Source organism: Hypanus sabinus, chromosome 9, assembly GCF_030144855.1.
Source record: "Hypanus sabinus isolate sHypSab1 chromosome 9, sHypSab1.hap1, whole genome shotgun sequence".
Classification (NCBI taxonomy): domain Eukaryota; kingdom Metazoa; phylum Chordata; class Chondrichthyes; order Myliobatiformes; family Dasyatidae; genus Hypanus; species Hypanus sabinus.
The window spans coordinates 52575331-52647419 of record NC_082714.1 but is presented as its reverse complement, the minus strand read 5'-3'; the positions used below and the strand labels follow the sequence as shown (position 1 = coordinate 52647419).

The window sequence follows — 72089 nt, the reverse complement described above, 5'->3', positions numbered from 1 at the left end:
AATGAGTTTACCAAGACATAAGCCATAAGATATATGTATGGACATAGTAAATCTAAATATTTCATAATATATAATATAAAAAAAACAGAAAAAAGAAAGAAAAAAAAACAAAAAAAAATTTATATAATGCAGAACTAACTAATCTAATCTAATAACTATAGCTAATAAGTAATATAAAAGAAAAAAAAAACAAACAAAAGAGAAAGAAGAAAAAAAAGTGGGCTGTTTATAATATCTCACAAAAATAAGTATTCATCAATGCCGTCACTTCCGGTCCTCTCAAAATACATAAGCTAAAAGCTGGGAAATCAAATGTACTTGGCAAAGGGTCATATTACATCATATGAAAATGTTGAATAAATGGTCTCCATAACTTTTCAAATTTAATAGAAGTCTCAAAAGTACCACTTCTAATTTTTTCTAAATTTAAACATAACATAGTTTGAGAGAACCAATTAAATACAGTGGGAGGATCAATTTCTTTCCAATTCAACAATATAGATCTTCTAGCCATCAAAGTTAGAAATGCAATCATTCGACGGGCTGAAGAAGATAAATGCTGTGAATCTAACATTGGTAAACCAAAAATTGCGGTAATAGGATGAGGTTGTAAATCAATATTCAAAACCGCAGGTATAATATCAAAAATATCTTTCCAATATTTCTCCAAAAATGAACACGACCAAAACATGTGAGTTAAAGACGCAATTTCAGAATGACATCTATCACAAATAGGACTTATATGAGAGTAAAAATGAGCTAATTTATCCTTGGACATATGGGCCCTATGTACAACCTTAAATTGTATTAGTGAATGTTTGGCACATAACGATGATGTATTAACTAATTGAAGAATTCTATCCCAATTCTCACTAGAAATACTAAAACTAAGCTCTCTTTCCCAATCCTGTTTAGTCTTATAAAGGGGCTCTGAACGTATCTTCATAATTATATTATAAAGTTTTGAAATAAGCCCTTTTTGAAAAGGGTCTAATTCAAATAAACTCTCCAAAGTATCTGAAGGCACAAAATTTGGAAACGTAGAGAGTACAGAACTTAAAAAATGTCTAATCTGTAAATATCTAAAAAAATGAAATCTCGGCAAGTTATATCTGTTGGATAATTGTTCAAAAGACATGAAACAATTATCTAAAAATAAATCAGAAAATCTTAGTAATCCCTTAGTTTTCCAAGCTGAATAAGCTTGATCTATAATGGAAGGGTGAAAAAAACAATTAGATACAATAGGACTATTTAAAACGAATTGAGTCAACCCAAAAAATCTCCGAAATTGAAACCATATACGCAATGTATGTTTAACTATCGGGTTGTCAATTCGTTTCGGCAATTTAGAAAGAGCAAAAGGGAGAGAAGTCCCTAAAATAGAACCCAAAGCATAAGCTGATACCGATTTAGTTTCTAAACTCACCCAACAAGGGCCAAAAGATCCACCCCCATCTTTCAACCAGCATAACAAATATCTAATATTAGCTGACCAATAGTAAAATCTGAAATTAGGTAATGCTAACCCGCCTTCCTTTTTTGTCTTCTGTAAATATGTTTTACCTAACCTGGGATTTTTATTCTGCCATATATATGAAGAAATTTTAGAGTCAACATTAGTAAAAAAAGATTTCGGGATAAAAATTGGTATCGCTTGAAAAATATATAAAAACTTAGGTAAAATAACCATCTTAATAGCATTAATCCTACCTATTAGAGATAGAGACAAAGGTGACCACCTAGTAAACAAACCTTTAATCTGATCAATTAAGGGTAAAAAATTAAATCCAAACAAATCTTTATGGTTCTTTGTGATTTTGATCCCTAAATAAGTAAAAGAGTCATTAACTAATTTAAAGGGTAAATTTCCATAAATTGGGACCCGTTTATTTAATGGAAACAATTCACTTTTATTAAGATTTAACTTATACCCAGAAAACTCACTAAATTGAGCCAATAATGATAAAACTGCTGGAATGGATTTCTCCGGGTTAGAAATGAACAGTAATAAATCATCTGCATACAAAGATAACTTATGAATATCTGTCCCACGATTAATACCCAAAATATCCTGTGATTGTCTGATGGCAATTGCCAAAGGTTCTAAGGCAATGTTAAATAGTAATGGACTAAGAGGACATCCCTGTCTAGTGCCCCGAAATAGGCGAAAAAAGGGAGATCTTTGATTATTGGTAACCACTGAGGCTACTGGAGTATGATAAATCAATTTAATCCATGATATAAATATCGGACTAAAATTAAACTTCTCCAACACATTAAATAAGTAAGGCCATTCAACTCTGTCAAATGCTTTCTCCGCATCTAATGAAATCACGCATTCTGAAGTATCATGTGAGGGAGTATAAACAATATTCAACAATCTCCTAATGTTAAAAAAAGAATAACGATTTTTAATAAAGCCAGTTTGATCATCTGAAATAATTTTGGGTAATACCTTCTCCAATCTAGATGCCAGTAACTTAGAAAAAATCTTGGAGTCTACATTCAATAAAGATATAGGTCTATAAGAAGCACAATTAGTAGGGTCTTTATCTTTCTTCAATATTAGAGAAATGGAAGCTCTATAAAAAGATTGAGGCAAATTCCCTAATCTAATGGCCTCCTCAAAAACCTTACCTAACCAAGGGGAAAGAGTAGCGGAAAAAAATTTAAAAAATTCAACTGTATAACCATCTGGACCCGGTGCTTTCCCAGAATTCATTGAGGAAATAGCCCCTTTAATTTCTACATCCGTAATAGGAGTATCCAATATCAAAAGATCATCAGATGATAACCTTGGAAAATTTAATTTCCCCAGAAAATCAGACATGGTATTATAATCTTGAGGAAATTCAGATTGATACAGGGAGGTATAGAAATCTTGAAATGCCTTATTTATCTCATCATGATTAACTGTCAGATTCCCATTCTGCTGACCAATCTTTGACGTTTAACCAGAGCATTCTTCAATTGACTAGCTAACAGTTTACCAGATTTATCACTATGTATATAAAAATCAGATTTAGTTTTCATTAATTGATTTTCAATCGAGGATGTAAGTAATAAACTATGTTCCATTTGAAGTTCAACCCTTTGTTTGTAAAGCTCCTTACTAGGAGCAATCGAATATTTCTTATCAATCTCTTTAATTTTATCAACCAATAAAAGAGTTTCCATCTTGATACGTTTCCTCAAACCAACAGAATAAGAAATAATCTGTCCACGTATATAAGCTTTAAAAGTGTCCCAAAGTGTTCCGTAGGAAATATCATCCGTAGAATTAGTTGAGAAGAAGAAGACTAGCATTCCTAGACTAGCCAAGACTAGCATTCCTAGTTCCAAGAACCCATCTTCAAGCCAAGCCTCAAGACCTCAGCATCAAGACCTCAGCCTCAAGACCCCTGTCTCTAACCAAGTCTAGCATTCCTAGACTAGCCAAGACTAGCATTCCTAGTCCCAAGAACCCATCTTCAAGCCAAGCCTCAAGACCCCAGCATCAAGACCTCAGCCTCAAGACCCCTGTCTCTAACCAAGTCTAGCATTCCTAGACTAGCCAAGACTAGCATTCCTAGTCCCAAGAACCTATCTTCAAGCCAAGCCTCAAGACCTCAGCATCAAGACCTCAGCCTCAAGACCCCTGTCTCTAGCCAAGTCTAGCATTCCTAGACTAGCTAAGACTAGCATTCCTAGTCCCAAGAACCCATCTTCAAGCCAAGCCTCAAGACCTCAGCATCAAGACCTCAGCCTCAAGACCCCTGTCTCTAGCCAAGACTAGCATTCCTAGTCCCAAGAACCCATCTTCAAGCCAAGCCTCAAGCAAGCTTCCAGACAGCCTCTAGCCAAGCCTCAAGACTCAAGTCTCTAGACCCCTGCCTCTAGCCAAGCCTCGAAAGCATCTCTGAACTCCAGTATCCTCTCCAAATGCCATGGTCTCCACGAATGCCACAGTCTCCACACCTTGTCCTATCCTTTAGCTTGTCCTGTTCTGCCCCTAGTACTTCAGTGCCTGCGTCCTGCATTTGGGTCCAGTCTCACGTCCCCTTACGACAAAATCATGCTAATCATATCACACAGAACTCCCAGACCTTCCATGACAAAATGTAGGCATAGACATATTCGAGCTGAAAGGAGACAAGTATCTTCTCACACACGAGGAAATCTGTAGATGTTGGAAATTCAAGCAACACACACAAAATGCTGGTGGAGCACAGCAGGCCAAGCAGCATCTATAGGGAGGAACACCGTTGATGTTTCGGGCCGAGACCCTTCGCAGTGAGAAATATCTCCTCACTGTGGATTACTGCTCACGGAATGCTGAGGTGTCCGAGCTGTCCTCTACATCCTCAGCAGCAGTTACACTGCACCTGATGCTGTATTCACTCACCTCGGAACACCAGAGACACTTGTGTCGGACAACGATACACAATTCTGCTGCTCAGAATTCTAAGCCTTTGCTAGGGACCATGAGTTCAAACAGAAGACAAGCAGTCCGCAATACCCACAGGCAAGTGGAGAGGCAAAAGGAGCAGGGCAAACTGTTTACAAAGTCCTACTGAAGACAAAAAACTGATAAAGCACTGATAGCTGTTGGTCCACACCTCTTGCAAATAACTCCAGTCCATCTGAGCTGTCAATAGGCCAGAGATTGAGAACAAGTCTGCCTGCTCTTCCTTTCCTTCTCCAACGTCACTTATCGGACTTGGACAAAGTGAGAAATTTTGAGACGACGTAGTGTGAGAAAACGATCTCAGACACAGAGCAAAATCGTTGTTGCCGCTCAGGAGTGGTGAAGCTGTTTGGGTTTCAGACCAATTCACCAAAGGTCCAGCAGAATGAACCACGATGGCTTGTGATCAGAACATCACAAGGTGAAATCTGGTGGAAGAGGCGTGCACTCGTGTGCCTTCAAAATCCACAGAAGGTAGAGAAAGAAATAGAATGGCCTGACCCTTATGATGACAACCACTTACTTGAGGTGGACACACCTGTTCAAGTATCTCTATCCACCAACATTTCCAGGAACCTATACCAGATTGGGTCATTTACCCGTCCCACCATGGAGATATACTCCATCGCCTAATAGCTTAGGGCAAGAGACTAGAGGCAGAATAATCCTCTCACTTTGCCGGAGTGTTGAGGTAGTCTACCCTGACCTCCAGTAGATTTAGTGCTTTTAAAAAAAAGTTCTAATGTTGAAAACATTTCACAAAATGAGTTTGTTCTTAAAAATGGTGGAAAAAAGGAGGAAAACAGAGAGAGAGAGAGAGAGAGACTGTTGAAAACAAAGAGAAAGATAGTTATAATGTTGACAAATATGTAAGGAGCATAAGTAATGTGCTATGAGTAAAGTGAAGTGAATCATTCAGTTTCAGTGATGACACTTACAGCGCAGTTTTATAGACAAGACGTACATACCTTGCTTTTATTAAGAAGGAGATGTAGAGATAGTTAATAGAGTCATTCCTTTGCTACTCAATTAGCCGCTCCGATATAGAAGGAGTTCTCATATTGTACAAGCAGGGTTATCAATAAAATTCATTTGAGTATCCTGCATGCTGCTGTCCTGGTGTGCTCTGCACTCTCCCTCAATAACAAACTCAACAGATATCATCATATCCATCACCATCTGGTATGGGGGAGTGGGGGTCCTGCACGGGATCGAAAGAAGCTGCGGAAAGTTGTAAAATTAGCCAGCTCCATCTTGGGTACTAGCTTCCATAGTATCCAAAACATCTTCAAGGAGCGGTGCGTCAGAAAAGCGGCATCCTTTATTAAGGACCTCCATCACCCAGGACATACCCGCTCCTCGTTGCTACCATCAGGAAGGAAGTACAGAAGCCTAAAGGCACACTGTCAGTGATTCAGGAACAGCTTCTTCCCCTCTGCCATCTGATTTCTAAATGGACATTGAACCCTTGAGCACTGCCTCACTATTTTTATTGCTTCTGTTTTTGCACTATTTAAAATGTAACTATTTCATATATATACTTATTGTAATTCATTTATTTTCTATATTTATCGTGTATTGCGTTGTACTGCTGCCACTACGTTAACAAATTTACGACACATGTCGGTGATGATGAACCTGGTTCTGATTCAGATTCCATTTGGATCCTTTCTAAATGACATGTATTCCCCAGGTCAACCTGTGTATCTGATGGTACCAAGTGATGTGCAACACACATTTCATGGCTCACTTGCTCAAAGTGTCTCTGCATGTTAAGGACAGTAAGTGGTGAGGGCCACCTGCAGTAAAGACAGTCTTAAGTGAAGGATTGAGCCCCTTGCTGCCGCTAGTTCTCATCTACTGCCATGTAGACCTGAGTGTTGATCCTCTGGCAGCTGAGTAAACCTTCCCTTTAAATGTGTTACTAGTTGCTTAGTCTGTTGCTTTCTGTCATACACTGCTGCTTAATGCAGGCTCTCTGCTCTTCACTTCATAAACTGTCTGAACATCCATCACCCATCAATCACCTGATTTCCTGCCCAGCCCGTCCCCTCTTATCAAGTGCTGTGTTTGACCCCTCACTCCTTGAGGTCTACTGTCACTGTTTCTTCAGTTGTCTAATGTGGTCTCATTGTGCATGTCCCATCTCCTCTTTCCCCTTACTCTTAACAGACGCCATGCCCAATTTTGAATTTCCATTACCCCACTAACTTCACTTACCCTGCTAATTTTGGAAAGCTGCAACTTGAGAAGGAAAGGCTTTCAAATGAGTTTCTCTAACACACTATGCCCTAAGCCTCTTACATAATGGAATCTTGATGCCCAGAAACTTGAATAAAAGAGTTTCCGGATCTATTAATTCTGGTTCTAGACACTTTAGCCAAAGGGGACAGTCTTTTCTCACCCACTCCTGTATAGTGCTGGAACATTTGGTCACTGTACCTAATGAGAGCAGTGAACGATCTGCTGGAGGAACTCAGTGATGAGCAGCATCCACTGTCGATATTCCGTTCATAACATTGCATCATTCCCTTATTGTCCCTCTCTCATGCATGGTCTAGACAAGGAAGTTGCCCTTTCTTTCCAGCAGCTGCAGTCTACCATCTCTGATGTTACTTACAGTGTGTATGTGTAGGCCTCCTTTAGTCTCAATAGACCATGGACTTGCACCTTGGAAAGTTTCCAGGGTGCAAGCTTTCCATTCTTTTTATGGAAGACCGGCAGTTGCCCAAGTTGCAAGTCTCCCCTCTCCACACCACCGATGTTGTCCAAGGGAAGGGCATTAGAATCAATACAGCTTGGCACTGGTGTCATTGCAGAGCAATGTGTGGTTAAGTGCCTTGCTCAAGGACACACACACTGCCTCAGCCAAGGCTCGAACTAGCGACCTTCAGATCACTAGACGAATGCCTTAACCACTTGGCCATGCTACTTACAGTAGCAGTTACAGACACAGAGAATTCATACACAGTTACTCAAATTCTGCCAACTAGGAACTCCCTGCAAGTGGTGTTTCCATCATAAACATAATCACATAATAATGTCATTATGTCCTCTCCCTACATGGCTGTTATGAAACACTCACTATGCTTTCTCTTCCCAAAGAAGAATGCATAAACACTTCTCACAGTTACACATGGCTGTTCTGTTCAGTCTGAGTAGTTTGACATCCTCGGCCGTGCACTCGTCTCTGACAAACTAGCAAACTTGAAACCTCTTGACATGATTCACTGCTATTCTTCGATTCTCCTTCATTGGTTGATGCTAGGTTTTTTTCAACTACAGACAAAAAGAACAATGCAGTGCTGGAATAGAACAGAAAAAGAGACTGAAATTCTGTCATATTTAAAGAAGATAACCTGTCAATGATTCATTGTGAAGCTGGAGAGAGTGTTGAACATTTGTTTCTTTAAGTGTGTGACCAGATACTACTGCAACCTTGCCAAGATGGCACTGGTGAAGCAGAGAGACGTGTTGCATGCTATTTACTAAACTTTTTTATATACCTCTTCTGAATTACTCACTGCAAACTGCAACCTGTAACTTCCCTTTAAGCAACACACTTTTGAACTGTCTTAATAAACTAGCAATTCCACGATCTTCTGAAGGACTTGGTGAATTTAACTCTCAAGCAAGCAGGTACGGCACCTTTAAGTATACGAAGGTACATCGCCACAGCCAGAAGAGAGGGATGAGGGAGAACTACAAGCCAGGCTGAGACGCAGAGGAATGAGATGCCCTCTACCCAGCACCTTGTTAGGATGTGTACAGTCGTCGGAGAATAAGAATGAGAACCTAAGGGCAAGATTGTTGTATCAGAGGGAAATGATGAATTGCTATGTTCTGTGCTTCACGGAGACATGGCTCACTCCAGACTTACAGGGTTCGGTGATTGGACCCGAGGGTTTCTCTATACACAGGATGGATTGAACAGCTGATTTGGAGAAGGCAAAAGGTCAGGTCTGTGTTTCACGATGAATCCTCTGTGGTGCACAAATGCAGCGGTCTTGGGCTTGTCATGCTCTTCTTTCCCCATCCCCAACATCTGGCAATTAAGTGTTGACTGTTCTACTTACCAAGAGAGTACTCCTGACCACAATTTACATTCTGCCAATAACCGACATCAACCATGCACTCAAGATATTGAATGCTGCTATCACCAAACAAGAAACAGCCCACTCCAATTCATTTCAAATCCTAGTCGATGACTTCAATCAGGCTCCTTTGAAGAAATGTCTGACCATTTATCATCAGGATGTAACCTGCAGCACCAGGGGTCCTGACACATGAGACCACGACAATACTATGATTAGGAATGCCTGCAGTTCCATGCCTAGACCACATTTCGGAAAATCTGATCACTTGGCTGCCCACTTCCTGCATACAGGAAGAGGTTAAATGCAGCAAAGAGGAGGACGCAGGATGCAGAGGGCAGCTGTGGGACTGCTTTGACTTGGTGGACTGGGCTTTGTTCAACGACTCTTCAGAAGATCTGAAGACCATCAGAAGAATCAGAAGTTCTTCAGATCTGACAACACCATGGTTGTCACAGACTTCATGAAAACAGACATGGATGGCTATGTCCCCACAAAGTCATTCCAAACCTTCCCCTACCAGAGGACCTGGATGAACCATGAGATTCTTAATCTTCTGAGGGCCCGAGCAGTGACATTCGGGTCCTGTGACTAAGTAAGGTACGAGAGGCCCAGGTACGATCTCCAGAAAGCCATCTCATGGGCAAAATGGCAATTCCAGGCTACCTGCCTGCCCCTCCACATATATTTACACCATCCACAGTCCTGGTGGGGGGGGGGCAGTCTGGAAGAGCAGAGATGGCTCCTGCTGGCCAGGTTTTCACCTGCTTCTGAACTGGTCTGGAGTGCCTGACGAGCGGCCTGTATGCTGGGATTAGCATAACAGAGATGTGGTCTGAGTATCCGAGATGGGGGCGGGGCTCTGCCCAGTACGTGTCGGGGATGAATATTACTTAGAAATAACTAAGCGATAAGTATCACGAACATGAGATGAAGAGTCCTTGAAAGTGAGTCCATAGGTTGTGGGAACATTTCAGTGATGGGGCAAGCAGTTAGCCCTTTTGGTTCAAGAGCCAGATGGTTGAGGGGTAATAACAGGTCCTCCACCTGGTGTCGTGTGTCCTGGGGCTTCTGTATCGTCAGATCCACAGCTGAGTCTTTGAACATGGCCCAGTCCACCGACTCGAAACAATCCCGTTGCTCCTCCCGCTATCACTTTTTTGTTGTCCTAATCTCTGGAGCCTTGCTCCTTAGCCTCTGCCTGTATGCAGGTCGGAGAAGGACAGACAAGTGGTCTGCTTTACTGAAATGCAGTCAGGACATTCCTTATAACAGTATAACAGTGGTCTGGTGTGTTGGGACCTCTGTTGCTACAGGTTATATGCTGATGATAATTGGGCAGGGTTTTCTTCAGACAAACACACCAAATGCACAGGATGGATTATTTCGTGTTTGGAGACGGCATCATGCGAGCGCTTGATTATAATCTAGAGATCTACTATTGTCGACGACTTGTGGTATGTAAATTCCAGCAAGGAACACAGATAAAATCTCCCCAGGTAAACAGAATGGATGACATTTGATCATTTGGTGTTCGAAGTCAGGGGAACATGAGTTCGACAAAACTGCCACGTCGGAGCACCACTGAGACTTTATCATGCAACACACACCTTCACCTTTTGCCACTTCCGAATCAGTAGTTCTGTCCATCCTGTGAATCAAGAAACTTTCAGGTTTGATCACCGTATATGGCGTACTGGTAGTAATCTATGTTTCAGTCAGACACACAATACAACAACCTCTCATTTCCCTCCAATACAGCAACCTTGCCCTCAGGTCCTCAATTTTGTTCTGCAGTGACTGTACTTTTACTAACGAGATGCTGGGTAGAGGGAGACTTACTTCTCTGTGTTTCAGCCTGGCTTGGAGTCACCCCCACCCCCCCCCCCACCCTCTCGTGTTACGACTGGCCATGGTGATGAACCTTCACCCTTGTACCTGCTTGAGAGTTAAGCCACTGAAACCTGCAGAAGATTTTGAAATCTGTAGTTCATTAAGTCAATTTAAGGGGAAATTACATGCTCGGATTGTATTGAGAGTAATTCAGATGAGGGATATTTAGAATTATTGTATATAATCCGCAGAACGTCGCCGTGGCTCACTGGTGCCATCTGAGAAACAGAAAACCTACAGTACAATACAGGCCCTGCGGCACACAAAGTTGTGCTGAACATGTCCTTACCTTAGAAATCACTAGGCTTACCCATAGCCCTCTATTTTTCTAAGCTCCATGTACCTATCCAAAAGTCTCTTAAAAGACCCTATCGTATCTGCCTCCACCACCATTGCCGACAGCCCATTCCACATACTCACCACTCTCTGAGTAAAAAATTTACCCCTGCCATCTCGTTTGTACCGAATCGCCAGCACCTTAAAACTGTGTCCTCTTGTGTTAGCCATTTCAGCCCTGGGAAAAAGCCTCTGACTATCCACACGATCAAAGCCTCTCATCATCTTATACACCTCTATCAGGTCACCTCTCATCCTCCGTCACTCCAAGGAGAACTTCAGTTACGAGCCAACTTCGTTACACTTCACTTGTGCAATCGTGAACTGTTCCCATAACCTATAGACTCGTGTTCAGGGACTCTTCATTTCACGTTCTAGATATTTATTGCTTATTTGTTATTATTTTCTTTTGTATTTGCACAGTTTGTTGTCCTTTGAACATTGGATGCTTGTCTTTTCTGTTGGATGTAGTGTTTCATTGATTCTACTGTGTTTATTTGGATTTATTGTGTATGTCCCCCAAGAAAACAAATCTCAGGGTTGTACAGTATAGAGTGACAAATATGTACTTTGACAACTTTACTATGAACTTTGAACTACAAGTTTAGATGACCCCACTCTAGTGATGCAGATCTCAAAACAACATAATGAATGCAGCAAGGCAGGTAGCCTAGTGGCATGGTGTAAAGATAACAACCTTTGCCTTAATGGCAAAAAAACAGAAGAGCAGGTCATTGACTTCAGGAAATGGGTGGAGCACATGCCACTGTATGTATCAATGGTGCTGAAGTGAAGATAGCAAAGAGCTTGAGGCTCCTGGCTACAAACACGTCCTGGAGATGCAAAGACAAGAAAAAGCTTCAGCATATCTACTTTGTGAGCAGGCCAAGAAGATTCAGCATGCCCCACTAACATCCACCAGGTTTTGTAGATGCTCGTTTGAAAGCCTCCTACATCAGAGCTTGGTATGGCAACAGCTCTGTGCAAGACAAAAGAAAATGCAGAGAATTTTGAACACAACTCGGTCCATCACAAAAGTCAACCTTCACTCCATAGAATCTCAGCCACCATTGGGCAGAAGGTACAAATTTTGAGAACTCAAGCCACGAGGCTCAAGGACAGCTTCCATCCCACTGTTATGAGGCTCCTGAACTTATATGATAAAGATGTTTTCTTGACCTCACAATCTGCCTTGACATGGATCTTGCATCTTATTGTCTACCCGCACTTCATTTTCTCAGTTACGTAGCTCAATATTCTAAATTCTCTAGCTTTTCCCTTTGTAGAACCTCGTATTTTGAAATGATCTGTGTGGCTGGCATGCAAAACGAAGTTTTTCACTGTTTCCTGGCACACATGGCAATAATAAACCAATGATCAAATACATCCTTAACTCAGAATACATTACGGTTCTATACTTCTTAAGAACAAAGGGACATTGATTACAATTTTAATAGATGCAATTAAATATTTTTACTTCATCATTTTGAGTGCAGATAAATGGTTTCATTGAATTCCATATCTACATCCTAGGAGCACATCCTAGCTGATAAGACACTTCAAAATATTCAACACCTTTGCTGGGACAAAGTAATTCATCTAGTTTGACTGAAAGTTTGTGAAGTCTAAACCACAGACAATCAAAATTTGTGCTGTGGAGACAATCTCTGGACTACACTTAACTATTGACTTTTCGAATACACTCAATTATTGATTCCTTGGCTGAATATGTCTGATACGTACGTCTGGTTTGATGTAGTGTAATGAACTTAGCCCCATTGCTTGTCAGTTTGGCCAATGCATACAAGGATCTGCCATAGTCATGTCAGTTCATGAACCATACCTCATGAATGTCCTCCTGCTGTGAGCCACTTGCTGGCTATCTTCAGATCAGCATTCTTGTTCAAACAGTTATACTGTACTTTTAATTGCAAAACTACATACTGCTCATAACTAGTTTTAAAATAGTTCATGGTTGGTTCGTATTTGCATTAATAACTACTATGTCTTAAGCATGGACAGTGGCTTCTTCACCTAACAGGGATCATTTAATACAGTCAGTTAACCAACCAACTCAGATGTGTTTGGGATGTGGGAGAAAACTGGAACTTCGGGAAGGAACCCATGTGATCTTTGGAGAACTCCATACCACCAAAGTTCAATCTACAAAAGGGCAACAATCATATCAGAGCCCAAGTAGTGTGATCTACCTCAACAACTAGCTCCCAGTTGCACTCACGTCTACAGTGACGAAGTGCTTTGAGAGGTTGGTCTTGGATAGAATTAACTGCATAAGCCAGAACCAGCTACCACTGCAATTTGCCTACTCTCACGGTAGGTCTGCAGTGGACGCAATTTCACTGGCTCTCTAATCGGCCTCGGACCCCTGGACGACAGCAATACCTACGTCAGGCTGCTTTTATTGTTTTCAGCTCACTGTTCATCGCCATTATCCCTTCAGTAATAATGAACAAGTTTCAAAACCTGGGCCTCTGTACCTCTCTTTGCAACTAGATGCTTGACCACAGTTAGTGCAGATTGAAAATAACATCTGGTCCTCGCTGACAACCCACACCAGCACAGCTCATGGATATGTGCTTGGCCCACTGCTCTACTTTCTCTACACCCATGTGTGGCTAGACGCAGCGCACACAGCATCTGTAAATTTGCCAACTGCTGTCGGCAGAATCTCAGATTCTACAAGGAGGTGTACAGAAGTGAGATAGATTGGTTGGTGGAGTACTGTCGTTGTGGCAACCTTGCATTCCACATCAGTATGATGAAGGAATTGTTTGTGGCCTTCAATAAGGAAAAGTTGGAAGAACACAGATCAGCCCTCACCGAGAGATCAGCAGTGTAAAGTGTGAGCAGTTTCTAGTTCCTGGTTGTCAACATTGTAACTGGTTGCATCACCATCTCATCTGGAGGGGCCACTGCACAGGATGAGGAAAAGCTGCAGAAGGTTGTAAACTCAGCCAGCTCCATCACGGGCACTAGCCCCCCAGCACTGAGGATATTTTCAAAAGAGGCCTTTAATGATGGATGCTGACTTTTTGAGGCATTGCAGTTCATTAAGGACACCCGCCACCCAGAACAAGCCCTCTTCTTATTACTACCATCAGAGAGGAGGCACAGGAGCCTGAAGAATTTAGGAACCACTTTTTCTTCTCCGCCATCAGATTTCTGTACAGACAACGAAACCATGAACACGACTTCTCTATCTTTGCTTTCTTTTTGCACTTTGTTTTAGTTTAGTTTATATATATAGCAAGTTATAGTAAATTTTAAGTATTGCAATGTACTGCTGCCACAAAACAACAAATTTCATGATTGCTTCAAGACAGTGGACCGAGCCATTTTCAAGGACTCATCAGAGGATCTGAGTGAATACCCAAGAGGTTGTCATGGACTCTATAAAGCCACTCATTGTCGAGCGTGTCTCCACAAAATCATTCAGAATCATCCCCAACTGGAAGCCTTGGGTGAACCAAGAGATCCACACTCTGCTGAGTGCTAGGTTGGTGGCAGTCAAGCCTGGCGACCAAAGGTGTTGGATCTGACTGGTTATGATTTACTTTGCAGCTTAATGATTAATTGTCTGCTTGTATTTTATATAATTACCTATGTACAAGTAACTGCATAGTATGCTTCCTTGTGGTCACATTGTGTATATGCTGTTTCTCAGTGCATCCCCGAGTGCCATGACTCTGTAAGCTTCTCTTGGTATTGCATTACTCAAGTAGGAGCTTTCTGATAAGTGGAGTCTTACCTGCAAATTTGAATGGAGTTTTTCTTACTATAGTAGAATACAAAGAGGTGCTCCTCTTTGGGCGCCATCTCACTTTCTCCCTTCTGCTGATGCTACTATCTGTTTTAGGCTTTCTTTGTTGTGTTAACGCTTAATATAATGATTGTGAAGCAACAAATTCTGTACCTCTTTCCTGTCTTCTGAAAGAACCTTAGATTAAAAACATCGGAATCAAACAAACAAGAAGGTCATGTGTAACAGGGTGCTGAAGGAGAAGGACGTGATGGACACAGTGGGATGGTTCCCTGCGCAGACTGTCCAGTTCATCTGGCAAAACGCCTCATCGCCAGACCTCACCAACAGGCACCAAGACCCCGCCTGGCTGGCAGTGAGAGGGGCCCTCCCAGTCCGATCCCTCCTGTACGCCCGGAATGTCATCTCCACACCCCTCTGCCCACGGGAGGACTGCAGTGAGGAGGAGTCAGTGACCTACCTCTTTGCACACTGTGGGTTCGCGGAGAAGGTGTGGAGGAGGATGGAAGGGGCTGTGTCGAGATTCATCCCCAGCAGCTGCATAACAGAGGACTCTCTGATCTACGGGCTATTCCCGGGAACGCACACAGAGACCAACATCCGGTGCAGCTGGCAGATCATCAACTCGGTCAAAGATGCTCTTTGGTCGGCCCGAAACTTGATGGTCTACCAGCACATGGAGATGTCCGTGGGGGAATTCTGCCGACTGGCACACTCTCGGCTGCAGGAGTACGTGCTGAGGGACGCACTCAAACTTGGTGCAGCCACCGCAAGAGCCTGGTGGGGAAGGACCACAGTCTAGGGTTCTTCTCCCGTGGGAGTGGGAGGGGTTGGATGGCAGGGAGTTTACCCCTCTGATGCACTATCAATAACTCCAAAAGACTGGAAGTAGAGTAAATACTGAAAGGCTTTTATTAGCAGTTAAATGGATCCACGTCCATGCTGGATGACTGTGGGAGGAGCAGTGACACGATCACCTTTATCCAGGGGTCTGTGCGAGGAGCCACGGGTGCAGTCAGCAGAGGGGTGTGTCCAGACAGGTATACATGGTTTACCACACCCACAACAATGGTGTTTAAAGATGAACCAACATTGTGCCACATGAGCGGCTGGAGGTGTGGAAATGTATAGGATGTAGTGGAAATGTCTGTAACGGATTGAGAGTCATCAAATGGTTTATAGTAAATAATTTTACTTTTGAATAAAGTATATTTTGTTAATAAAAAGCAGTGTGACATCTGAAAGCCATCTCACAGGCAAGGTGGCAATTGCAGACCAAACTTGAATCACAGACATCTGCTTGACAGCTGTGGCAGGTCTTGAATTTTATAACCTCCTATGAATGATATACAACGAGCGACAGCAACGTTTCGTTCCCAAATGAGCTCCATGCCTTTTATGCTGGTTTTGACCAACAGGACTTGGAGGCACCTTCACAATCCCCCACAATCTCTGATAACACTGTGACTTCAGACTCTGAGGTCGACATGACAGCCCTCTTCAGGAGGGTGAGACGGTATAGCTGGCCAAGTGCTGAAGACCTGTGCTATTCAACTGGCTGGAATGTTTATCTGAATGCACTATTCTCCACTCACTCTGCACCAATGCTAACCTTATCATCAAACATGCAGACAAAGGGGGTGCTATTGTAATTTGCAGACTGACCTCTATCCAGGTAGCAACTCTCAGACACCTCATCTTACTCACCTTTGAAATGGACCCCTCTCAGGATCATCAAGCCACTGTCTCCCACACCATCACTAACCTCATCAGCTCTGGAGATCTTTCATCCACAGCCACCAAACTCATGATTCCCTTACCCCACACTGCTCGTTTCCACCTCCTACCCAAGATCCACAAAACTGATCATCTGGGTAGGTCCATTGATTTTGCCTGCTCCTGCACCACTGAATTCATGTCCACATACCTCAGCTGCATTCTATCCCCCTTGGTTCAGTCCCTTCTCACCGACATCCATGACACTTCACATGCTCTTGACCTCAACAATTTTCAATTTCCTGGCTCAGACCACCTCATGTTCACCATGGATATCCACTTCTACCCCATCAAGAAGGCCTCCATGTTCTCCACTACTTTCTCAACAAAAGACCAACTAGTTCCCCTCCACCACCACCCTCCTCCAGCTGGCAGAACTGGTCCTCACCCTCAACAATTTCTCTTTCAGCTCCTCCCACTTCCTGCAAACTCAAGCCCACATGGACCCCAGCTATGCCAGCCTTATCACTGTCTACATGGAACAGTCCTTGTTCCAAGTCTTCACTGGTAAAGGTCCTCAACTCTTTCTGTGCAATATTGATGCCTGCATTGGTGTTGCTTCATGTATCAAAGCTGAGCTTGTCAGTTGCATCAATTTTGCCTCCAACTTCCACCCAGCCCTTAAATTCACTTGGTCTGTTTTGACATCTCCCTCCCCTTTCTCAGTCTTTCTGTCTCCATCCCTGGAGACAAACTGTGTAGCTGCTGAATCCCGTGTCTATACCTCTTCCCATCCTGTCTCTGTAAAGACGTTATTTCCTTTACTCAGTTCCTTCGTCTCCCCCGCATCTGTCCCCAGGATGAGGCTTTCCTTTCCAGGATATCAGAGGTGTCCTCCTTCTTCAAAGAATGGGGTTTTCCTTTCTCCACCATTGATGCTACCTCACCCCTATCTCCTCCATTTCCTGGACATCCGTCCTCACCCTATCTTATGGCACCTTACAAGGAATAGAGTTCCTCTCATCCTCAACTACCACCCCTTGAGTCTCTGGATCCACACAACATTCTCCATATTATCTTCCATCTTCAACAGGATCCTATCACTAAAAACCACTTTACCTCCCCCACTCTCCTCTTTCTGCAAGGATTGCTCACCCTTCTCCATTCATCCCTTCCCACTAATCTTCCTCCTGGCAGCTATCCTTGCAAGCGATGGAAATGCTACACCTGCCCATTCACCTACACCCTCACCTCCATTCAGGACTCCCAATAGTGAAGCAACACTTCACCTGTGAACCTTTTAGGGTTGTCTATTGTATCTGCTGCTCCTGATTTGGTATCCTCTACATCAGAGAGACCTGACCACTTTGCACCTTTGCTCCATTGGCCAACAGCGTCATTTCCCAGTGGCCAATCATTTAAACTCCTATCCCTATTCTCGTTCCGACATATTGGTCCATGGCCACCTCTTCTGCCAGATGAAGCCTCTCTTAGGGTGGAGAAGCAACACCTCGTATTTCATCTAGGTAGCCTCCAACTTGAGGGCACGGACATCAATTTCTCTTTTGTTAATTATTTTTTCTACTTTTTTTTCTTTTTCCTTCCCTCTTCTATCTTCTTCTGTTCCCCACTCTGGCCTCTTACCTCTTCCCTCCACTTGCCTGTCACCCCACCCTCCATGGTATCCCTCTCTTTCTCCTTTCTCCAGCCCACATGGGTTTCCTCCAGGTTCTCTGGCTTCCTGCCACAATCCAAAGGCATGTAAGGTGGTAAGTTACACACACACAAAGTGCTGGTGGAACGCAGCAGGCCAGGCAGCATCTATAAGGAGAAGCACTGTCGACGTTTCGGGCCGAGGCCCTTCGTCAGGACAGGTGGTAAGTTAATTGGTCATTGTAATTGCCCTGTGAATAGGATAGGATGAAATTGGGGGGTTGCTGTGCAACATAGCTCAATGGGCCAGAAGGGCCTACTCCAAACTATATGTCAATAAATGAATAAATTTACCTTTCCCACCCACCTGGCTTCATCTTTCACCTTCCAGCTTGTCCTCCCCCCATATTTTTATTCTGGCATCTTTCTCCTTCTTTTCCAGTCTTGATGAAGGGTCTCGGCCCAAAGCATCCACAGTTTATTTACTTGCATAAATGCTGCCTAACCTGTTGAATTCCTCCAGCACTTTGTCTGTGTTGCTCTGGAGTGTTTACTGATGTCTTCGACCTCACGCTACAGCAGTCTATGGTACCCACCTGCTTTAAGAAGGCTTCATTTACACCGGTGCCTAAGAAGGACGTGGTAACCTGTCTCAGTGACCGTCATCCAGTTGCACTTACATCCATAGTGATGAAGTGCTTCGAAAGGTTGGTGATTAAAACATATCAAATCCTGCCTGAGGAGTGACTTGGGTCCGCTCCAACTAACAGGTCAACAGCAGACACCATCTCATTGGCTCTTCACTCAACCCTGGAACATCTGGAGAGTGAAAATACATTCATCATGATGCTCTTCCTTTCCTACGGTTCCATATTCAATACTATCATCCCCTCACAATTAACCAATAAGCTCCAAAACATAGGCCTCTTTACCTCCTTTGGCAACTTGATCCCTGGTTTCCTCACTTGCAGACCCCAATCAACTCAGACTGGCAACAATATCTCCTCCACTACCACTGTCAGCACCGAGGCACCACAAGGCTATGTGCGTAGCCGCCTGCTCCCTTCGCTTTCTGTGAGGCTAGGTACGGCTCTAATGTCTAAGTGTGTTGACGACACCACTGTTGTTGGCCAAGTCAAAGGGTGACGAATCAGCATGTAGGAGGGAGAATGAAAATCTGACTGAGGGGTGCCACGACAACAACCTCTCACTCAGCGTCAGTGAAACCAAAGAGCTGGTTATTGACTTCAGAAGGAGGAAACCAGAGGTCCACCAGCCAGTCCTCAGCAGAGGGTCAGAGGTTGAGAGATTTAGTAACTTTTAATTCCTCGGCATTATAATTCTAGAGGTTCAGTGTGCATGTGCAATTACCAAGAAGGCACAGCGGAGAAAGCAGAATAACCGGAATGCAGAAGCACTGGAACAAGTGCAACAACAGTGGGCAGTCTTTCATTGATTCTATTGTGTTTCTTCCTATTTTCTGTGAATTCCCACAAGAAAATGAATCTCAGGATAGGTGCTCTGATAATAAATTTATTTTGGACTTGAACTTTGAACTTTGATAATAAGCTTGCTTTTGATTCAAGGCTGCATCACTGGAGCTATCTGACAGCATCTCCACCTGTTGTGTTACTCTGCTTCTGAAGCATTTGCTTCTCTTCCATTGCAGAAGCTCTCAAATAAATGCAAAACGACCTGTGGGGCATCGTCGAACATTAGCTCCGCCGACCCTTGCTGGTGGTTAACCCACTTAACCCACTTTGAATACGAGTCAGTGGAGAAGTGATCACTCTTCTCTTGGCAAAGCCTGCATGGAGCTGTTGGAATGTCTGGGTCAGCCTTCACCCTGGTTGTAATGTGTCTAAGTGATCTGGTTCTTCGCTGCTAATGCAGGTACATCTATGCAACACCCTCCCATCCTAGCAAAGTTCAGCCAATGCACAAACCTCCTGGCAAAGATCTTCCAACTGACAGTTCCCATGCGTTCAGTTCGTAGCTCATCCCCTTTCAGTGAGAACACATGACCCTGTAATTTCAGTCTTTGGGCGTCTCATCTCGGCAGTTTGTCTGGCCAAGCCCTAAAGATCTGTGCAGACCAACTGGCTGGAGTACTTAACGGACATATTCAACCCGTCATTTCTACAGTATGAAGAGGCATCTATTGTGACAGCGCCCAAGAAGACAGTGGTGACCCATCATTCAGGCCAAGCTACTATTGGGCAGCAGGTACATAAGACTGCATAACACCATGTTTAGGAACAGCTGCTTCCCTTCAACCATTCAGTTTTTGAATCAAATAGCAAAACCCTAATCACTACAATTTAGCGACACTGTGATCACTTTGCACTGAAGCAGGCTTCTTTTCTTTGTTCTACTTACATTCATTGTGCCTATACTTGAGCATAGAAACAATAAACTAGACTCTGAGCATGTGGAATAGCAACTTACTGTTCCCTTTTCAAACATCCTTGGTTGATTTATAATTCTAGCCTGCAATAACTAAAATGTTCCCTTGGAGTCTTGCCCAGTTGGTTCATTCTGTCAAAGTGTTTGTGAACCTGCCTTGGAACCACATCAGTCTGAGTCCCCTGATCAAACTCGGAGGCCGCTTCCAGGAAATCTTTATCTACAAACTGCAGAGTAAAAATGAAACTTTCATTCCCTATATCAGATAATTTGGACAAAAGATCAATTTGAATAATAAATGCAGAGTCCAATCAATTTCATATCTCATTATCCAATTTTTTGCCCTTTATAACTGGTTGGCCAGTTTGTCCACAAGTCATCATGGTGTACTGTGCATTGAAGCCTTGCAAAGTCTTTCCAAATCTCTTACAAATAAAGCTTGAGCTAACCCTTGTTTTTCACTGAGAGTAGATGGTTCTATTGCTTATCAGGAGCTCCTCCCCACAGTGGAACACTTTGCAGCTGAGTTGATCTGTATCTCTAAAGTTGTTTCATCAGTCAGGATTATGATCTTAAACCCCTACAGTTGCACGCTTCAAGAACACATAAGATCATTCTCATTAGGAGCAGATATAGGTCATGTGGCCACTCGGACTTCCTCCGCCATTCAAAATGATAATGGTCAATCTCATTGTAACCCCAAATCTGCATTTTTGCCTGTGCTACTCACCACTCTGCTCCCACGTATTAAGAATTCATCTACCTCTGACTCAAAAAAATTTAAAGATACTGTTCCCACCATTCCGTGAGAAAAAAGTATTTCTAAGACCGATGACCATTTGAGAGATATATTTCCCTGATCACTATTCCGTATGCAGAGTAATCGTTACTCTTAAACATTAACGGTCAGTTCTGGTTTTGCTCATAAAGTGAGAGAGGACCTCCACTGCCATCTAGTCAAGGCTCCTTTGAATCTCAAATGTTTCAATATTCGAGCCTCCAACTGATGCTTATGGCAAAAATGCGACAGAAGATAAATTCTGCATCATCAGTAGTGGGTATAATATCGCATGGATTCCCTTTCTGTGACTCTTGTGTCTCCATCGATGCTGCATTTGACATCTACACAAGCTATGTTGCAAGTCCTTCCCCTGGACATGGCTAAGCTCAGGCTCTTACCACAGGAAAAGGCTTTATAGAGACTCCTGCCATTTCCTCATCCCCAAAGCAAGGTTTTGGAACTTTAAGCTGCAAAGGTTTACAAGAATGTTGCCATTCAAGGGCAGGAGGCTGAGTAGGCAAGGAAGCATAGGACACTGATGGATGACCTTATAAAGGGGTATAAAAACAGAACAAGCATCCCATCTCATCCTATTTGATGAAAGCTAACAGACCAGAAGACCATCTAGTCTGTTCCACCATTTCATCATTGCTGATCTATTTCTCCTGTCTTCTCCCCATCTCCTTTTATGCCCTGTCTAATCAAGAACCTATCAACCTATGCCTTAAATACACCCAATGACTTGGCCTCCACAGCCACCGGTGGCAATGAATTCCACAGATACACCACTCTGGCTAAAGAAATTTTTCCTCATCTCCGTTCTAAATGAACGTTCCTCCATTCTGAGGCTGTGTCCTCTGGTCTTAGACTCCCCCACCGTAGGAAACATCGTCTCCACATCTACTCTCTCCAGGCCTTTCAGTGTTCCTTTTCCTAGAGCAAGGAGACCAAAAACTGGATGAAAGGTGAAAGTGGAAAGCTTTGAAAATGAAAGATCTGTGAAGCAACTTCTTTGCTTGGAGGATGGTGTGTTTTCAGAGCGAGCTGCCAGAGGAGGTTGTTCAGGCAAATAGAACTACAGCATTAAAAAAATGATTGGGCACGTACTGTACATTTTAGGAAAGGTTAAGAGGGAAATGGGCTAAATATGGGCAAACAGGATTAGTTTAGGAGCGTAACTTGGTCAGCATGGATTTGTTGGGCTGAAGGGACTGTTTCTGAGCTGTATTTTTCTATGACTATGATGTGTTTTTTGACTGCAGGTTATTGTTACATCGTGGGTGGTGCAAAGATCCTCTGCTATCCTTTCTGTAGAAACCACAGTCCTGCGTGGATCCTTCTGTTACTTTGAACCCATCTTTGAGTGTATAGCCCAGAAACTCTCCAAAGAATAAACATTCTACTGTCTCTTAGTTTCTCCAGATTCACCAAAAGCGCACACAACTTACAGCACAATGCTCCAACCTTTCGCATTAAAGGCCAGCGTGCACTTTGCTTTCAATAAAAACAGAAAATGTTGGAAGGATTTAGCAGACCAGGGCAGCATTTACAGAGCAGAAGCAATACTTCACTTCAAAACCTTATGAGGATTTCCTGTTTTTATTTCAGATTTCCAGAATCTGGAGTTGTTTTGACTTTCAGATACGATTTACCTCCCAGATTATTTGCTTTGCTTACATTTTAATTTACCACATTTCGGGTGCACAACACTCAAACCTTTATAACACCCAATTTGTTGGTTTCTCAACGTCAAAAACAAATCTTGCTTTTCTTCCTTCCTATTAAGATATAAACCCACATTCTTTTTAGTTACACTCCTCTTGCCTATTCACTTAACTTCTGTAAATCCATCTGCATTGCCTTGTGTTCTCTTGACATCAACCTTTCTATTAACTGCATACTTGGAAATATTAAACTTTAATCCCTTTATCTACATCCTTAATGTAGACTGTAACCTATCAATCCTTGCAGCAGACCACAAATCATAAAATCTGTTGTGTCTGTACTCAACTACATACCAACTAAATAAAAACACGCATATGCAGGAGATGGCTATGACTGCTGTATTCGCATTGGAGAGAGAGAGAGAGAGATATGCATGCATAGACAACAGATCAATATGTAGTGCTGGGGGGGTCATTGTTCTAAAAGAAATAGATCCATACATTACACTTTTAGATTAATGTATTTGAAACTGTATATGTAAAAGACATTCCATTTCCCTTTCACAAGCCATATTCCAATAAACACGCTTTCACAATAACAGTCCATAACTGACTTCACAGTTCTAAAGATTCAGTCTTTTGTGTGGTGCTCTGTTCCTTTCAGGATAGCGTCCATGGAGCGGCATCAGGTTTGGCCCGTGTCTTGTCTAAGACAACACTCTCAGTTTCCGGTGTCACGTTGCTGTCAGTGACATGATCGTCACAGTGACTATGATGTGTTTGTCTTGTTGGTTGCAGTCGACAATAGACAATAGACAGTAGGTGCAGGAGTAGGCCATTCAGCCCTTCTAGCCAGCACCGCAATTCACTGTGATCATGGCTGATCATACACAATCAGTACCCAGTTCCTGTCCTCTCCCCATATCCCTTGACCCCGTTCAGGTGTGTTCTTCGGTTGAGCATCCAGTAACAGTCCCCATGTCTGATCTCCAACACCCACTGTGTGCGACAGTGGTCCAGTTCTTGTAGCTATCCTACCGGCTGTCCAGTTGTCTTCTCGGTAGCCACGCGCTAGGACTTCCTGTCCAATCTCGAAGCTCCTCGCTGCTTCACTTGGCAACTGGCTGAACGGTTTATTCCGCACTTCCCTCCAGAGGCATGGTTTCAGGAAGTACATGCGAGATCTCAGCTTTTGCTCACGGTCAGCACTGCAAGTGTTTGATTTGTCGTCACATGAACAGGGTTCTGATACACAAAGAGGAAGTTGTCCACCTTGTGCTGTAGAGAAATGCCCTCCTTGTCCATCGCTTTAATGGACTTCTTGAAGGTTTGGATAAACCTTTCAGCTAAACCATTCTGTTTTTGGGTGGTGAGGACCTGACTTGAAACATCTGCTGCCATTTTTCTTCGTGAACATTCGGAATTCCTCTAACGTGTATTGTGGTCCATTATCACTCACAATTTTTCTGATAAGCCATTTCTGGTGAAGATAGTCCTCAGAACTGAAACAGTCTTTTCTGATGTGGTTGACTTCATTGGTATGACCTGCAGCCACTTCAAATGAGCATCCACAGCGATCAGAAACATGGATTTATGAATGGCCCAGTAAGGTCAAAATGTTCTCTTTATCATGGTGAAGATGACCTCTCCAATGAGTGAATGAGTGTAACGTTACTGGTGGGGGTGAATTCTGAATTTTTTGGGACTTCACCCCCCCCCCGCCCCCCCAAAGCAGCTTTTGGCAAAGCTTCAATCCGTTTATCTATTCCTGGCCACCACACGTAGCTCCGGGCGAGGCTCTTCATCTTCACTGGCCCAGGTGTCCTTCATGCAGAAACTCTAGCACTCTGGTGCACAGTTTAGAGGGAACCACAACACAAGATTAACACATCAGGGATCTTTGACATACCGACAGTTGGACTCATCTCGCTGAGAACTCTGGAAGTGTAGGGTCACCATGACCTGGCCATCCTTGCATGGTGATGTCATAGACTTCTGATGATGTCCGGTCATTCCCTGTATTACTTTGTATTTTAGAATTTATGACTGGCAACTGGTCCGCCTATACATCCCACAAATATCCTTAAACTACTTTCACCAAATTGTGCAACTGAAAATTAAAAAAGCCGTACCATTTTTACACACTTTCCTCATCTACTGATCAAAGTACTAAGGTATGTAACTACCATTACGTTGTCACTTCATTACTCTCACGTTTTGATCTCCAACCCTCTGCTCACCTAAGCCCCTTTCAGGTTAAAGCCTCAGTCAGAATGGGGTGATTATATATTCAGTTACAACCTGCTTCAACATTATAAATATGCTATTTCCTCAGATTAACTAATCTAGTAAAAAGAAACAAGAGCCAAGTCATGGTACAATTTTAATGTCTTTATTGGTAATTAAGTGATAAACAATTAGCAGCAATCAATATTTTATATTGTTTACAGACATTAAAGCAAAATTATCATCTTGCAAATACCAGCAATTCAATCTAGATGTAGCTAATTAGAGATATTCTTCCCTCTTCCGTGACCCATCATTCAATACACTGGTGTCTGGTACTTTTAACTCAGTACCACTTCCCTGCATTAACCCCATACCCCTCTCTTAATATAACTCAACTACCAGATTCTGATCCAAGTACCTTCGGTGAATGAATCCCCACAGCCAACATTGTTTGGGAGCATCAAAGATTCAAAACTCTCTGCTGAAGAATATTCTTCACATCTCTGTCCTTAATGGTAAATTTCTTAATTTGTGGTTCAGTCTTTGGTTTCAGACCCATTATCCTTGCACCTGCCCTGCCAAGCTGGAAAGGAATTGTGTACTCTTCAATGGGATCTCCTCTCATTTTCCAAAATCCCGTTTACTTAATCTCTCCCCAAGCAACAAATTGGCCACTCCAGGAATCAAGCTAGTCATTCATCACTGCACTTTATGCCACGTTTATCCCTGAGGAGTTTTCATAAATGTAATATCCCAGATATATTCTCACTGGGATCCTATTGGAGAAAGATGTCACATACCCACATTGGTGTCCAGCTTTGCATCATCAACAAATTGGATACATCATGCTTTGACCCCTCATCTAAACAATTGAAAGGGACTGTGAACAGCCAGGGTGACAGTGTCAATCTTTGTGCCACTCCACTATTCACAGACTTCCAACCCAAAAGCCCTTGTTTATTCTATTCCCTTATTTTCTGTCCATTCACGAATCATCAATTCACACCATCTCTTTAACACCAATATCGTGCGGTCTAATTTTGCTTATTAGCCAACAATGACATTTGTATACTGAGCTATTTGTATTAGCTGCTCAATAATGCTCATCACATGCTCTCATGACACACCCGGCAGCTGGAGAATCTCCTCCTTCCAGTCAGTTATCAGACAGGTGTCCCTCCTCTATCAATGTTGGACATCACTCAGACTCTCCTCACCTTGATAGGACATTGCAACTGTGATGGTCACAGGGAGGAGCTGGTGGATAGCACAGCAGGTCTGACAAGGGTGCTGAGTGTGAGGAAAGATCGCTCGCTGTTTAATGGTGACTCTGAGGGTTCAGCTGGGGACTGACTCTGAAGTGGGGTTTCACTACCACAGACTTCCTGTGACTGTTGGGATGCTGCCGGGCAATCTGAAAATGGAATGCTGTCGCCGTCAGCCATGGGCAAGTACTCCAGTATTTCCCTCTTCTCGTCCTGCCGCTTGTTGGCTACTTTGACCTGGAGCCCGATCTTTGCTGGGACCAGGCCACAGCTGGTGTCAGAATGGCCCAGGGTGCAATACTCATCGCTGTAGCTGTACCCTCCTTCCTCCTCCTGTGGCACAGTGTCCAGGAAGAGGCCCAGAGATGGTTCCTGGCACAGTGCCCAGTTGTCCTCCTGCAGCATAAGGGGGAGAAACCCAGGCAGCACAGACTCGGTGTTGCAATAATCCAGCAACCGAGTGTGGTGGAAGGGGTTGCCAGGGTCAGTCTGAAGGTTACTTTTGGTGTCCAGATCAAAGGGCAAGCTGTGGTTGACTGGGATGGGCTTCAGACAGGAGATGTTAGAAACAGCTTCGTCCCAGGGGTTCAGGATGACCGTAGCAGCCGTGTTGTCGGGCAGCTTCTTCACCCTCCTTAGCTCTTGGCATGATTCCTCTCTACCGCCCCACCGGTCACCAGCATGATCTTTGTGGATCCATTCCTGAAGGAGAAAGCTGAAGTTAAACACCTTTTTCCCGAATGGGATGCACTCAAACTGACCCATTCCCATCAGTGTCCCGGTGCCAGCTTTGTGCAACCAGGCATTCCTGTTCAACCCACCACCATTCCTCTTGTGTTAGGAATCACCTCAGCTCTACCCTCCACACACAAAGACAGGAGCCAGGACACGGTTCCGGCTGTAGGGGGCGGATTATGTCAGTTCTCAAAAGAAAGTGTTTCATAGAGTTAATAATCTTTCTGCCAATATTTTAGAGTGTATTACATCCAACTTGACTGTTGTACTTAGTGTAAACTTGTCTTTAATACTTCCTGATGGGCAGTCAGTGTGACAATGCGTTGGATGGAGTTCACTGAGTCAGAGTGATGCAGTGTCACTGTCACACCGACAGGCCAGCAGACCATATTAAATACAGCCACGTACTGTCAGTGAGTACGTCCAGTTTGACTGCTCCGCTGTTGGTGTGATGACTTGTTATATACCATCTAATGGACTGTTAGTGTTATATCCATTTCCACAGTATATCTGGCTGTATAAACAGACTGTCACTTCCTGTGAAGGATGTTCTCAGCCACACTGATGGTGGCCTAACCTGCTGTGGGCAGAGGTCATTGGCTAATGGTCAGAAATACAAAACCCAGAGGTTTCTATTTCCCAACGCCTTTTCACCAGAGCCAGCAGCTGTCTCAGTGAGGGTGAGGGGCTTGGCTCTTCCCTGTCCCCTCAGTCTGAATCCATGTCCCCGGCAGCTTTGGGGAATGGGGGCAGGGTGTATCTACTCCAGAGCATTGCTGTCTGTACCTTGAAGTTTCCATTGTGCTGATTGTAGAGAGGCTGGAAGTAGGAGGCTGGGTTGGGAATATGAACCCACACTTTAGCGACAACTCTAGAAAGAGGCAGAAATCACAGCAGCTGTTAGCATTTAGACAAAGTATACTTCAAAACAGCTGAATCAAAGACTGTTTCCCTCCAAGTACACAGCTGAGTGCTGTACTGAAGGAGGGGAGTTTAGAGAGCTGTCAACCCAGGGCAATCCAGGTGTTCCCTCAGGTAAATCCAAAGGTTTCATGGGCAGCAGGGTAGTGTGGGGGTGAGCAGGACACGTAACAGAACAGGTGTCCCAGGGTCAATCCCTGCCACTGCCTGTAAGGCAGTCCTGTGACTGTGTGCGATTCCCCCAAATAGAGCATCAAAGTCACCAAAGGAGGGTGGGTGGAAAGAACGGACACGGACGGAACGCACAGGAGTAATTGAAAACGGGATCCATTCTCACCAGTTCCAGAGTCACTGGGGGGGGGATAGTCGCCAGTAACAGAGACACTGGGGTAAATGATCACCAGTAACAGAGATACTGGGGGGGATAGTCACCAGTTACGAGACACTGGGGGGGTGGGATAGTCACCAGTAACAGAGACCCTGGGGGGAGGGATAGTCGCCAGTAACAGAGACACTGGGGGGGGGATAGTCACCAGTTACAGAGTCACTGGGGGGGGATAGTCGCCAGTTACAGAGTCACTGGGGGGGGGGATAGTCACCAGTTACAGAGTCACTGGGGGGGATAGTCGCCAGTTACAGAGTCACTGGGGGGGGGATAGTCACCAGTTACAGAGTCACTGGGGGAGGGGGATAGTCGCCAGTTACAGAGTCACTGGGGGGGATAGTCACCAGTTACAGAGTCACTGGGGGGGATAGTCGCCAGTTACAGAGTCACTGGGGGGGGGGGATAGTCGCCAGTTACAGAGTCACTGGGGGTGGGATAGTCACCAGTTACAGAGTCACTGGGGGGGGGGGGATAGTCATCAGTAACAGAGTCACTGGGGGGGGGATAGTCGCCAGTTACAGAGTCACTGGGGGAGGGGGATAGTCACCAGTTACAGAGTCACTGGGGGGGATAGTCGCCAGTTACAGAGTCACTGGGGGAGATAGTCACCAGTTACAGAGTCACTGGGGGGGATAGTCGCCAGTTACAGAGTCACTGGGGGGGATAGTCACCAGTTACAGAGTCACTGGGGGGGATAGTCGCCAGTTACAGAGTCACTGGGGGGGGGGATAGTCACCAGTTACAGAGTCACTGGGGGGGATAGTCACCAGTTACAGAGTCACTGGGGGGGATAGTCGCCAGTTACAGAGTCACTGGGGGGGATAGTCACCAGTTACAGAGTCACTGGGGGGGGATAGTCGCCAGTTACAGAGTCACTGGCGGAGATGATCAGCTCCAGTGACACTGGGGGAACCTGGGGCAGACTATCAATGGCTCCAGTGACACTGGGGGACTCTTTACAGGAACACTGGCAGAAACTCTCACCAGTTCCAGTGACCCAGTGAAAAGGCCAACACCTGCACCAGTGACACCCAGGAGAAGTGTCACCGTTTACAGAAGCTCTGGGAAGACTGGCACCAGCTCCTGTCACACCGGGCGAGGCCACAACCATCTCTGATGTCACCAGAACTGTTATTCAAGGGAGGAACTCACCGCGATGGCAGCTTGAAGTACAGGGACACGAAAATGACGATCGCCAACAGGAGTGGAGCAATCACAACAAGCAGCAGGTTGCTTTTTTGTGCCGTACTTGAAGCTTTGAAGAAAGAAGAGAATGGACTACAATTATTATGGTGAAATATCAGAGGAGCAACTCACAAGGCCACATCAGGATTCCAATACACACTGTGGAAATTGCTCTTGGCTGCTGTGTTCAACTCTACGATGAGGAAACTTCTCTCCAAACTCTGAATTTGGACATGGCTTGGGTGTTATTTAAACACTTCTGAGAGAAATTTCATATTATTACTTTATGATATGAAATTTATGCTTCCAACATCAACTTTCAAATATAACCATTAACCTTCACACTGTCCCAACAAGCACTGCAAGAGTAGGTGGCTACTGCACTAAATTTATTCAGCCATACATGGTAGTTGTTTTCCATTAAAGCTTGGAAGCTTAACGTGAGTCACTGGTTCAGTCTTTGGCAAATGGCATTTGATTGATTTGAGCTCAGGATGTGTTTGATGAAAATAAAATGGAATCTCTATTAGTTTTGTAAGTTAAAATCTAACATGTTATCAACAAGCATATTGTTCCTGATGTCTGGTAGGAACAGAAAGAAACTTTCAAACGGATTCAGCAAGAGAAAAGGGAAGTGTGACAAACATCTGTTTTTTTCATAAAAGGGAATAAGAAGGAAATGAAAATAGCTTGTTGTCAGTATTTAATACTCAGATCCAAACATGAGTCAAATATTGTGGGTTAGTAGCACATTTCTTTGTTGTAAACAACATCAACGGCGGAAATAAAGAGTAATCTATCCTAAATAGTGAGGCGAGAGCCTCCGCATAAAGCAAACCTAGCGATCCCATAATGACAAGTTCAAAGAGTTGCTGGATTTATTGTTGAATCACTTCAATCCAAAGCCACGGCAATATCAATACAGTACCAAATCACACTGAATAGTTATGTACAGAATGCATTGAATAGACTTAAATTTGATTTGCAATTATTATTATTAATACAGGATAAGCACCATCTTACGTAATAGATATAGCCATTCCAAACACACACAATATTCAGAAATCAATATACAATATACAGAAATCAATAAGTGAAAACACCAGGAATGTGCTGAATTAGAAGAGCACAGCAATATCATGTAATCTTCAGAAACAGAGACACTTTAAACACCATTACACGTCCAAAAGTTCCTAGCGATTGAGAAATGAGTATTGTTATTATTATTATTATTATTATTGAGATACAGTGCAGAATGGGCCATTTTCCTGCTCAGCAATCCCCATGATTTAATCCAGGCCTTATCACAGGACAATTATCACAGGAAACCCACGTGGTCATGGGGAGAGCATACAAACAGGCAGTGGCAGGAATTGAACCCAGGTCTCCTGCACTGTAAGGTGCTGTGCTAACCAGTACCTGACACCTGACAAAACGATGGCTGAGCATGCAGCCAAACTGAGGCAGCTATAGCAAGGCTAATTATGACGACACACTCTGTCAGATGCTAAAGGGAAGGCTGGCATAAAGATTCAGAGATAGCTTTTCATCAGAAGTGAAAATGCACTGAGAGGACATTGAAACTGCTTAAACAATGGAATTTGCAAGAAAAAAAACATTCTGCACTTGCGAGCGAAACCAGTTATTCAATGTGACTCTGTGCACAGGAGACCAGCAGCAAAATGTACTGCTCTGGAGTAAACTAAAGATTACATTGAAAAGGGAAACAAATATTTTTACCACAATGGTAGGAAACTTGTGTTATTTGACTGCTCTGTAGGCAAGAGAAGGTCATACTATCTCACGACTTTTTGCAGTTCATTTCACTCAGCAGTTCCCAGGCCTGATTGGGCGCCCACCCCCTTTGCTCAGACCACATCCCCAGTACAGAACTCCCTCTCCCTTCCCAGCCACCACAAAAAACGTATAAAGAATTGCAATTTATGATGCACTGTGAAAGAAAATAGAAACTGTAAATTCAAAGCAGTGACAAACAATTGCAAAAAATATTCAAATCCATTTAAAGCTAGAAATAAAATTATTTCTTTATTTAATTAGAGCAAAAACAACTTTCATCAGCAGTTTTAGAGCATACATTAGTACACCTTATCCTCATTATATGCGGGGGATACGGTCCTCGCAGTCTACGCATAGTATGGAAATGCATAATGTGAATAATTATTTAAAAAGGGGATGTGTTCTGGAGGGTTTCCTAAATCTGTTTTATCTGTAATTTATTCACATTTTCATACCAATACAACACAAAAGCAGTACCACAAGGCAACATTTGTATTATATTTCATCAATTTAAGGTAATGTTCAATGTAATAAATCATAGAAAGTTAACATACTAGGGCGTACAGTACTTATGTTAGGATGAATGCTGTCCAAATGTTTTGGCTGGGCTGGTGCATTGTCAAGCAACAAAAGAACATTAAAGGCAAGATTCTGTTCCCAACAGTAGCGTTCAGCCACGACAGCAAAATGATTAGCAAACCAACCTTCAAAGATTTGACCAGTGACCCATGCTTTCTTGTTAGCTGCCCCGTGGACAGGAAGCATATTCTTACTCAAACCCTTGAGCATGGGGGTTCAGTGAATGGTAAACTCAGAGAAGCTTCATCTTACAGTCTCCTTTGGCATTGGAACACATAAGCAGGGTCAATCTATCCTTTGCTGCCTTGAAACCTACCGCAGTTTTTTCATCCTTACTTATGAAAGCGCGTTTTGGCATACGCTTCCAAAAAATCCCAGTCTCGTCTGCATTAAACACTTTCCTTAGTGTGATGCCTAACTCAGCTATCGTTGCCCGCAACTGCACAGGGTAGCGTTCAGCAGCTTGGAGGTCAGCACTAGCTTGCTCACCACCCACAGATAAGATGTGAAGCCTGGGACAATTAACAAACTTAGAAAACCATCCCCTACTTGCATTAAAGCTGACAACATCACTTGACACTTCCTCACTAGCCTCTGAACAAAGGCGACCCTAAATTTCCAAAGCTTTCACATGAAGATGATCGGAACTGAGTGCTGTTTTTTTCTTTGTTTCATGCTCAATGTACAAACTCAACATTTTCTCCATTTTTGTCATAATCGGGTTACGCGCTTTGGTAACAATCTTTGAAGACACTTGTGATGAATCGATCACTGCACTTTTTATTTTCTCAGCATTTTTCTTTACGTTTCTGATTGTGGACTCACCCAGGCTGAAGTAGCGTCCCAGAGCTGTGTTACCTTCACCTGACGCCGCCCCGTTTATAATTTCCAACTTTTTTTCAAGTGTTAAAGTGGTTCCCTGCCTCTTGGCTGATGGCCCAGTACTTGAGATAAGACGCTTAGGAGGCATAGTTAAATACTTCAAGCGCAAAATCAGTGCACTGTAGGTAATAACAACAAAAGTTTAAGAGCTTAAGATCGCACATCTGCCTGCTGCCAAAACCAGTGCGAGACTGGCAAGAGTGAGATTGCGAGGTGTGAGCACGTGACTTGTATCAGCAGGAAAGCAGTCCTTCTGGTCCCAACAGCCTCGCATAACTGTGAGTTTTGGACACATGTAAGGAGAAGTAGGTAGAAATAGGTCGGCGCATAACTGTGAATCCGCATTGTCCGAAGACGCATATAACGAGGACATGGTGTAGTCAACTATTTCATTCAGTGGACATTGCGGGAGAGGGAGTAAAATCAGCCCGACCCTGGCCTCCAGTCCTGGCACTCAGGCTTTCCAGTCAATCTGGACCAGTGTTTACATCGTCCAAGCCCTGAGCAGAGCCTTCCTCTAGGCCCTGAGCCCAGCGTAGTGAAACGCTCTGGGCCACTCAGCCCAAAGCCATTCTCGACCTCGTTCTCGGCTCGGCACTTGGGCCGATGCACCCTCTCATGCAGGTTAGGCAGGCTGTTCCTCTCCAAATCGCTCGCTGCAACTCCAACCGCGATGCCGACTCTGACTGCGGCCCTGTGAACACTGTGGGCTTTGGCTTTGCAATGCACCGGCGCAGTCCATCCTTTAAATCAGCTTCGTCTCCGCTTGTTCTTCATTCGCCGACTGCACTTTCTCCACAGACACTGCCTGGCCTGCTGAGTTCCTCCAGCACTCTGTGTGTGTTGTTTCTTCATTGCTTGCAGTGATTGTTGACCACAATTTACTTCAGAAAAGGTGTCATTAGTAACGTTTTTAGTCACAGTCCTTGCCACTTGAACTACCAGTGAGCCATTGAATATGTTTGGTAAACACCATCTAGAAATTTATTTCTTAATTTAAGGCTGTAATCCCTCAGCTACCCCTCTCCTCCATTAACCTTTAGAAACTCCCACTAACCCCTGGGGCAGGAGCAAATCACTTTCTTTGGGAACCACTGATTCAGCTCTTCATATTCCTCTTGTCAGAGGAATCTCATCAACGCCTTATTCCCTGCAACAACTGTCTTTTCCTCCCGTCCCAATTCTCCAGCCACCTGGCTACACCGGGCTCTGGCGACCATTTACAGTGGAAAATCAGCGGCCAAGCCGGAAAGAATTTGGGACATGGGAGGAAACCCACATGGACAGGGAGAGAAATCACAAAATCTGTGTGGCCTGGAGGTCAGGATGGAACCTAGGTCACTGAACCTGTGAGACAGCAGCACTACCCGCTGCTACACCACGCCAGCCAGACGCAGAGTAAAAAGACCACACTGACTGCACTCGTAGAAATAAACGTAAAGTCAAGCAAACAAAAATGAAAGGAAGATGCTCAACCTTTCCCAAATGTCATTGTGTAGAGGCAGCAGATGGAGTCTATAACACAGAGGATGTGATGAACAGAGAGCTTGTAGTCACTGGAATCTGGAACAGACAGAGACAAACTGCTGGAGGAATTCATTGGGTCTCGACCTGAAAAGTGCGCCTTCTCTCTGTCTCCACCGAAGCTGCCTGATCCGCTAACTTCCTTCAGCAGCTTATTTAAATAAAGGGGGGGTGACCTAACATGAGTAGGTCATTGCCAAGCACATGAACGACTGTGCTTGACACTGGGTGCAGTATTCCATTGATAAGTGGAACTGGATGTGAAGCTGTATGGCCAGAGAATAGTAGAGTTAAATGTAAAAACCTACAAAGGTGCTGAAGTTGTCAGCCCACCGTATCTGCACACTGTCTACTGCCTCTTGGATTCTTCACCAAGAAGAACCAGAAGTGATTCAATGCAATGACCAAGAGGTGTCTTGAATCACACATACAAATACCAGGAGTTCGTGGACCGGAAACCACTGCTCCTCAAGGGGGATGAAAGAGGTTTGTTCAGGGCAAGCTCCAGCACAAAAACACGTGACCTCGAGAATGGAGGTGGACAGGGACACCGTAGGAGGCTCAGCCAAAACACTGATGGGTTCTTCAGCACTGCCAGAACAATCTCTGGCCCAAGCACTCAAGAACACAGGCTGATAAGGTGCTTAAGAAGACTTATGGAATGCTTACTTTTGTTGATTGAAGCATTGACTTGAAAAGTCAGATTGTGCTGCAACCTTATAAGAACAGTTGGGCCACATCTGGAGTATTGTGTACAGTTCTGGTTGCCCCACTGTAGGAAGGATGTTGAGGCTTTGGAAAGGGTGCAGGAGAGGTTTACAAAAAAGCTGCCTAGTTTAGAGGGCAAAAGATTTGTGCTGTTTTCTCTAGAGCAGCAGAAGCTGAGGGGAGATCTGATAGAGGTGTATAAGATTATAAGAGGCATAGATAGAGTGAACAGAGAGTATCTGTTCCCAAGGGTTGAAATGTCTAATACCAGAGGGCATTCATTGAAGGTGAGTAGGGTAGATTAAAAAGGGATGGGAAGGGTAAGTATTTTACTCAGAGTGTGGTGGATGCCTGGTATAGTGATAAAGGCAAATACGTTAGAAATTTTTAAGAGATGTTTGGATAGGCACGTGGATATAAGGGAGATGGAGGGATATGGACATCATGTAGGTAGGAGGGATTAGTGTTTGGGGGTGGTTTTTGATTTGCTTTTTAGCTAATTCGGCACAACATTGTGGGCTGAAGGGCCTGTACTGTGCTGTTCTATGTTCTAACTCACCTTCACCAAGAGACAAGAATAGGAGTGAACTCATCCGAGACAGGGAGGAAGAAAACACCTACAGGACTGAACATCTCAAAGAACCCGGAACTGTGACCCCGTCCATGAAGTGGGACCTTTATCCCATCTCTATTCAAACCAGGCCTCTCACCCCTTCTGACCAATGTGGGCCCAGAAATAGACAGTATCTTTGCCAAAGTTTGATACGCACATGTTTCTGTACTGAGTCCAACTTCAGTTGTAGAACATAGAACACAGGGCAGTAGAGCACATTGACACACAACTAACGAATGTAATAAATCACAAACACAAGAAAATCTACAAATGCTGAAAACCCAAGCAACACAAAAGGCTGAAGAAACTCAGCAGGTCTATGGAAAAGAGTAAGCAGTCGACGTTTCAGCCCAAGAACGTGGGGCGGGTTGGGGGGGAGAAGCAGAAGGTGGTGGATGATAAGGGAGGGGGTGAAGTGAAGAGCTGGGAAGTTGATTAGCGAGAGAGACAATGGGCTGGAGAAGGGGGGAAGCTGATGAGAGGTGTTCATGCCATCAAGTTGGAGGCTGCGCAGACAGATATAGAGTGTTTCTCTTTCAGCATGAGGATGGCCTCATGCTGGCAGGGAATAGCGAGTAGAATTGAAATGGGTGGCTGCCAGGAGATCCCGTCTTCGGTGGCTGATGGAGCAAAGGTGCTCGGTGAAGCGGCCTCCCAATCTGCGTCAGGTCTCACCGATGTACAGGAGATCACACCGGGAGCATCGGGCACAGTATATGACCCCCAACAGACTCACAGGTGAAGTGTCACCTCACTTGGAAAGACTGTTTGCGACCCCAGTGGTAGTGAGGGAGGAGGTGTAGGGGCAGGTGTGGCACTTGTTCCACGTTCAAGGATAAGTGCCAGGAGGGAGATCGGTGGGGAGGGACGAGTAGACAGGGGAGTTGCATAGGGAGCGATCCCTATGGAAAGAGGAAAGTGGAGGATGGGGGGGGGGGGGGAGAGAAAGATGTGCTCAGTGGTGGGATCCCATTGGAGATGGTAGAAGTTATGGAGAATTACGTGCTGGATGCGGAGACTGGTGGTGTGGTAGGTGAGGACAAGAGGAGCCGATTCCTGTTCGTGTGGTGGGAGGATGGAGTGAGGGCAGACATGTGCAAAGTGGAAGAGATACAGGTGAGTGCAGAATTGATGGTGGAGAAAGGGAAGACCCTTTCTTTAAAGAAGGAAGACATCCCAGTTGTTCTGGAATGAAAAGCCTCATCCTGAGAGCAGATGTAACGGAGACCGAGGAGCTGAGAAAAGCAGATGACATTTTTGCAAGTTACTAGCCAACTTAGTAATCAAATGTCCAACTAAACTAATCATTCCTGCCTACACAATGTCTATTTAATTTCATTTCCTGCACATTCATATACCTATCTAAGATTATCCCCATCACTCCCCCCCCCCCACAAGGTATTGCCTTCCAGGCATCCTCCACTCTCTGTGTAAAAGGCAAGTCCCACACCTCCGCTTTTTCCCCACCAAAATGAGAATATATATATATGTGTGCATATATGTGTATGTGTGTAATGTGTGTGTGTATATGTATATATGTGTGTGTGTGTGTGTGTGTGTGTGTGTGTGTGTATGTATATGTGTGTGTGTGTGTGTGTGTGTGTGTGTGTGTGTATGTATATGTGTGTGTGTGTGTGTGTGTGTGTGTGTGTGTGTGTGTGTGTATGTATATGTGTGTGTGTGTGTGTGTGTGTGTGTGTGTGTGTGTGTGTGTATGTATATGTGTGTGTGTGTGTGTGTGTATGTATATATGTGTGTGTGTGTGTGTGTGTGTGTGTGTGTATGTATATGTGTGTGTGTGTGTGTGTGTGTGTGTGTGTATGTATATGTGTGTGTGTGTGTGTATGTATATGTGTGTGTGTGTGTGTGTGTGTGTGTATGTATATGTGTGTGTGTGTGTGTGTGTGTGTGTGTGTGTGTATGTATATGTGTGTGTGTGTGTGTGGTGTATATATGTATATGAGGAGTACACAGGTAAATCTTTTCTGTGTAATGGATTTGTTCACTGACTTTTATGAATACTGCAATGGGGGCCCTCAAATCACAAGTAGGAGGGGTTATCCCCCACAGTTAGACATTTCCTCCAGCTCAACGCAGGGTCATCTACTAGAGACCTCAGCCTTGTAATCACACGTTCATTGCCATTTTTGTTATTATTTGTGTTTCTTGGTTCTTATTTGTTCAGGGAGAAGATCGATTAAGTTTTATTCTAATTTCAATGATACATCACCATGTACTTTTGCTTCTGTTTAGCTTCTCAACATTTTTAAAGTTAGCTAAGCCTAATGGCTCTTCTGAAGGGGGTGAGGACTGTCTTTGGGAAACTCCCAGTCTCTTCCTGATATATTTCTCTCGGTCTCCTCCCGTCTCCTGCCTTCTCGATTCTTGCATTATTTCCCAAGCAGAGCGGGATAATTCCTCAGTCAGGCTTTCCCTCGTTTTGGTCATGCTGACGGGCAACCCTCTGGCCTTCTTGTCTGTAGTCGCTTCCACTGTCTGGTACAACCGTGCCCCGTTGTCATAAAACACTCGAAGTTTAGCGGGGTATGGAGTTTGAAATCTCCCATTTTAAATGCATGCTCTCTGGGTCTGGACATTTCAACCTTGGGATAAAGGTATTGGCTGGCTCTCCCATCTACTGATGTCGCTCATCATCTGACAAAACTCCATCAGATTTGCCCATAGCTTCTTCCACTCCAGAAAGAAACAACCCAAGTTTGTCCAAACCCTCCTTATAGTACACACCACTAATCCCGGCAGCGTCCTGGGAAGCCTTTTCTGTACCATCCCCAAAGTCTTGATACCCTTCTCTAAGGGAGCTACCAATGCAATACTCCATATGTAGAGTTTTATTAAGCTGCAACATAACTTCCTGAATTCTGAACTCAATCCTTTTTCATAATAAAAGCAAATATGCCATGAGCCTTCTTTACCCCCTGTCAACCTGTGCAGCCATTTTCAGGGAGATTGTTCACTTTAATTGTCACTCAACCATGCATGAGTACCTAGCAATACAGCTGAACCAAATTTATATTACTTCAGGACCAAGGTGCTAACCACAGTACCAACAGTCATACACAGCACAAAGCACACACAGCACATACAAGATAGCAAGCACATATAGGATATCAGTAAACTACAGCCACACAAAAAAATATATAGTCAAAGAATCTGAGTCCATAGATGTTGCAGAAACCTGCAGCTGAATACAATACAGCTTGTCTTTTGCTGAGCGAACAGCAGGGGGCAGCACCAGCACCACCTTGGACACCAAGCCACACTGCCTCTGGTGGAGCAAACCGACTTTGCCACCTCTCTCCTGGGCAGCAGTAAACAGGCAACACCATGGCTTGAGGCCTAGTCCTCAATGCAACTGAAGCCACACAACTCCCCCGCCATCTGCCCCTGCCATCCGCCAATACATCATTGAACTGGACTTGCAGCATTCCACATTAACAACGTCCAATAGGGTCTTGCGATCACAAGGAAAGCAACTACGATGATCACTTGCTGTTAGACTGCACACTGTCTTCGTACACTGATGCCTCTCTGATGCAGGAGGCCACACCATCCACACCAGCTCCAACTCCTTCAGTTTCTCCACCAATGAGCAACTCGCTGACGGGGTAGACCTGCAGTACTTTAAGTTCCTAATGTCAAACAAGGTCTTGTGCTCAGAAAAAATATGTTTTAGAAAGGACAATAACATCTTTGGTTGATCACAGAGAAGCTGCTGTGACGAAACGCACCATCATCTAAACCTACAACCATCGGGCTCCTGAACTGACCCCAAGCAATGAACTTGGACCCCATGATCCTTCTGCATATCAGCTCCGTGTGGATCCAGTCAGTAACAGTGTACTGTCACTTTTAGTCACTCATATGGCCTAATAATCTGATTGTCTTATAGTCTTCATATTTGGCCAGGGTAAATTCTGCCATTTTTTCCCCCATATCTGCGACTAATCGTTATCCAGCCATATCCTTTGCCTGCCTTCTACGCTATCCATAACACCATCAATCTTCATATTATCTGCAAACTTACTAACCCACCCATCTACATTTTCATCCAGGTCATTAAACAGCTGTCCCGGTATTGATCGCTGTGGAACACCATTAAAAATAAACCCCCAACCAGAAAAAGTCCTATCAGTCAGTATCCTCTGTCTTCTTTCTGAATCCAAACAGCCAATTCACTGTGGGTCCCATGCATCTTAGACTTTTGGAGCCTCCCATGAGGGAACTTGTCAAGCGCCTTACTAAAATCTATGTAGACAACAGCTGTAGCTCTACTTGCATCAATCATCTCCGTTGCCTCACCAAAAGACTCAATCAAGTTAGTAAAACGTGATTTGACCTACATAAAGCCACGCTGACTGTCACTAATTAGACCACAATTTTCCAAATGTTTGTAAATCTGATCTCTAAAGCATTCTTTCTAGTAACTTCCCTACCATTGATGTGAAACTCACTAGTCTATAGTTTCCAGGATTATCCTTATTTCCTTTCCCGGATAATGGAAGAACATTAGCTATTTGCTGTGCTTTAGCACCTTGTCTAGAGATGACAAGAAGAGATTGGTCAAAGCCACATAAATCTCATCTTTTACCTCTCTCCCTAACCTGGGGTGTATCCCATCAGGCCCTGGCAACTTATACACCTTAATATTCTTTAAGAGTCCCAACACAACCTTCTTCTTTACCTCAAAATGCACTAGCATATTAGCACACTCCACACTGATCATCCTATTCTCCTAGGTAAGTACTGATGTGAAATACTCTTTTAGGATATCACCCATATTCTCTACCTCCAAACACATGTTCCCTCCTTTATCCTTGAGAGGTCCTACCCACTGTCTAGTTACCCGATTGCACTTGATCTATTGTATGTATACAATGTCTTGGGATTTTCTATAATCCAACTTATCAAATATTTTTATATCCCCTCCTACCTCTCCTAATGAGCTGTTTTCTGGCTTCTTTATAATCCTCAAAAGTTAAGTTTTATTTTAATTTTCTAAAACTTACACATCCTTCCTTTTCCTTCTGATTAAATTTTCCACCTCTCTCGACACCCAGTTCCCTTACCTTGTCCTTCATTCTGACTGGATACCTGTCCTGTACTCTGTCCTTAAGACCATATGACACAGGAGCAGAATTAGGCCATCTGGCCCATCGAGTCTGCTCCGCTATTCAATCATGAAAGATCTTTTTTTTAATCTCCTCAGCTTCACTTCCCGGCCTTCTCCCCATAACCTTTGATGCCATGTCCAATCAAGAACCTGTCTATCTCTGCCTTAAATACACCCAGCAACATGGCCTCCATAACTGCATGTGGCAACAAATTCCACAAATTCACCACCCTCTAGCAAAATAAATTTCTCCGCATCTCTGTTTTGAAAGGGTACCCCTCTATCCTGAGGCTGGGCCCTCTTGTCCTAGACTCTCCCACCATGGGAAACCTTTCCACATCTACTCTGTCTCGGCCTTTCTACATTCAAAAGGTTTCAATGAGATCCCCCCTCATCCTTCTGAATTCCAGCGAGTACAGACCCAGAGCCATCAAATGTTCCTCACATGATAACCCTTTCATTCATAGAATCGTCCTTGTGAACCTCCTCTGGACCCTCTCCAATGCCAGCACATCTTTTCTAAGATGAGGAGCCCAAAACTGTTCACACTACTCAAGGTGAGGCCTCAGCATCACATCCTTGTTCTTGTATTCCAGACCACTTGAAATGAATGCTAACATGACATTTACCTTCCTCACCACCAACTCAACCCACAAGTTAACCTTCAGGGTGTTCTGCACAAATACTCACAAGTCCGTCTGCATTTCAGATTCCTGGATTTTCTCCCCGTTTAGAAAATAGTCAGGCACATTTATTTCTACTACTAAAGTGCATGACCATGCATTTTCCAACATTGTCTTTCATTTGCCACTCTCTTGCCCATTCTCCTAATCTGTCTAAGTCCTTCTGCATCCTACCTGTTTCCTCAGCACTACCTGACCCTCCACCAGTCTTAGTATCATCTGCAAACTTGGCAACAAAGCCATCTATTCCATCATCTAATTCATTTATATACAGCATAAGAAGAAGTGGTCCCAACACCGACACCTGCCAAACACCACTAGTCACTGGAAGCCAACTGGAAAAAGATTCTTTTATTCCCACTCACTGCCTCCTACCAATCAGCCAATGCTCTAAACATGTTAGTAACTTTCCTGTAGTACTATGGGCTCTCAACTTGGTAAGCAGCCTCAAGTGTGGCACCTTGTCAAAGGCCTTCTGAAAGTCCAAATATACAACATCCACTGCATCCCCTTTATCAATCCTTGTCATCTCCTCAAAGAATTCTCCACATCTTCCACAAGCCATATGTAGACTTGCCGAAAAAACAGCTGTTTCATCTAGTTTCTGCCTGATACTCTCATCATTTTCCCTGCTCCAATTTAAGGAGCAAGCTCCAGACTTATCCTTATCTAGTTAGTTTAAGACGTAAGGAGTTGGAATCAGAGGTTCTCCAGTGGCTCAGCTACTGAAAGGTCAGTTACCTGGCCAGTCTCATTACCCAACACCAGGTCCGGTATAGGCTCACTTCTTGTTGAACTATCTTCATGTTGATTTAAACAACCCGCCTGGAAGCACATAACAAATTCTGCCCTGTCCAAAGCCCTTGCAGTAAGGAGGTCCTAGTCTTTATTAGGGAAATTGAAGTCACCCTGCTGTTTTTACACCTTTCCCTAACCTGCCTGGATATCTGTTCCTTGATGTCCTAGTGGCTATTGGCCCTCAGTGTGATTGCATTTACGAGGGGTGATTGATAAGTTTGTGGTCTAAGGTAGAAGGAGTCAATTTTAGAAAATCTAGCACATTTATCTTTCAACATAGTCCCTCCTACATTTACATACTTAGTCTAGCGGCCGTAAAGCATATGGATCTTGGACCTCCAGGAACTGTCCACAGCAGGGGTGATTGATAAGTTTGTGGCCTAAGGTAGAAGGAGATGAGTTATACAGCTCTCATTACATACCCATGCAGTTCAACTCTTTGAGTGAAAATGCAGAAAGTTTGAAGTTAATAACTCATCAGGGGTGATTGATAAGCTCGTGGCCTAAGGTAGGAGATGATTTATTAACTTCAAACTGCATAATCACTCAAAGAGTTGAACTACATGTGCATGTAACGAGAGCTGTATAACTCATCTCCTTCTACCTTAGGCCACGAACTTACCAATCACCCCTCATAGCTTATTTTTGAGTTCTACCCATGTAGTCCCTGTTTAATAGTGCAATACCCCCACCACTTTTACCTCCTTCTTTATCCTTTCCAAAACATCAAGAACCTGGAACGTTAAGCATCCATTCCTCTACATCTCTTAACCAAGAATCTGTTACAGCCACAACATCATAGTTCCATGTGTGGATCCACGTTTATCACCCTTACTCACAGCTTTAAAATGCACACACTTCAATCTGACTGGCCCTTGGTCTCTATTACTTTTCCTAACTGGTCATGACATTGATATTCTTTTCAATCCTTCACTTCCTGATCGATCTGGTGCTCTGAATCCCATCCCCCTGCCAGACTAGCACCAGGATCAGAATTCAGGTTTATTGTCACTGATGTTAGTTGAGGAACTTGTTGTTTTGTGCCAGCAGTTCAGTACAAGCATAACGAATTATAACAAGTTACGATAAACAGATAAACAGGTAGATAAATACTTGAACAGTCCTGCCGAAGAATTTCAGCTTGAAGCAGCGACTGTACTCTTGCCCATAGATGTTGCCCGGCCTGCTGAGTTCTTCCAGCATTGTGTGTGTGTGTTGCTCGGATTTCCAGCATCTGCAGGCTTTCTCTTGCTAGAATATTCTGGCTGGGAGGGTTGCTGTTGCTAGATAAACAGTGTGAAGAAGGAATAGTAATGTTGTGTTCAAGGATTCATAGACCATTCAGAAATCTGATGGCAAAGGAGAAGAAGCTGCTTCTAAAACAGGAACCTTACTTCCCTTGGGCACAAGCAGACTTTGACTGACACCCCATGTTCGTAACAACTCTCACAATGATCCTTCCGGCTCCTGTACCTTCTCCCAGACAGTAGACAGTAGTAATGAGAAGAGGGCATGTCCCGGATGGTGACGGTCTTAAATGAAGGACACTGCTTCACCTTCTGAAAATGTCACACTGGTGGAGAGGCTTGTACCCATGATGGGCCTGGCTGAAGTCTTTTCTGATCGTAGGCATTAGTGCCTCAATAGCAAATGGTGATGTAACCCATCAGAATGTTCTCCATGGTTCACCCGTAGAACGTTGCTAGGGTCTTTGGTGATAATGAAGCTGATTATAACACGAAGGTTAATGAACCCCTGCTCCCACTAGCCTGATGACTTGCTTCGGCCTCAGCAGTGAATGGTACCTTGACTTCAGAACTTAATTCTCCACATAAAATACACCATTCTCTGAAGGTCTACACTCTGCAGGGTGTAGTGTCTCCGAGACATATCTTGGAAGGACACAAATTTTCTCTCAGTATTGCATTCCTGAGTGTACAAGCCACCTCTACAGAGGGTGGGCCCTGAGGATCACCAGGATTCCAGGATATGCACAGCCCTTAGCGATTGTGAGATCTCTCTCCCACTCCCGTATGGCCTCTTTCTCATCCATGGCAGCCATGATCTTATTGCCTGACAGCTATCCAATGGTCCTATTAGCAATTGCTGTGCCGATCAGTGTCTGCACATCTGACCTCTCTTTACACGCTGGAATTCTTGCAGGACATCATATCAAAGTTACCACACTAAGGAGCTGGGCGCACTTCTTATCTGGCCCCGCAGCTTTTTGACAGACTGTGGGAGGAAACCAGAGCACCCGGAGGAAACCCACACGGTCACAGGGAGAATGTACAAACTCCTCACAGACACAGCGGCGGGAATTGAACCCTAATTGATGATTGCTGGCACTGTAAAGAGATTGCACTCACCATTACACTACTGTGCTGCCCCTGGACAAACATGGAGGAAACCCACATGGTCACAGGGAGAACATCAAACTCCACACTGACAGTGCAAGACAGGATTGTACCCTCCTCTCCGAATCCGTGGCTAAACCCACTGTGTCCTACCTCCAAGTGAATCTTCCCTTGCACTGTCCCATCAGGTCTGCTGTGGTGAGAGGGTAAATCTTCCTTCATACTGCCCTGTCAAACTCTCCTGGGTGAGCTACAAAGCAAGTTACAATTCGAGTACCTCATTGAATTCTCTCATTGTCCCATCAAATACTTTCAAGGTAGTGTAACCCCCTGGGTCGCCTCAGGCTCACTGAGCTCATTCTCGTCTGGGGGAGCAGCCTTCGGCCCCGCCAAACTGGGTAATCAGCTGGTGTGGATGCTGTGTGATTTCCCCGCCTCACCCAAAAACAGACAGTACACCATAAGCGATTAAATGAGTGCAATTTATAAAGGTTATTATAACTAAGTGATTAATAACGATACAGTATATACGAAGGAAAAAAAATAAAGAAAAGGCGCCAAACTTATCAAAGTCCAAACCACTTCGTGCACAACCGTTGGAGCTCAATTACTGAAGTCATCTGGCCACCATTCGATCCCCTCCGAACTCCTCGACTCACAGCTCAGGACCCTCCGAAGTGGTCAACCAAGCACATCTAGCTTTATCTCCTCTCCTTAGGGTACCTTAGGGTACCTCCTGGCCTTGGACCCCCGCTTGGGTCCGTTCCTCGCCCAGTTTACAGCATCGCATCCTCTCTCTCTCAACCCCTCACGCCGAATCTCCCCAAAAGCCTGCCAACAATAGCTCACAGACTCAGAAGAAAGAACAACATTAATCCCAATTGGTTTACAAAGGAAGACAATTCTCGCTATCAGTAACTTTTAACCCAAACAAGCTTCCAGCACTCTCTCGCAACAAAGAAGCATTCCTACTTTTAACAAAACAAAGAAGCCATTTTCGATTACATGCACAATAACAAAGAAAAAGAAGAAATCCCCTTTACGGTAGTATGCGGGAGTTCTGTCTGTCCAACACTTCTAGGGCAGTATGTTAGAGTTCTCTCTACAGTTCCAAGAAGGTACAACACAGAAACAAGAAGTCAAAGGGGATGAGAGAGCAAGAGGAAGGCAATGGGGCAAGAGGGGTAAATACTAAGAGAAAGCGACTCAGAAAGAGGAGGGGAGATACAGGGATGCAAGATACTCAAAGAGATAAACCTGTCAAGTAATCTCCCAAAAATGTTCAAGTAACAATATACTTGCCAGGATCTGTTTTCCACTTTAGTTCTGCACTCCACATGCTCCAGGTTCCCTGATATTTTGTGCTGGGCTTTCCACGAACTCGAACTCTATACTCCGAGTCTGGCTCCAGTTCAGATGTCTGAATGACCAAATGTCGGATATCGTTCACCACCTTTTTCACCTTTACATCCTACAGGGGAAATGGGGTGGAAACAGGCTATAAAATAGAGTAAGGAATAGAGAACGATCTGAATACGGTGTCATTGGCAGAGGCTTACAGGTGGCGCTGCAAGTTTACACACACACACGTGCGTGAGGCCAGGTGAAGGTGTGGTGTGTACTGGTCCAGGGAAGGGAATGGCTTAACTAGTGACAAGTACAATGTGTTGTCAGTCACTGTGATGTACAGTAGTGAATTACGTTTACAATAAAAATCAGCAGTGATTATATTCTGGTGAACTTCTATGCTGATTCTACAGAAAAGCAAATGAATAGTTGGCCTTGTTTTAGAAGGTGGAATACAGGGGTATCTGGAGATATCAGTCAATCAGCCATGAAAAAGATCTGGGGTATGGGCATCAAAAATATCTTCAAGGGAGAGTCATGGGCCTCTTCAGCTCAGGCCCAGGACCTGCTGGACAAAGGGATATGAAAACCATCAACCACCCACGTGGTTGCTTGATGTCAGTACAGATTTGATGGTCTGAAGTGCCAGTTTCTGAAATGTATCTATAACACTAAAACCAGGTGAGTAAATTTCATGGGAGGGGTAGGGGGTTGATGTTCTTGTTGAAATTTGCACAATTTGATTTCTTTTTTACACGGGGGGGTTGATGTTTTACTTTGAATGGCCTCCATGCTTTTCTTGGTTTTGTGACTATCTGGAAAAGACGAATCTCAGTGTTGTATACTGCAACATACTCTGATAATAAATGTTCCTTGAACCTTGAACCTTAAAGCTTAAACATTGGAGAGTTTAGGATATTGCAAAGTGAAGGATATTACATTGGAAACTAGTTTAATATACCTATTAAAAACCATGTGCACGTCTTGATCGTCTGTCCTGATATCTGCTTTTCTAGTTTTGTCAAAAAGTGTTTGCTAATACATGGTTGTTCTTGCACCTTCTAGTCTGAGCATTACCCTCCCATTCCCTAGTCTTCTTCCTATGTTGTTTCACTTGTAGACTGTGCTTGCTCCTAACTTTCTTAGATCAATGCCATGAGACATCAACATTAATGTCTGACAGGAAGATATTCCAACCAAAATCATCAGGTGTGAGGTTAACTCTGGCATGGAAACTAGCCAGATTCACAAAGATTCAACCCAATGTGAATAACTGGGCGAGCAGCTGGCAGAAGCAGTTTAATATGAAAAAGTGTTGAGGGAGTAAGGAACTCAGGTCTCTGCTCTCAAACAAGTAAAATTCTGATTGAAGGAGAAGTCCCTTTAGTTATTTCCTTCTCTAGCTAGTAAAAACTGTGTTAGCGAATTCATTGTGTAGGAAGTAAAAGAAATTGAAATAATCTTATCCCTCACCTCCACATCCTTGCTCCTTTCCAGTCCCTCACTGGTCACTCAATCCCCTCACCATCCCTCATTAGTTTCTTCTGTCCCTCATCCCTCTGCTTCTCTCTAACTGCTTGCTTAGCTATGGACATCCCTCCCCTGCCTCACCCCTCAGTCCCTTGCCCATTGCTCCATCTCTTTCCGTTCCCTCTGCTGCCCTCCTATTTCAAATGGAGGCTGTCCAAACCGTGCAGCTCTAGGAGGAAAAGGTTAACAAAGATGAGGTGCCCTCCTTCTACCCGGACTCCGTCATTACTCTTCTGAATCTTTGCACAACACACCTTACAATTTCTCACCCACAATAACTGCTTAGTTTTCATAGCCATAATGTTCTATAACATGGGGGTAGGGTAAGGTGTTGGAGATAGAGAACTATATTCAGCCTGGTATACTAGCAACTTTGACAGGAAATTGAACAATGAAAGTCACATCTTGATAAATAAAAGGAAAAGAAAGCAGATGTTTCCTGCTACCTTCTCCCGACTAATCGTGTCCTGAGGCAAAGTGAGGAGAATAAGGCAAGACGTTAAGAGTGATGTGCTGCAGAGAATGACGCTGGCAACTCAGTTTATACAATTTATAGAAATAGTCTGGATGAAGGTACTGAAGGTTTGGCTGATAAATTTGCTGATGATATTAAGGTGAATTATGCAGAGAGCATAAGGAGGCTACAAGGGGGATATGAGCAGGTTAAATGAGAAAGCACAGAATGTAATGTGAGACACTAGCCATTTCACTTGGAAACTTAAAAAGAAGCACTTTATCGAAGTGGTCTGAGATGAGAAACAATCGGTGTTTCCCAGTTCATTATTCATAAAAAGGCTTGTCTGTAAAGTGCCAAAGGTAATTAGGAAAGCTTACAGAGTGTGATTGGCAGTGTAAACCCATCTTTCTTTATCATGTGGCAACCAGAAATGCTCACATTACTTCAAGCACAGCATAGTCAGTGTTTTGTAAAGTTTAACATTACTTCCCAACTTTAATTTTTATGCACCGACCCATGGAGGCAACACAGCGTGCAGTGGTGCTCACTTTACCAAAGGAAGCATGTTATTGCATTAGAAACAGTGCCAGAAGGTGAACTAGACTAATTTTTGAAATAGACAGATAAACAAGTTATCTCTTCCCTGAAATGCCCGAGAAAAATGCTATGGATTTATTTCTTTCTATTAATCCACTGGGTAAAGGCTTAATATCATTTATCCATGATAAAATAGTATCCTTACGGCGTGCCCCTGTGAATAAAATTAGAATGGCTTGGGAGCATGACTTAAATATTCCTTTATCTGATGAGATTTGGGACTCGATTCTCAAATCGGTTAATTCAACCTCTCTTTGTGCTCGCCACTGTCTTTTACAGTTTAAGATTGTTCATAGAGCCCATATGTCCAAATCTAAATTATCTTGATTTTACCCTAATATTAGTCCTCTTTGTGATAAATGCAAAAGTGGCGAGGCTTCTCTTATTCATATGTACTGGACCTGTCCTAGTTTAGAGAAATTTTAGAAAGATGTTTTTATAACTTTATCCTGTATTCTGAATCATCACTTAGAACCTAACCCTTTAATTGCGGTGTTTGGTTTCTTGGGTGAGACAGATATACGCTTGAGTTCGACTAAGTGTCGAATATTATCTTTTGCTTCTCTCCTGGCTAGACGTCTAATCCTCCTTAGATGGGGAGATGTTGCCCCGCCCATGCATGCTCAATGGCTTAATGATATTATGTCCTGTTTCGTCCTTGAAAAAATCCATTATTCATTTCTTAATTCGGATATAAAGTTTCATAAGGTCTGGGGACCTTTTATTGAGTACTTTCATAATTTTCATCTTTATGAAGTTTTTTTTCAGTCCCTTGCTTTGAGCTCTTTTTTTTGGTAGTAGGCATTATTACCTTTTATTTTCAATTGTATTTACAGTTTTGGGGGTTTCAATGTCCTGATTTATATTTTCTACATTTTGTTTTGGTTGGTCTGGAGTTTTTTTTGTTGTGGGGCTTGGGGAGGATACTAACTTTACACGACTTCAACTTGGGTGCTTTCTCAATTATCTTATTTTGTATTATATTACTATTGTATGTTTATCTTGCTCTGTACTAATTTTCTACTTTGTTTTGGGGTTTTTTTATTTGTAGTGTTGTAGAAAATGCATTAAAAATCAATAAAAAAAAACAAGTTATCTTATGAGGGAAACAAGAGAATATTTGCAGATGCTGGAAATCTGAGCAACACACACAAAGTGCTGGAGGAACTCAGTAGGCCAGGCAGCATCTATAGAAGAAAGTACAGTCGATGGTTCAGGCCGAGACCCTTCAGCAGGACTTGGCTTGTATCCACGGAGATTAGAAGAGAGAGAGGTACTTGACAGAAACACACACACAATGACCACTTTATTAGGAACACCTGCTTGTTAATGCAAATATCTAATCAGCCAATCATGTGACAGTAACTCAGGGCATAAAAGCATGGCGGCTTGGTCAAGAGGTACAGTTGCTGCTCAGACCAAGCATCAGAATGGGGAAGAAATGTGATCTTAGCGACTTTGATTGTGGAATGACTGTTGGTGCCAGATGAGGTGGTTTGGAATCTTGGAAACTGTTGGTTTCCTGGGATTTTCAGGCACAACAGAAAACAAAAGTCATCCAGCGAGCAACAGTTCTGTGGGTGAAAATGCCTTGTTAATGAGAGAGGTCAGAGGAGAATGGCCAGACTGGTTCAAGCTGACAGTAACTCAAATAACCATGCGTTACAACAGTGATGTGCAGAAGAGCACTTCTCAAAGCGTAACATGTCGATTCTTGAAGTGGAAAAACTACAACAGCAGAAGATGATGAACACACACTCAGTGTCCACTTTATTAGGTACAGGAGGTACCCAATAAAATGGCCACTGGCTGTATAGGATCCAAGGGGGCTGGAGAGGGTGGATGCAGAGGTGTGTCCTCTTGTGGGAAAATCCAGAATTGGTGGTAACTATTTAAAAATAAGGGTTGTTCTTTCAGAGAGGGTTGTGAGTGTCTGAAATATTCCTTAAGGAGCAGTGGAAACAGTCTTTGAATATCTTTCACACAGAACTAGATCAATACTTGCTAAGCAAGGAGGTAAAAGGTTACTGTGGGTGGATGGAACATGAAGATAAGTTCACTATCAAATCACCCATGGCGTTACTAAAAACTGTGTAGGTTTGAGAGGCCATGTGACATACACTTGCTCCAAAGTTGTGTTTTCATGTGCAAGTTCACTAATAGGGGACTACTCAAGGTTGGTGATTAAACTAAAGAATAAATTTCTCCAAGCAGATAGACTGCGAGGGATCTCAGTCGGTATACAGCAAGAGAGAGCAGTCAGGGAAAGGTTTCAGTCCTGGCCATTAATGGTCTGACCACACACATTTGGCACCAGACTGTATTGCCATTTCTCCACCCGCAGCAGATAGAGAGACTTTTCAGCAGGGCACACCGTGTCACAAGATAGTCTTGTTTAAATTCCAGTAAAATACCTTATGCTATGGAGAGGGAGCACTCGTAGTCGGGTCTGCTAAAGACTGATTTGTGACCTGAGCTAAGTGTCCCTAACAAGCTGAATACTCTGAATGAAGGAGAGGAGTGACTCTCTATCCAGCACAGTTCTAGGCGACCCTTAGCCCCCCCACATCCACACAGCATGACACTGAATCTGAAGCTATCAAATATTATTGCCTTACTGACTGAAAGAATTTGTTTTTTCTAGTCACAGAATCAGCGAGTTATACAATATAGATACACACCCTTCAGCCCAGCTGGTTTATACTGAACAAAAACCAGGAAATCTGCAGATGCTGGAAATTCAAACAACACACACAAAATGCTGGTGAAATTCAACAGGCCAGGCAGCATCTATAGGGAGAAGCGCTGTCGATGTTTCGGGCTGAGACCCTTCATCAGGACTTACCTAAAGGAAAGATAGTAAGAGATTTTAAAGTATGAGGGGGAGGGGAAATACAAAATGATAGGAGAAGACCGGAGGGGGTGGGATGAAGCTAAGAGCTGGAAAGGTGATTGGTGAAAGTGATACAGAGCTGGAGAAGGGAAAGGATCATGAGACGGGAGGCCTCAGGAGAATGAAAGGAGGCGGGGAAGGGGGGGAAGCACCAGAGGGAGATGGAGAACAGGCAAACAATTAAATATGTCAGGGATGGGGTAATAACGGGAGGAGGGGCATTAACGGAAGTTAGAGAAGTCAATGTTCATGCCTTCAGGTTGGAGGCTACCAGTCCTTCCAGGTGAGGCGACACTTCACCTGTGAGTCGGCTGGTGTGGTATACTGTGTCCGGTGCTCCCGGTGTGGCCTTTTATATATTGGTGAGACCCGACGCAGACTGGGAGATCGTTTCGCTGAACACCTACGCTCGGTCCGCCAGAAAAAGCAGGATCTCCCAGTGGCCACACATTTTAATTCCACATCCCATTCCCATTCTGATATGTCTATCCGTAGCCTCCTCTGCTGTCAAAATGAATCCAAACTCAGGTTGGAGGAACAACACCTTATATACTGGCTGGGTAGCCTCCAACCTGATGGCATGAACATTGACTTCTCTAACTTCTGTTAATGCCCCTCCTCCCCTTCTTACCCCATCCCTGACATATTTAGTTGTTTGCCTGTTCTCCATCTCCCTCTGGTGCTTCCCCCTTCTTTCTTTCTCCCTAGGCCTCCCATCCCATGATACTTTCCCTTCTCCAGCTCTGTATCACTTTCGCCAATCACCTTTCCAGCTCTTAGCTTCATCCCACCCCCTCCGGTCTTCTCCTATCATTTCGCATTTCCCCCTCCCTCTCCTACTTTCAAATCTCTTACTATCTTTCCTTTCGGTTAGTCCTGACGAAGGGTCTCGGCCCGAAACGTCGACAGTGCTTCTTCCTATAGGTGCTGCCTGGCCTGCTGTGTTCCACCAGCATTTTGTCAGTGTTGTTGTACTGAACAAAAGCTAAGTTCCATTTGCCAGCTTTTCGGCCTGTAACCTTCTAAACCTTTCCAATCCATGTAGCTTTTGAAATGCCTTTTGAAGTTTGTGATCATACCTGCCTGAATCATTTCCACTGGCAGCAGATTCCACATACTGTACCCTTTGAGAACAAAGATTACTCCTCAAATTCCTCTTAAATCTTTATAAACTCACATCACGGTCTTCTACACTAAGGAATAAACACTAGCCTGTCCAACCTTTCCCTATGACTCAGCGCCTGAGTCCCGGCAACAACCTTGCAAACCTCTTCTGCATTTTCTTCCCTAGTTTAGTAACCATCTTAGCTATAGCAGGGCAACCAAAAAAGATTACAGCACTCCAAAAGTGGCTCACCAACATCCTGTTCGACCACAACATTACCGCTCATATCTCCTGTTAATTGCCTGACTAATGCAAGGTTTAAAAAGAGCCCTGATGCTTTCCAGCTCTTTTTCGATGAGCTGCAAACAGCGCAGGGCCAATAAAAAAAAGAAAGCAGGTGTAAGCGGAGCAGCCATTGTTGGAACAGGGCAGAGTTAGAGTGGTCTTGCTTTGGCTCAACAGGTTTGGGCAAGAACAGGCAGAGGTTCTAAGTAATTTTCTAGTACGTTTTCTCCCCTGTTACAGCTAGGGCACTGAGAATGGGACCAAAGCTATTGGTATGTCCTTGGTGTGAGATGTGGGAATTCTGGGACACTTTCACTTTCCCTGATGACTACATCCGCACAAAGTTAAGGATCAGGAGCTGCAGCTCGATAGCCTTTGGCTCATTGGGGAGAATGAGGAGGTGCTAGGGAAGAGAAATGGAGATGTAGTCACCCCTAAGTTACAGGAGGCAGCTAGCTGGTTGACTATCAGGAGAGGAAAAGGAAATAGGCAGCAAGTGCAGACTACCCCTGTAGCTGTCCCCTTAATAATAAGTATAACTTTTTGGATACTGTAGGAGGGGTCAACTTACCAGATGGAAGCTGCAGTGACCAAATCTCTGACACTGAGTCTGGCTGTCTGGCTCAGAAGGGAAGTGGGGAAAAGAGGACTGCAGTAGTGATGGGGGATTCCATAATTAGAGGAGCAGAAAGCAGATTCTGTTGATGTGAAAGAGACGCCCGGATGGGATTTTATAAACAAGAGGAAATCTGCAGATGTTGGAATTCCGAGCAACACACACAAAACACCGGAGGAACTCAGCAGGCCAGGCAGCAGCTACGGAAAAGAAAATACAGTCGACGTTTCGGGACGAGATCCTTTGGAGTCCTGCTGAGTCCTCCGGAGTAGGTATTGGTACCAACAGCATAGGTAGGAAAAGGGAGGAGGTCCTGCAGAGAAAATATAAGGTGTCAGACAGATAGCTGAAGTGCAGGACCTCAGGATTGATGCCTGAGCCACACACCAGGGAGGGTAGGAATATAATGATTTGGCAGATGAATGCATGGCTGAAGAATTGTTTACAGGGACAGGTTTTCAGATTTCTAGATCTGAACCCAAGGGGGTGAATATCCTTGTAGGCTGGTTTGCTAGCGCTGTTGGGAAGTTGCTTAAACTAATTTGGCAGGGGCATTTGAAGTGGAGGGATAGGGCTGTTGGTATACAAGCAGAGGCAATGTGCAGTGATGTTGTGAGGAAGGTCAGGCAGATGATAGGGGAAAATTTCAGTCAGTGGGATGAGCAAATGCAACAGAGGACCAAAACCATAAAGGGTGATAAATGCAAGACTGAAGGTGTTATATTTGAATGCATGCAGTATATGGAATAAGGTAGGTGATCTTGTTGATTGGAAGGGGACACTAGCAGGGATGATGGCAAAACAGCAATATCTGGTGTTTTTAGGAGCAATTCAGCAGACGCAGGAAAAATCATCCCGAAGATGAAGTATTCTAAAGGGATGATAAGGCAATGGTGGCTAACAAGGACGTCAAAGACAGCATAAAAGCTAAAGAGATGGCATATAATACAGCAAAAGTTAGTGGGAAGTTAGAGGATTGGGAACCTTTTAAAAAACAACAGAAGGCAACTAAAAAGCCATAAGGAGAAAAAAGATGAAATATAAGCAAGTCAATAATATAAAAGAGGATACCAGAAGTTTCTTTTTCGGATATATAAAGAGTAAAAGGGAAATGAGAGTGGAGATTAAAATGCTGGAATGACGCTGGGGAGGTGGTAATGGAGATGAACTGCATAACTATTTGGCATCAGTTTTTACTGTGGAAGACACTAGAAGTATGCCAGAAATTTGAGAGTGTCAGGGGGTAGAAGTGAATGTAGTCATCTGGAATTTCTTTAGCCAGTGGGTGGTGAATCTGTGGAATTCATTGCCACAGACAGCAGTGGAGGCCAAGTCATTGGGTATATTCAAGAGGAGGTTGATAAGTTCTTGATCAATCAGGGCATCAAAAGTTATGGGAGAAGCCAGAAGAAAGGGGTTGAGAAGGATAATAAATCAGCTGTGATTGAATGGCAGAGCAGACTCGATGGGCCAAATAGTCTAATTCTGCTCCAATGTCTTATGTGTTATGGTCAAATGAATTCCAGCATACCAAAAGCCTCCTTTGCCCCCCCTGTCTACCTGTGACTCAATTTTCAGGGAACCATGTACTTGTACTCCAAGGTTCTTCTGTTGCACAACACTCCCCAGGACCCTGTGTTCATTGTTCAAATCCTAGCAACAGACACAAGATGCTGGAGGAACTCAGACATCAGCCCGAAACGTCGACTGTACTCTTTTCCATTGCTGCTGCCTGGCCTGCTGAGTTCCTCCAGCATTTTGTGTATGTTTCTCAGATTTCAGGCATCTGCAGATTTCCTCTTGTTTGTTAAAATCCTACCTGGTTTTCACTTTCCAAAACTTGCAATGCCTCACACTTATCTGAATTAAACTCCATTTATCATTCCTCAGCCCAGTTATTCGCCTGATCAAGATCCCCCTGTAATTTTTGATAACCTTCTTCATTGTCCACTGATTAACCATGGTTGTATATTCTTATACAAATTGTTGCTAGACACTCAATCTATTAGGCACACCTGCACACCTGCTCTTAAATGTAATTATTTATCAGCCAAAGATGTGGTAGCAACTCAATGCATAAACGCATGTAGACATGGTCAAGAGGTTCAGTTTATTTAGAGTTACAGAGAGGAACCGGCCCTTCCAGCTCACCAAACTGTGCCACTCAGCAACCCACCAATTTAACCCGAGTCTAATCACAGGACAACTTACATTGACCAATTACCCGACTAACCGGTACATCTTTGGAATGTACCAAGGTCCCCAGTTGTTGTTCAGACCTATCATCAGAACAGGGAAGAAATGTGATCGTGGAATGATTATTGGTGCCAGATGGGGTGGTTTGAGTATCTCAGAAACTGCTGATCTCCTGGGATTTGCACACACAACCAAAAACAATTAAATGAGCAGTTCTGTGAGCAAAAATTTCTTGTTAATGAGAGAGGTCAGAGGAGAATGACCAGACTGGTGCAAGCTGACAGGAAGGAGAAAGTAATTTAAATAACCAGTGGTGTGCAGAGGAGTATCTCTGAATGCACAACATGTCAATCCTTGAAGTGGATGGGATATCGCAGCAGAAGACCGCACACACATACGCTCAGTGTGCACTTTATTACATACAAGAGGTACCTAATGGAGTGATCACTGAGTGCAGATGACAAAGAGTGAAGGACCCAGCAACAACCCCTGAAGCATCCCTTTTGTCACGGGTCTCCAGTCTGAGAAACAATCTTCTATCATCAGGCCAATTGTGAATGCAATTAGCCAGCTCTCCCTGGTCTTGTCATCTAATCTTTTCACATATTCAAAGGGAGAACATGCAATCTCCACATAGGGAGAATGTTCAATCTCCGCTCTCACGCCGCTTCAGAAATGCAGGCTGCAAGTCTCCAGTTCAACACCCACTGCTGGCCCGAAAAGAAAATGCCATGCCACACAACTTGCATCCTGTTCATCTTCCTTTAACTACGGTGCAACAGTTGTGGAAACGGAAACCAGAGGGTTCCAAGAATTTCTCGCAGTGCAGAGTTTCTGTAATCCAGAAATGCTGTCAGTTGAGACCTCTGTCAGTTGACAGTTGCAGAGATGGTTAATTACCTACTGATTTGTACAGATCTTAGTTAATTTTAGATCTTAGAATTAGTTAATCAGTACGGATACAAAACACGCTCGGCTGCAAGAGTTACTGGAGAACAGAAAGCCAGCTTCTCATTCAGTAGACCTCACCTTAGTCTTCCTACTCACACAATTTCCCTCACGCAAGTGAACTGCACTGAAGTTCGTCTGTTGTTTGTCAATATTCTCTGTCTGTTACTTCTTCACTCCTTCACATAGTTCTTTGCCCATTCCCAAGTTTGTAATTCTACGCATTTTAACGTACGTTACAAATTGCGAGATTCCAGCAGGGAACCACAAGAAATATCTCTCTCCAGTCCACTAAACATCCATTCACAGGAACCCAAAATGCATCAATGCATTGTACAAATACTGTAATGCTTTTTCTGTTTCTGTTCTCCTTTGGTGGAGAAGGTGGTTATACAACTTTCTACAGCCTTGCATTGGAAGTTGTGAGATTGTTTTGTGGGGTGGAGATGGTTAGTGCTCTTTCAATACCCTGCAAGCCACCAATGTTGGGGGGAGTGCGGTTTCACCCACCTCTCTTGTCTCTTTGGTCCAGTATTCCAGTTCATATTCCAGACAATCTCGGAGATAACGTCCATCATCAATCTTCCATGAGATGTTAACAATCTGTGCAGTGGAGTTCTTTGTCACAGTTAAGTGGTAAGGTGCCTTCAGCTGGACTGAACAACAATAGTGTTTAAGAGTTAAGCAGAAAGATAGAAGATAGGCATTTGATAAGGTACCCCATGCAAGGCTTATTGAGAAAGTAAGGAGGCATGGGATCCAAGGGGACATTGCTTTGTGGATCCAGAACTAGCTTGTCCACAGAAGGCAAAGAGTGGCTGTAGACGGGTCATATTCTACATGGAGGTCGGTCACCAGTGGAGTGGAGTGGAGAACAGTGGATCTGTTCTGGGACCCCTACACTTTGTGATTTTTATAAATGGCCTGGATGAGGAAGTGGAAGGAAGGATTAGAAAATTTGCTGATGACACAAAGGTTGGGGTGATGTGGATAGTGTGGAGGGCTGTCAGAGGTTACAACAGGATATTGATAGCATGCAAAACTGGGCAGAGAAATGACAGATGGAGTTCAACCCAGGTAAGTGTGAAGTGGGTCATTTTGGTAGGTCAAGTATAATGGCAGAATATAGTATTAACGGTAAGACTCTTGGCAGTGTGGAGGATCAGAGGTTTCTTGGGGTCCCAGTTCATAGGACGCTCAAAGCAGCTGCGCAGTTTGACTCTGTGGTTAAGAAGGCATACGGTGCATTGGCCTTCATCAATCGTGGGACTGAGGTTAAGAGCTGAGAGGTAATGTTGCAGCTATATAGGACCCTGGTCAGACCCCACTTGGTGAACTGTGCTTAATTCTGGTCGCCTCACTGCAGGAAGGATGTGGAAACCATAGAAAGAGTTCAGAGGAGATTTACAAGGATGTTGCCTGGATTGGGGAGCATGCCTTATGAGAACAGGTTGAGTGAACTCAGCCTTTTCTCCTTGGAGCGACGGAGGATGAACATGACCTGAGAGAGGTGTACAAGATAATGAAAGGCATTGACCATGTGGATAGTCAGAGGCTTTGTCCCAGGGCTGAAATGGCTGCCACAAAAGAGCATAGTTTTAAGGTGCTTGGGAGTAGTTCAGAGGAGATGTCGGGGTTAAGTTTTTTATACCTACAGGTGGCGGTGGTGGAGACGGAAACGATAGGGTCTTTTAAGAGACTTCTGGATAGCTACATGGAGCTTAGAAAAATAGAGGGCTATGGGTAAAGCCTAGGCAGTTCTAAGGTAGGGACATGTTCAGCACAGCTTTCTGGGCCAAAGGGCCTGTATTGTGCTGGGTGTTTTCTGTGTTTCTATGTTGCCACAAAAATTCTGTTAAGAGTGCACTTTAGGACAAGGGTCAGCAGCCGTACCCCTGACTTGTTGCTGATCCCAATTTTTCTCTAGTCTTGATCCGGACCCTCCTAAAACCACCCTCCACAGTCTCGATTTCCTCTGGAACCCACATCCCAGGCACAGGTGCTGACCCTGACGTCCCAAGCCCATGACTACCAAATATTAAGCTCAGCCTTGGTGAGGAACACCCAGACGGCACATTTTAAACTCCAAACATAGGTACTTTGTTAACTATTACCTTGGGCACAAGTGAAGCTCCCAGCAAAGGGGAGCTTATGTTGAGCCCATCCAGAACACACAAATTTCTAGGTAATACTCAGTCTTGAGCCCTTTAAATTGATACTTACTGTGATTATTAGGCTTGAAGCCGCTGACAACAGAAACATTGGCTTGGCTGCTTGTTTTAACAATTAGATCATACGTTTGTATAAATGTCCTGATATTCATTGTGCAAAAATAAGCATGAAGTCTTCCTTCCTCCAACGCAGGCTGCAGTCTTGACATTGTACATCGATACTTGATTTCTTTCGTTGTAGAACTAAAAAGACAGAAGATGGTCAGTTTCCATTGCACTAATGGGGCTATTTTAGGCCACCCACCCTTGAAAATTTGATCCTGATTAATTAAGGTTTCTCTTGTCTTCTCTCAGTCTTTATCTGTCTTGGTTAAGTTGGGATTTCAGTCTCCTCTCCTTTATCTCCTGCTTTCCACTAAATAAAAATAGTGAAGTGGCATCGAAGAGGGTTAAGCAGCCCTCAAGCAACAAGTAGTCAAGGCTAAACCAACATAATGAACTGAGGAAGACACGAAGCTCAGTAACAAGATTGAACTCGAGAGCTGACTTTGTTAGGAAACCACGCAATGAAGCCCGATCACAGGGTTAAATAAATTAGGATCTACGCTGCCACATGAAGTTTTCCTAGGACACATACAACATGTGTTACATATGGGGTGCTGTGCCAGTCCTGGGATTTCAGTACAGAATGGTAACACTAATGCCATCTTTCTCCTCGCCTGAGTATGGAGTAAAGCTGCCTCCACAATGCCTCTCAGACTCTCTCAGGGTAGGTGTAGTGCTGGTACCTTTGAGAGTAAATCTCCTATGAAATGAACCTTACAAGTAATACAATAAGGACAGACTCTTCATTTCTTTACATTTTATCTTCATTTCAAAGGCAATACGTGGAGAAAAAATGAATCACGAAGGTAAACTAGCCAAGAATATAAAGGAGGATAGTAAAAGCTTCTTTAGGTACGTGAAAAGCAAAAAAAATAGTTAAGACCAAAATTGGGCCATTGAAGACAGAAACGGGTGAATTTATCATGGGGAACAAGGAAATGGCAGATGAGTTAAACAGGTACTTTGGATCTGTCTTCACTAGCGAAGACACAAACAATCTCCCAGATGTAATAGTGGCCAAAGGAACTAGGGTAATGGATGAACTGAATGAAATTTATATCAGGCGAGAAACAGTGTTGGATAGACTGTTGGGTCTGAAGGCTGATAAGTCCCCGGGACCTGATGGTCTGCATCCCAGGGTACTTAAAGAGGTAGCTCTAGAAATCGTGGACACATTGGTAATCATTTTCCAATGTTCTATAGATTCAGGAACAGTTCCTGCTGATTGGAGGGTGGCTAATGTTGTCCCACTTTTCAAGAAAGGAGGGAGAAAAAAAACAGGGAATTATAGCCTGATGTCAGTGGCGGGAAAGATGCTGGAGTCAATTATAAAAGAGGAAATTACGACACATTTGGATAGCAGAAGTATCAGTCCGAGTCAGCATGGACTTATGAAGGGAAAATCATGTTTGACTGATCTTCTGGAGTTTTTTGAGGATGTAACTATGAAAATGGACAAGGGAGAGCCAGTGGATGTAGTGTACCTGGACTTCCAGAAAGCTTTTGATAAAGTCCCACATAGGAGAATAGTGGGCAAAATAGGGCACATGGTATTGGGGGCAGAGTACTGACATGGATTGAAAATTGGCTGGCTGACAGGAAACAAAGAGTAGTGATTAACGGGTCCTTTTCGGAATGGCAGGCTGTGACCAGTGGGGTACCGCAAGGTTCGGTGCTGGGACCGCAGCTGTTTACAATATACATTAATGATTTAGATGAAGGGATTAAAAGTAACATTAGCAAATTTGCTGATGACACAAAGCTGGGTGGCAGTGTGAAATGTCAGGAGGATGTTATGAGAATGCAGGGTGACTTGGACAGGCTAGGTGAGTGGGCAAATGTATGGTAGATGCAGTTTAACGTGGATAAATGTGAGGTTATCCACTTTGGTGGCAAGAACAGGAAGGCAGATCACTATCTAAATGGAGTCAAGTTAGGAAAAGGGGAAGTACAATGAGATCTAGGTGTTCTTGTACATCAGTCAATGAAAGCAAGCATGCAGGTGCAGCAGGCAATGAAGAAAGCTAATGTCATGCTGGCCTTTATAACAAGAGGAATTGAGTATAGGAGTAAAGAGGTCCTTCTGCAGCTGTACAGGGCCCTGGTGAGACCCCACCTGGAGTATTGTGTGCAGTTTTGGTCTCCAAATTTGAGGAAGGACATTCTTGCTATTGAGGGAGTGCAGCGTAGGTTCACAAGGTTAATTCCTGGAATGGCGGGACTGTCATATGTTGAAAGATTGGAGCGACTGGGCTTGTATACACTGGAATTTAGAAGGATGAGAGGGGATCTGATTGAAACATATAAGATTATTAAGGGATTTGACACACTGGAGGCAGGAAGCATGTTCCCGCTGATGGGTGAGTCCAGAACTAGAGGCCACAGTTTAAGAATAAGGGGTAGGCCATTTAGAACAGAGATGCGGATAAACTTTTTCACCCAGAGAGTGGTGGATATGTGGAATGCTCTGCCCCAGAAGGCAGTGGAGGCCAAGTCTCTGGATGCATTCAAGAGAGCGTTAGGTAGAGCTCATAGATAGCGGGGTCAAGGGATATGGGGAGAGGGCAGGAACGGGGTACTGATTGTGTGATTAACCATGATCACAGTGAATGATGGTGCTGGCTAGAAGGGCTGAATGGCCTACTCCTACACTTACTGTCTATTGTCTATTGTCTTTTGTTTTGACCTCATGGTCTACTTTGTCCGGATTATCCATTGCTGTCTAGTGGTGCTTCACTTTCTCATTAACCGTGACACCATATTCTATATCGTGTTATTTTCTCGTGCCACCTCAATGTAATGATGTGATGAAATGATCTGTAAGGACAGCATGCAAAGCAAAGTTTTTCTCTGTCCCTTGGTACAGGTGACAATATGAACCAACTTAGCAAAAGACTCCTGGGACAAGGAAGGCATAGATTAACTTCTATATCGGGCTACTTTGAATTGATTACAGCTTGCCGTTCAATATCGTCATTCCTCACACTTCAAAACCTGGGCCTCTGTACCTCCCCCTGCTACGGGAGAACAGAGTCAGTGCATATCAGTAACAAGTATTTCCTATTCGCTGACTATCAACTCAGGTGCACCTCAAGCATGTGTGTACTCACTACGTGGCTAAGCACAGCTCAAATCCCATCTATAAGTTTGCCGAAGATACCACTGTGGTTCGTCCAATGGCAGATGGCAATGAGGAGGCTTATAGAGTGAAACAGATCGGCTGTTTGAGCGGCGTTGCAAAAACAACCTCACTCCCAATGTCAGCCAGACCAAGAAACTGATGCTGGAGCAACTCAGCAGGCCAGGCAGCATCTATGGAAAAAGATCAATGTTTCAGTCCCGATGAAGGGTTTGAAACATCGACTGTTTATTCTTTTCGATAGATGCTGCCTGGCCTGCTGAGTTCCTCCAGTAACTTGTGCGTATTGCTTTGGATTTCCAGCTTCTGCAGATTGTCTCGTGTAACTGATTATGGACGTCTGGAATGGGAAATCCCAATAATACCCTCACTGAGGGGTTAGCAGTGGAAAGGTTCCTAGTCATCAATGTCTCAGAGGATCTGTTCTGAGCCCAATACATTGATGTAATCATGAGCAATGTATGCCAGCTTCTCCACTTGATAAGGAGCTTCAGGAGACTTGTTATGTCACCAAATACTTCTACAGATTTCTAGAGATGTACAGGTTCCAGCTTTTCAACATTGGACACTTGCAAAAGGATGTAAGTTGGGTTTGAAATTAGGAGTCTGAGGTGACATGCTATCCCTGTTTCATAACACTGAGGCGAGGTAGCATGGGATCCTCACAAGATCTAATTAGCCAGTGGAAATCGCTTACCTACGGACTTCCAGTGTAACATTGCTGTCTTTTCTTGTTTCTGTCCATGTGCAGTTCATTGTTTCTGGATAGTCAACATGGCATATCAGTTTACCTTCATAACGAAACAAAAGATGTGATGAAGCGGTTTGTATATTGTATTACTTTCCCACTATCACTCTCTCCAATTTAGTCAAAGGTCTGGGCCCCTTCAAACTGTTGCCAAAATTCAATTGCAAATTACCAGGACAACAACTCTTACCATTATCGGTGGTTTTATTATTAACAGCCAGTTAACCACCTTCATTCTGAACAGGCAGGGTACGGAGGGGTATGGATCATGTGCAGGCACATAGTTAAATATGATATCATGACAGCATAGATACTGTGGGCTGAATGGCCTTCTCCTGTACTGTACAGTACCATACTCTAATATTGTATACAGATGTCCTGTCACCTCTCTACTTCATCTATTCTGTTCCCATACCAATAAACAATAACTGCAGTCTGCTTTCCTGATGTACATGAACCCCTTGTGAAGCCTGACTTCCCATTCCCATCAAAAGCTGGAAGGGAAGTGGCTTTGCTTGCGCTGATTGTGATGAAATTCCAAATACCTACTCGATTGCTGAGCCTTCACAGTGAGGCACATCAGTGAGAAGAAGAGGAATCTCACTCCCACGCTGCTACTGGTTGGCATGTCTGCTGCAAACCTGTTTGGACAAAATGGAGACTGATTAGTGAACCCGAGGCCTCTGCTGCCAGTGTCGGCCATGGATGTTGCGTCCCTGCTGTCTACTTATGTGAACCAGGGCAGTGCGATATGGATATGGAGTGCAAGGCTCCCCCTTCTCCACGGAAGACCAGTACAGTTTGACATCTGCAACATCACAGGAGTTGCCAGTTCATGTTGACCTCAATGTGGGACCGTCTTAGGGACTCCAACCCTTGCTGAGGGGTCTCAGGCTGAAACGTCGACTCTACTCTTTTCCACAGATGCTGCCTGACCTGCTGAGTTCCTCCAGCATTTTCTGTGTGGTGCTTGGATTTTCCCTTGTTTGTGTCCGCATTTCCCCTCACGGTTTATTCCTGAAGCCTTCCCCCTGACTGGGTACAGCCACAAGGCAGTGGAGGTTTGGAAGCAGAGCTTTCCTTCTCCAGTGGGAGCTGACGAGCCCCACCTCCCCGAAGTGACTGGTTTTAAGGCAGAAACCAGCCTTTGCCTCTTCTCATGATGGTAGAAACTGTTCTGCTCAGCTCAGTAGCTAAGCCACACGTGAAGGTCAGGAACTGGATTTGGTTGTCAGGGACTATTCGAGGCTCACGCCATTGAGAGTATTTGATAGGTAGTGGGAGCTTGTCCCTATTAACCCCCGGCTATGAAGATCTTAAGGAACCTAAGTAAATATGAAAGTTCAAAGACCAAAGTACCCCTAAACTAACTAGTAACAATAGACTGCAAATCAGACCAGCAACGTCACATGGGGGTCAGTAAGCAGCTGGTATGCTGTATCTGTCTCATTCAGTGACTGTCCCAGGAGCACATGTAGCATTGGTACACCAGGAGCTAAGCTCTGTACTTGAGCTACGCTGAACCTACCCAAGAACAGTTGGATATACATGTAATGCCCTGGTTAAGATTTCTACCGTTGTGCTGTGAGGATGCTTGTATTAGCAGTTTTCTGTAAAAGCAGTGTGCCAGGCTGGAAAGTGTGTTCTGGCTTTGGCTAAGAAAAGAAGCCATGTTGTCCAACACAGGAGTTTGAGTCAGCCAATCAGGATTGTGGGATGTGAGAGAACATTCCAGAGACTTGTGGGGAAGTGTTTTCTGACGGACAGTGGTCTGGTTTGGGGTCTTTTGAGGGGAACTGCAGAGTGGAGGGACAAGGGAGGATGCCACAGAATGCTGTTGGAAGGAGAGTCCCTGTTGCAGACGAATGGCTCCAACGAGGCAGAACCAATACTCCTGAGAGAGCTTGTTCATCTGAGATGGTCTTCGAGGGGAGTTTGGAATGTAGCAGGTGCTTTCACACAAACCGTGGACCCAGCACGTGAGTAAGAGATTCACCCCCAACTTTTCCAGGATAAGCTCCAACATTGGACTGGTTTAACTGAACTGGGACCTTTTCTTTTTCTGTAACTGTCTGTTAAAGTTGAAAATTTGGTAAATATACTTTTGTTATAATGTTATGCCTGTGTACGATCTGTCGTTTCTGGGCTAGCGGTAACTGTATATTTGCACAGCGTTCACTCAAATCAAGTTTCCTTTTATCAGAACATCCTGATGTTCCTGTTTGGTTGAACCCCAAATTATACTGACCTACGTATATTGTCCATGAAAGATGGCCTTCCCACGGCTGAGTCACGAGGCTGCTAGCAGAGTTAGCTAATGAGCTAAGCTTATACATGTGAGAGGCTTACATACAGTACAGTATGAAGGAAGCTCCATATGCCAACAATTTCCTACATACCTACTTCCTCACCATTCAGTTATTTTATACCAGATTCACCACTGACAGGGAAGTGCAAGGGGAATTTTTCTGTTGCTGAACTTGCCCTAAGAGTTTCAAACACCAGAAAATCTGCAGATGCTGGAAACCCAAAGCAACACACACAAAACGCTGGAGGAACCCAACAGGCCAGGCAGCATCTATGGACAAGAGTAAACAGTCGACATTTAGTTCTGAGACCCTTCTTCAGGACTGGGAGGGAAGGTGGGGGGGTAGATTCCTGAATGAAAATGTGAGGGGTGGGGAAAGAGGCCAGCTGGTGAAGCCAGGTGGGAGAGAAAGGTCAAGGGCTGGAGTAGAAAGAATCTGATAGGAGAGAAGAGTGGACAATAGGAGAGAGGGAAGGGGGACACAGGGGGAGTAATAGGCAGTTGAGGAGAAGTGAAAGGTCAGAGTGGGGAATGGGGGGGGGTGAAATTTGCTCACTGGAGGGAGAAATAGACATTCATATTCAAAAGTGTGAAGGGAACCTTTCTCCATTTCTTATCCTTACAATAGCCACTCTGAACAAGATCACTTGTTTAAACAAAATTACTTGTTTAAAATGGTGTAATTTTGCTCAGCCTCGAGCCCACACTCTCCCCACCTAGAGTGAGCCTGAAGTTGACAATGTACTAACCAGTACGGTGAGCAAACCCCACCTAACCTGAGGCAGTTATCAAATCTCATGAGATTCCACACTTGGAACCAATGTTGATTGCAATCGGTGATAATGCATCAAACAAGTAAATCTAACACTCATTAACAGGCATGAGTTCCTGCCCAGAGCTGCCAGTGTAATACCTAAGCAGGTCAAAGAGCAGTCTGCATGGATTCGTGTATGGTTAATGAGCATTTGGAAAGAAATGGGTTTGCAAGCAAGCTTATCACTGAGGGCATTTCATGGAATAAAGATATTATGTCACCTTCTTAAGCTTCTTGGTATGTCGTTCTAATTTAAAGTAGTGGGTATTGTGGAAACATTTCCCACAGTAGCTGCTGAGAAAAGTGTTATCTACAGTGGCATATCTATCAACTGCATCCGCATGTCTGATTCATTTTCTGCATTGTTCCTGTGGTGCCATTGGACTCCAGCTGCATTGTTCAGTCTATGAGCAGAGGAAATAGATCAAAATATTCCCAAATCCCTCCTTCCCCAGCACAACCTCTGCCATAATCACTGTCACAGCCTCAACCATAACTTTCCCCAACATCCTTTCACATTTTACCTCGGTTTAATGTTTACCCAAAAAACAGCCTTGCCTGCTCTTTTGAATGATGCAGTGTTTTGACCCAAGATGTTAACAATTCCCCACCCCAACCCACAGATGCTGCTCAACCCACCGAGTTTCTCCAGCTCTTGCACTTTATAAGCAGCCTAGGAATTTAGCATTGACAATACAGTGTTGTGAAAGCAGGCTACTGCACAGGATCAAAGTAAGCTGCAGAAACTTAGTCAGCTCCATCATGAGCACTGGTCTCCATGGTATCCAGGGCATCTTCAAGGGGCAGTGCCTCAGAAAGGCAGCGTCCATCATTAAGGACCCCAATCACCCAGGTCATGTCCCTTTTCTCATTGTAACCATCAGGAAAGAGGCACAGAAGCCTTAAAGCACAAACTCAGCGATTCAGGAACAGCGTCTTCTCCTTGTTCATCCAATTTCTAAATGGGCATTGAACCCAGGAACACAACCTCACTACTTTTTTAGTTATAATTTTGCAATACTTATTTAATTATATGTATGTATATATGTATTGTCATTCACAGTTTTTTTCTCAATTGTTATGTATTCACTGTACTGCTGCTGCTGCAAAGTTAACAAATTTCACAATATATGCCGGTGATATTAATCTGATTCTGGTTCTGATATGGTACATTTGCACGTCGCATGTCAGCTCCTGCAGAGGTGCAGCATGTACCAGTGTTATCAGAGGTAACGGGATGGTTCAGATCATGCTGGTGGTAAATCCGCTCATTTCAAAACCAAATTTGTTGAGCAATTGGCTACCGCCTCCTTGTCTTCACAATCAAGCTCTGTTTTGAATCTTGTCGATGCACACCACAAATGTTTGATGAGCTCCCTTTGCTTTGGGCACCTTCAAAGAAGTTTGGAACTAAATCCTGATGAGTCTGTAGTGATGACGAGGAGCCTAGGGTGTGAGCTCAGTGTGTGGGCTGATTGGTGTTGGAGGATGACTTGGTTAGCTGGCGTTTGGAGTTAATACAGACACGTCACTTCTAATATTCTCATAGTAACGTGTGTGGTATTCACAGTAAATCTATTCTCTGTAGGCAGTGCCTTCTGTTTGTTTGCTAAATATTCAGTGGCTAATTTACAGACTGAACAATGGACTGATGCAGAAGGGTAGAGGTACGAGGTTGTAAGTCTACATTCGGAATCAGTATCATTGTTATGGGAGACTGTGAGGTTCCATCAAGATACAGTACAGTGCAGAAGTCCTGGGCCCATATATACAGAAAGGTTGCCCAAGAATTCTGCAACGTGGAGCAGAGAGCAAGTTTGTAAATTTGGCAAGGGAGCAAAGGATGTTGGGAATGATGAGGGAGGGGTGTGGGACAGTTGGCAGAGAAGGAGAGCCAAGGGCAGTGGGTGGTGCAGGTGCAGACACACCCAGCCCTGAGGCACCGGGCAAGGTCATCTGATTCCAAACAACCGGTTTATTGATCGTTACTTCTGGTGCTTCCAGCTCCCTCCCCTCTCACTTACCCCCTTTTCCCAACAATGATTCCCCTCTCCCTGCCCCCTTCCCACTCCCAGTCCACAAATGAGTCCATACCAGAACCAGAGTTATCATCACTCACATCTGTCATGAATTATGTTGTCTTTTGAGGCAGAAGTACAATACAATACTTAAATTTACTACAGAATGCAAAAGTCTTAGGCACCCTAGCTATACACGTATATGTGCTTCAGCCCTTTGCACAGTACTGTAGCATCTAGGCCGGGGGTCGGCAACCCGCGGCTCCTGGCTCTTTTACGTCTGTGCTGCGGCTCCCTGTTGCTTTGGGAAATAATTGGTTGTGGCGACCCTTTTCCTGGCACATCCGAACCGACTCACAATTAGATAGCCTACGGGGGTTTGCGAGCACAGAGCTTTGGAGCCTCTGCGCCACGGGGGCCAGGTTGAGGGAGGCTTAAAAGTGAGGCTGAAGATTTCGAATAAAGTTTTTTCCTTCGACTGCAGTTACCGACTCCGTGTCGTAATTTTAGCACTGCGTGTAGCACACCGCTACATGGTCAGTATTTAATTAAAATGTATTTTATGTTAGTTTGTTAGTTTTTGAAATGTAAATCTAAATTTGAAGATTATGGTGATCTTGTACAATCTAAATAAGACGTTGTGGCGACCCATTTCCTGACACATCCGAACCGGCTCACAATTAGCCAGCGTTCAGGCTAAGGGAGATAGCCTACGGGGGTTTGTGAGTACGTGTCTTTTGCAGCATCCGCGCCCATGGGGGGCGGGTTGAGGGAGGCTTAAAAGCAAGGCTGTTTAGTTCGAATAAAGCTATCTTTGACTGCAGTTTACTGACTGCATGTAGCACACCGCTACAACGTGTTTTTATCGCTGGCTGTCCAGAGGGGAGGTGCTGAAACGCTTTGTCGCGTGTCTGGAAGAAGTGAAAACTTTCCTGGGCAACAAAGGGCTCAACTTTCCTGAGCTGGAACAGCCAGAGTGGCTGGAAAAGCTACACTTCATGGTAGACATGACAGCGCACCTGAACACGCTAAACACAGCTCTTCAACGGGGTAAGGACGTACAGCCCTGCACATGTTGGAGGATGTTTTGGCATTCGAGTGCAAGTTGACAGTGCTTGCCAGAGATTTACAGAAAGGCACATTGTCTCACTTGCCCAATTTGAGAGAGTTCAAACAAGGTCACGACATGATAAATTCGGAGTATTTACATTCTGCAATCATCGCAATGCAAACATCGTTTGGGAAACGCTTCTGTGAGTTCAGAGAGGAAAAAAACACATTATCCTTCCCGGTCACTCCCCTAAGCATCGATCCATCCCTACTGAATACGACTGCATTGTCAGGTGTGAGTCAACCTGAACAAGTATGATAAATATTTTAATTGCCTATTATTTTACTTATATTCATATGTTTTCATTGTTCAATGAAATAGTCCTTTTATTTTTCAAGTTGACAGCTGGCTGACGTTATTTTTGGTTTGCTGCTGGTGGCAAATTTAAGTTTGGCGTTTTTCATAAGTGCAAGAAGGACTCAAATAGACGTTGAGTATTTTACTTAAAAGTAACCTTCAACCCAACGTCTTTTTTTCGGAGTTCAAAATGTTTTTGTTGCATGCAGAAATGTAATTTCGTTCCTCTGCAGGAGTTCATCAATTTCATAAATGCAACACATTATAGTTTGTTTATACATAGCATAAAGGCAAAACAAAACGTTGTATGCAGTGTTATTTCATTTTAAATGTCAAACGGGTTTTGCGGCTCCCAGTGTTTTCTTTTCTGTGGGAAACTGGTCCAAGTGGCTCTTTCAGTGGTAAAGGTTGCTGACCCCTGACCTAGGCCTTGGCGTGCTCAGTTTTGTTGAGAATGGTAGGTGCATTTATAACATTCCCAAAAAGTAAAGACTTCAGAATTGTTATGTTCAGCTCAACCTTCAAGTCTGTGGCTATGATTCAGGATTAGTTTACCAGAAAACATGAGCAAGGCAGCTTGATAATCTGATTTTAAGAACAAAATCTCGCAATGAAAGGTGGGCCTTGAAAGGTGGGTATTAATGAAGTTATTGGGTTTCCACAGAAACTAACTGATCCATTCAGAGAATATTTTAGGAAGCTTAACTTATCAGCTGAGGCTATTTGGCCCATTGAGTCAGTGTTGATTCAGAGAGCAATCCCATTCCCTATTTTTTGCCTTCAGGTCTGCTCTCTGACATACTAATAAACACTCCGCCGATTCTCCTACTGTGCGTGCACCAACAGCAGAGACAATTGACAGTGGCTGATTAACCTATCAACCGGCAGCTCTGTGGATGTAGGTAGAAACTGGACCATGTGGAGGAAACCTATGCAGTTAAAGCGAAAGCATGCAGACTCCACACAGACAGCATAGGATTAAACCCGGGTCACTGGAGACAGCCGCACTACTAGTACATCACTGTGCTATCCATTCATATTTGGTTCATGTACCTCACTGACTCCTGCAGTAGACAGTCACAAAACCCTGTCAGAGTTTAATGGCGTTACCAGTAAGGTCCAGAGCTTGAAAATGAATGACAAAGCAGTGAAGCAACTCAGATTAATCTTCATTCCTTTGCTTCTTTTGTAGGCAATGGAGGACGTGTTCAGCCTGACCGTCAGAATACGCTTTCAGGCGCTACATTTCACGTCTTCTTTTGTCCATGTCACAACCCTCTAGCTGCTCCCTTTCAAAAGGCCATAATACCATAAAACAGAGGTTTTATGTCGATGTTTTGGGCCGAGACCCTTCATCAGGAAACGTTGACAGTGCTTCTTCCTATAGATGCTGCCTGGCCTGCTGCGTTCCACCAGCATTTTGAGTCTGTTGCTTGAATTTCCAGCATCTGAAGATTTCCCTGTGTTTGTGCAGCAGAATTAAATCTACTTTGCCATTCCATAATGGCTGATTTATTATCCCTCTCAACCCCATTCTCCTGTCTTCTCCTGGTGACCTTTAACACCCTGACTAATCGAGAACATATCAACTTCTGCCTTAAATATGCCCAATGACATGGCTTCCACAGTCAACAGTGGCGATGAACTCCACAGATACGCTACACGCAGCCTAAAGGAATTCCTCCTCACCTCTGTTCCAAATGGTCATTCCTCTATTCTGAGGCTGTGCTCTCTGGTCCAAGAATCATCCACTGTAGAAAACATCCTCTCCATATCCACTCTATCAAGGCCTTTCATTATTTAACAGATCCCTCTCATTCTTCTAAACTTCAGAGACTACAGGCCCAGGGCCATTAAACACATCCCTTTTGTTCCCAGAATCATTCTTGTGAATCTCCTTTGGGTCCTCTCCAATGCCAGCACATTTTTTCTGAGATAAGAGGCCCAAACCTCCTCAGAATATTTCAAGTGTGATCTGATGGGTGCCTAATAAACCTCAGTACTACGTATTTTCTTTTGTATTCTAGTCCTCTCAAAATGTTAACATTGCATTTACCTTCCTCACTATGACTCAACTTGCAACTTAACCTTTATGGAATCCTGAACGAGGACTCCCAAGTCCCTTTGCACCACTAATTTCTGAGTTTTCTCCACAATTAGAAGATAGCCTATGCCTTTATTCCTTCTATCTGCTAATTAAATTTGCCGACAACACTACACTGATTGGCCAAATCTCAAATAATAATGAGGCAGCCTACAGGGAAGAAGTCATCACCCTGACACAGTGGAATCAAGAAAACAACTTCTTCCTCAATGTTGCAAAAACCTAGGAGCTGGTTGTGGACTACCGGAGGAATGGAGACAGGCTAACCCCTATAGGCATCAATGGAGCTGGGGCTGAGAGTGAACAGCTTTAAGTTCCTCAGCATAAACATCACTGAGGATCTCACATGGTCTGTACATATCAGCTGTGTGGTGAAAAAGGCACAAAGGCTCATCTTTCACCTCAGACGGTTGAAGAAGTTTAGTATGGGCCCCCAAATCCTAAGCACTTTCTATAGGAGCACAATTGAGAGCATCCTGACTGGCTGCATCACTGCCTGGTATGGGAACTGTACTTCCCTCGATCGCAGGACTCTGCAGAGAGTGATGCGGACAGCCCAGCGCATCTGTGGATGTGAACTTCCCACTATTCAGGACATTTACAAAGACAGGTGTGTAAAAGGGGCCCAAAGGATCATTGGGGAACCAAGTCACCCCAACCACAAACTGTTCCAGCTGCTACCATCCAGGAAACGGTACCGCAGCATTAAAGCCAGGACCACCAGGCTCTGGGAC

At 44.0% G+C, this 72089-nt stretch overlaps 1 protein-coding gene across 1 annotated transcript; it reads right to left on the bottom strand.

Moving 5' to 3' along the window:
* Positions 1-25160: 25160 nt before the first annotated feature.
* On the bottom strand, positions 25161-63300 carry LOC132398841 (interleukin-21 receptor-like). The gene is made up of 8 exons (XM_059978680.1): positions 63253-63300; positions 62653-62746; positions 58764-58954; positions 57051-57196; positions 45869-46037; positions 29462-29564; positions 27790-27874; positions 25161-26970 (listed from the first exon to the last, which is right to left on the bottom strand). Exons 1-8 carry the CDS (start codon positions 63281-63283, stop codon positions 26248-26250), a joined length of 1542 nt encoding a protein of 513 aa, XP_059834663.1. The 5' UTR covers positions 63284-63300; the 3' UTR covers positions 25161-26247.
* Between the last annotated feature and the right edge of the window lie 8789 nt (positions 63301-72089).

Coding starts and splice junctions, on each gene's coding strand:
- LOC132398841 (XM_059978680.1), bottom strand. CDS start 63,283: ATGTGCCTCACTGTGAAGGCTCAGCAATCGA. Junction 58,955..62,652: donor GTTACACTGGAAGTCCGTAG/GTAAGCGATTTC, acceptor CTGTCTTTTTAG/TTCTACAACGAAAGAAATCA. Junction 57,197..58,763: donor CTTCAAGCCTAATAATCACA/GTAAGTATCAAT, acceptor ATTGTTGTTCAG/TCCAGCTGAAGGCACCTTAC.